General features: G+C 42.2%; 1 long non-coding RNA gene across 1 annotated transcript; it reads left to right on the top strand.

The window, feature by feature from the left end:
- The first annotated feature begins 11,729 nt into the window (after positions 1–11,729).
- LOC146079460 (uncharacterized) lies at positions 11,730–44,712 on the top strand. Its single transcript, XR_014474543.1, has 4 exons — positions 11,730–11,847; positions 16,505–16,586; positions 19,579–19,670; positions 44,538–44,712. It is a non-coding gene; the product is annotated as an uncharacterized LOC146079460 (long non-coding RNA).
- The last annotated feature ends 27,377 nt before the right edge of the window (positions 44,713–72,089 follow it).

Genomic DNA, 72,089 nt, shown 5'->3' on the forward strand with positions numbered 1-72,089 from the left:
GCGCAACACACAGGCAGGGCCATTTCTAGAGGCGGACAAGTCGTGCAGCCACCCGGGGCGCCGCACGGCTTGTCTGCCTCTGTTGAACAGCCGGGGCGCCCGGCAGCTCCCCTCACGCCGCTGCCCCCCCCTTCCTCTGCTTGGGGCAGCCAGTGCCGACCGGGTCTGCGGGGGGCGCCGGGTCAGGATGCTGCTGCGGCAAGTGGCGGGAGCTACCACCTGCCTGCTTCAGAGAACGGTCTCTGTAGCCGCGCACCCCTTATTCCCTCCCTCCTGAGTGCACCACGGCAGGAGCGGAACTACCAAGGCTCCCAAGCCATCCGCACAGCATGACAAGTTCCTTTTTTCATTCATTTGAATGGGCGCACCGCGCGAGCCTGTGGGGGAGACAGGGGGGGGGCAGGGCAGCAAGTGCTTGTCAAACACATGGACGCAATGGCAGCAGCGTTCTGCATCCATTCCATCTGGTAACTTTTCTCCTTGGGTAGCAATAGCAACAGGCAGCCAATCGCAAGGCTGCCTGTTGCTGCTCTCAGAAGTCCGGGAGTCAGACAGGAAGTGAATTCCTGCCTAATCTGAAACTGAGCACTGGCTGCACTAAGTGAGCATGGAGGACTGAGGAGGAGCAGAGGAGGCAGCTGCTGCCAGGGGTAAGCTACCTTCAGGGGAGGGGAGGGCTGAAACTGAATATCTCAAATCACAAGGGGGGTGGGTTAGTGAGTGTGTCACATACAACAACTTAAAATATGGGGGCTGGAGGCACAGTTACATTTTAAAATGTAAGGGGGGGGGGGTGGATTTTAGCAGAAATAAACTAGAACTATAACTCTAACCATACACCTCCCTCCCTGCAGCACAGCTCTAACTATACATCCCCCGGCCCTGAAGCCTAACAATCAATAGACCCCCAGTAGCCTAACTTGCACTGTGGGGACATATGTGTGGCACTGTGGGGACATATGTGTGGCACTGTGGGGGCATATGTGTGGCACTGTGGGGACATATGTGTGGCACTGTGGGGGCATATGTGTGGCACTGTGGGGCATATGTGTGGCTCTGTGGGGGCATATGTGGGGCACTGTAGGGGCATATTTAGCACTGGGGGGCTAAATAGTTCATTGCCAAAAGGGGACTGTTTGTTAAGATGGCTGAATAGTTCATCTCAAACACCAATCAAGATACCCCACTCACAGCACTATATTAATATAACAACTGTGGAGTATATTCAATTCCTGTCTGAACTGCCGTCTTGTCAGAAAGATGGTAGTTTCTGACTTGAGTAGGTCGGAAGGGTTTCCGAGCTATTCAATAAGATCTGTTTTTTTCCGACAGGTCGGAATTGTCCGACCTGTCGGAAACTAGGTGGATTGGCAGAATAGCTGCCAATTCACCTGCTTTTGTCGAAAACGCGGGCAAATACAAAAGGTTTGACCCCGTTTCCAACTATCTCAATCCAACTTAAAAAAAAGTTGTATTGAGGAAGGGAGGATGATGCCAGTTGAATTGTATATATAGCTGCACATGGCCAGATAGACTAGAACTATATTTGGTTAAAATATAACACTGTTTTCTTTTTAACTGTTTATTAACTCTTTAACTTTTATTAATGTTAGCAGGCATCTGGCATTTCTGATCAATTCCAAAAGGGCTGATGGCCTGATGAGCCAGTCTGACCATACAAAAAGCAAGGCTGGCCAAGCAAAGCAGTCTTCCAGCTGTCTACTTGGCTGCCTAGCAATCCGCTGTTTCATCTGTGGCCATGGTACAGAGCACTTCCGCCGGCAATTCCTTGTGGCACTTCCCCATAGCACTTCCTTGTGGCACTTTCCCATGTTCCCCCCTTGTCATGCTCGCTCGCATTGGGTCCCCAGGGCTTTTAGTCCATCCTACACTGTTAGAAAATCTATTTTACAATACAAACATTTTAAATTCAACTTTAGTTTAAAAGTCAAACTACGATGTAAAATTCAAACACAATTCATGGGAAGTGTTTTCCTTTAATTCAAAAAGTTGGGACTTTCATAAGAAGTATAATCAAATGTTAATAAAGCCATCTAACAAAATGTTTTCCTTAGCTGGCAAAACCGGTCACCATATTTAGCATACGGGTAGATCATTTTGATTAGGAAATCCAGAAAAAGCTCCCTATGTTCCCAATGGAGGAAAGAGCACTGTGTTTTCAAGATGATATCTTGACTTCCATCGTTTATTTTCCAAAAGTTCCTGTAGCAATTCAGCAAAACAGTGCACATATTAATAGAGAATAACACAGATATAAGATGTTTTATTATATTTCATTTATTGCAAAGTTCATGACAGCTGAAAATGCTGGCGTTTTTACATGGTTTACATAATATAATTTCCTTTGCCAAGGATATTATTACCAAAATTTTAAAAATAGCCAATGCACCTGAATACGTTGCCTATGCTTTTTCATGGAGTTGTCTTTTCTAAAATAAAATAATGCAAATGTTGTCCACCTATTATTACATATTGGGGGAAATTTACTAAGATGTGTATTCTACTTCACGTGTGATGTTGCTATGAGCAACCAATTAGAATCTACTTCTTAGTTATTTAGCACCCTATAGAATATAGTAGACAGGATCTGATTGGTTGCCTATAGCAAAATCACATGTTAAGTAGAATACACATCTTAGTAAATTTCCCCCATTGTCTTTTGCCAACATAGACGAAATGTGATCAGTAATAAATCCTAAGGCCTGTTTCACCTGGACAATAATTTAAAAAAATTTGTTCCACAATATTTAAAAAAATAGAATGAAAAATTAAAAACTCTGTCGCAATTAACATAATGTGATTAGATATCTAAAATCAGCAGTTGTTTTGCTTCCAGGGAAGGCTCCAGAGTAGTGGCTGCAGCACAATTCAAAATTCAAATAAGGGAGGCCAGCAACTGTCATTCCAAACTGAATTATACCCCCAATAAGACATACTACCCAGGAATTACCCTTCATTTTGACTGCTGGGTTATTTTTGAGTGAAGCAGTTCTACGTGGTAATTTGCTGAAACACCCGGGTTTTTGTTATGTCTGAAAGGGTCAACCTGGGTCGAAAATCCTGGGTCCTCAACCAGATAAAAAGAAGGGTCGGAGATCGGGGTTTTAACAACAGGGTTGACCCTTTCAGACCAATTTGATGCCCTAGGCAAGATTTTTTTTGAGCGCCCCCTAGCAGATGATACCACCACCAAACTTGCGAGCCTCACCGTTCTGAGGAATTCTCGCCGCACCTCTGACAGTGAGGATACCCCCAGAAATTTTAATAGGGTCAGAGGCCAACGGGGGTGCAGGATGTCGAGGATGGCTTTTCCTCGCTAAAAAAAAGCTATCCTCACTGTCCAAACCCCTCTCATGGGCCATGCGCCAGGGCATTGAATACCGCCCAATGTGGGTCAAATATATATTAAAAGCAATGTACTGTAGTTAAAATAGATGAGATGTGACTCTATCACTCTCACTTGCTTCACTTACTGTCTGTGCGTATAGGGGCCAGGCATGGTCAGGACTGGCTAGACCTGCTGGTACTGGGCTGGGCCCCAGCTTGGGCCTGTCTTGTCAGTGTTGGTCACTGTCTGTGCTCCGAGGGGGGCTCTTTCAATTTTCAATGGCTGCTGCAGACTGCAGTGTCACGCTCAGTGCCGGCCCTTTACCCGTGTCCGGAGTTATGGTCCCAACTTGCTCTGGGCCCTGACACTGCAGCCGCTGCTGTAACTTCTGACCGGTGTCCGCCCGGTGTCATCACATGGCACCCCCATGTCAGACGCAATGACTCGACTCACAAGTGGTAAACAACCAGCCAACCAGCTCCTAACTACAATGTTACAGGCTGTGTTTGAAAATCACAATTAGGAGCAGATTCGCTGGTCATTATTTTACTCTCTGCTTTATCACTGTTTGATAAAGCAGAGAGTAAAATAATACATCTGGCCTTTTCTCGATTTCTCCCCTTCTGTCTCTCTCTTGATCGTCCTCCCCCCATCCTTATTAGTACTGTTATTAGGCGAGCTCAGGGAGTACAGAAACCTCCCATGGAGCAGAAGGACAGACATGAGCAGTCCAAAGGCGAGCAACAAAGCTTATTAGGGGAATGGAGAATTTAAGCTACGGAGAGAGATTAAGCAATTTTGGACTATTTACATTAGAAAAGAGACGTTTAAGGGGGGACATGCTCAACATGTACAAGTATATCATGGGCCAATATAGGGAACTGTCACACACCCTCTTTTCTACTAGAAAGGAATCTAGGATACGATGGCATGAGTATAGATTAGAAGAAAAAAAATTTCATTCAGCTAGTAGAAAGAATTTCTTTACGGTCAGAACAGTCAAACTCTGGAACTCTCTTCCCAGAGAGGTGGTAACGGCTGGCTCATTAAATGCGTTCAAGGCAAAGCTGGACAAACATTTACTGGAAAAAAAAAACATCCATGGGTACAAATAAGAAATATAATTTGTCTTTAAAATATCAGAACCTACCAAATTTAGCAATTTACTTATTAGTGATTGGGGGGATGTTATTTTTGTTTGAGTAAATTCAGTATGTTAGATGTTAGATTGACATTCTGTGAATCTAGACAGGATTTGGTACAGGGGACACAGTACGCCCATGAACTGTCCACTGCACTGATGGCGGATACTGGACGCACACCTAACACCAGCATAGTTGTTATGGCCTCTGTAATCTGCTTTACAACAAGGTGACTGCTGTCATACTTCATCTTCCTAGCAAAGGACTGTTAGACGGTCAGTTGCTCAGTTAAAGTAGTGAAAGTGGTCTTCCAACTTCTGACTTCCTCTTTGGGATGACAATCGACTCCCAGCAACAGTGGCAGTTGTAGTACTTAAGGAGAGGGGATGTGATGAGGTGTGCTGCAAACTGTTTCAAGGAATGTCAATCCTCATATGATACAAATGAGATAAAAATAGTAATGAACCAGTGCAGGCTGTACCAGTTTATAAAAAGTTATACTAATAGTATATAAGACAGTTTCCTTCAATTAAACGATTGGCTAACAAAAGCTACTTCTTATTTATTTTGCATCCTCTAGAAGATAGTAGACAAGATCTGAGTGGTTGCCCATAGCAACATCACATGTGAAGTAGAATGCACATCTTAGTAAATTTCCCCCATTGTATACTCTCTTATCAATAATACGCATTAATAGACTGGAAAGGACGTCTCCAAATGTATATTAGCAGCTCATTTGTTACTAGGTGGCCGTAGTAGTCCCAAGTGTGGAGAGGGATATCCACAATCTCTCTCTGTGGGGATGGTCAGTGAATCTGGGTGGCTGAATATAAAGGTGCTGCCAAAGGAATCCTCTAAGTGATTAACAATGGAGGGTGGCCATAGGAGAAATGGTTTGGTCCTTAATAATCCTGAGAATGATGTTTTTGGAAAAGCAATCTTTAGGAGTAAATGGTGTCAGTAGATGGAGTTCAGCTCAATGCATTTCTTCTTCGTTGTGAAAAGATGCATCAGGGCGCAGAAGATGCTATGGGACCAAATAAATATTTGGTTGCCCCAGTTGCCACTAGATGGGGACCATTGGAGCAATCCCTTTGTTCCGTTTGTGCATTAATGCAGACTGAAATTTTTTTTGTGTCCTAACCGGGACTTTAAATGGGTTGACCACTTTGTTTGGCTAAATGCAGTATTATATTGGGCACGCAGTCCCAACAGGGGGGGGGGGGGGGGGGTGGATGGACATCTGAATAACTGAACACCTATTATTTTTGAGTACCCACAAAGCAACTGACTTAGCCCCAGAGAGAGCAACACCTTCCTGCTCATAAAACAAGTTACCTTCAGATGTACCATCCAATAATGATCATACTTTGGATAATAGCTGCACTAAATTCTTTTGAGAAGCTCAAAACAGATCTGGTCCCAATTCATTTATGTCACTACAATTGTGTAGGATACGTAGGCTACAGTATAAGGATTTCACTATGAAATGACTAAGTCCACAGATTACATGGAAGGATTTTTGTTTAGCTAAAATTGCATTTTCTGTATTATAATGGCAGACGTCATGATCATTTCTTTATTCCTCTGAAAAGTTCCTTATTATTTTAACATACTCTGGTTCTTTTTTGTTTATTATATTCATAACCGTTTGGCTCTGCTTTCTTGAAAATCTTGCTATCTAATTCCAGGAAATGGCTTTAGTTCAATAAAAACGTTTCGAAACTGCCAGATGACTCTGTAGCGAAATATTTCATAGTAACATAATTAGGTGAATGATGAATTCCTAAAGATCTTACATGGTGAAGCCTTGCTAACAAAAGCATTATTTCCCAAAAATATTGTATTCATTATTTATTTTACAAATGTGAAATTCCAACCCTACTCTTAGAACCTGAGTTAATGCTCACTTTGAGGAGTAGGAGGGTATGAGCATATTAAATATGAGCCACATTTTCTAAATGGTTCCATGGTATTTTCACCTCAACCCTCATTCAGCTGCAGAATTGTATACGTTTTCCCAGATGAATTTGGCCATAAGTGTGCTGTGTGGAATCCCTCCTACCCTTTTTCTTTTCTGGTCCTAGCCAATCTACTGACACAAATGCACAAACAGCAGATACAGGGCCGAATTTATTATGGATCGGTAATTAGAGAATTTGCAGTTGACTGCTAGGAGAAATCTGCCTCTTAGACAGAAAGAAAAATTGCAAGAGAATTGCGAATGGATTGCTAAGTGCTATTATTTCGCAAATCCATACACAATTCCCGAACCATCAAAGAGTTTTTAGTGTCTATGCAAATGTTAGTAGGTCTGAGGCTTCCACTAAACTGCCACTGCGACAGGGTGAAGGTGGTCATAGCCAGGGGCGCCGACAGGTACAGTAGTGGTCAGCCCCGGTAAAATGGAGGGGGCTTGGCCACCGGTGGGTGCAGGGCCTCTTTGAGGGGGCGGGCCATGCCCCCCTTGCAGCTGTCTCTCTTTATCTGACCACACAGCACTGAGAAGCTTGTGCTGAGCTGGGGAGAGAGGCTGTGCTGTCATCTCTCTCCTCACTACCCGGTTCCCTGCAATCGGGGAGGGGGGATTGGGACCCGGGCCCCTCCAGCAGACCTGGGCACCGGTAAAAAGTACATGCCCCCCCTCTTGATGCCACTGGTTAAAGCTGACACCACAGATGCCTGTGTTTATTTAGACACAAAAAAGGGGAAAAGAAAAAGTATCCTACAAGGGGCATTCAGGAACTATATGTACTACTTACTATCTTATATTACAGTATATTAGAGTATTTATTCAGACACTCTCAGAAAATATCAGGTTTCCACCCCCAAAGGCCAACTTCCTGTCAGACAAACTCTGGCCACATTGCATTTATAATCAATAGGCATTGGCAGTTGTTAATTCCCTTCATGCATGCGCAATGCATACGATATGCATGCACAGTCATTCGATAATCGCTCCATTTGCTAAGTTTCTGATTAGCGATCCACAGTGTGGAATGCCATGCTATAGAATGCTGCAGCAACAGCAGAAGTTAAACATTTTGTATTGCTGGAAATTTACAAAGTGCCAGCAAATTCTATATGTGAGAAATTGTTTTTGCAACTATAGTCATTTCTAGAACATGCTAACAGCTACCAATACAAAACTGAAAGGGGTAAATGTAATAAGGTATGAGATCTATTGAACATGTGATGTTGCCCATAGCAATCAATCAATCATATTATATGTGTTATTTATTTAGCACCTTCTAGAAGATAATAAATAGAATCTAATCGGTTGCTATGGGCAACATCCAATCTTCAGTAGAACTCTGATCTTAGAAAATTTCCCCCATAGAGTCCCTCTGCTATGGTACTGTAAACATCAGTTCCAAACTTTTGCTTTAATGGGAAAGCGTAAGACATAAAAACATTGTTTACCACCTTAAATGTGCTTAATATATGTGTCAATAAGAGAGTCATTTTAATTTATTTATTTTTGTGAATCCAAATGATTTAGCAACTTAAAAATACAACACAAAATGCAAGAACATGAAATTCTCAAAAATTAACAGATTTTGAGCCAAAATTAATCTGAATCATGGCACAATTTCTGACGCTTCCTGTGCCTCTACGAGTGAGAACAAATGGTCCAGATGGAGCCGGCCTCTTCCTTGGAGGCTGGCGATTCTATCGCCAGCCCCCGCCAGCGGCCGGCTCTCGTCAGGGGCGTGTGCTCAGGAGACGCTCGTGCGCGCCCCGTGGCTACGCCCGCCGCCTCCGCCGATTCCCCTCGCTGCCCCGCCATCCCTGCCCGTCTCCCTGAAGAGTATACGGGCAGGATGCCGCTGCGGTGCCATCCGGAAACTGGGACACGTGTGCGTGTGAGACGCACGCATGTCCCAGTCAGATAGAGCGCCTCTGCGCCGGCGATTGCCAGCGCAGGCAAGGTTTAAAGGTGCCCCATCTGTATACCTTCCAAAAACTTGGTTTGACCAAAAATTGTGAATTAAATACAAGTAGAGTGCCCAGGAAGCATTCCTGTAGCCAAACAGTGAATTGCTGTCAGAAATGTAATTGGTGTATGGCTGGAGCTTTCCACCAGAGTGCTGACAGCCATTCACTGTATACACAGTAAGCATGTGAATTAGAGATGAGCTCCGAACATAGCCATCCCGACGTCCCGCGAACCGCGCTCGAACGCGGGAATCCCGATGTCCCGAGAATTTGCCGCCATTTCACAGTCACGCTTCCAGCGGCGCACAGCTCTGCTGGAGGGGTGTTCAACTTGTCAAACTCATCATTAGTGTGCAGAGAGGTGTTGTGCAGAGGGGTGCAGTGCAGTCAGTGTAGATAGGTGCTGTGCAGTGCAGACAGAGGGGTGTTTTTCAGTGCAGACTGCAGAGGGGTTTGTGCTGTGCAGACTCAGAGGGGTGTTGTGCAGTGCAGAGGGGTGTTGTGAAGTGCAGACTAGAGGGGTTTGTGTAGTGCAGAGGGGTGTTGTGCAGTGCAGAGGGGTTTGTGCTGTGCAGAGGGGTTTGTGGCAGTGCAGACTCAGATCAGAGGGGTTAGTGCAGTGCAGAGGGGTTTCTTCTGTGCAGACTGCAGAGGGGTTTGTGTGCTGGGTTTTATATTATATAATATACTTATTTATATTATATTGTAGTAATTGTACTGGTCATATGTTAGGCAGGCTGTCAGTCAGTGTAGTGTGGTACAGTAGTACACAGGCAGGCTGTCAGTCAGCTTTTCATTGTTCATTTTTTTTTTCATTATGTTGTGTGGTCACTGTGGTCTGCTGCACTGCAATCCAATACACCATATACTACTGTCAGAAGCAGAACAAGTTCCATGTGTGATTGTTCTGCCTCCACGGTCCTTGCAGAGTTATCCAAGCCCCGTCCATTAAAAAAAAAAACACTAGAAAAATAAATTTTGCTGTTCTTTATTTTTGGTGTATACTGCACCCCAAAAGTATAAACCACAAGTTCCGTGTTGTGATTGTTCTGCGTCCACGCAGCATTAAAAAAGCTGTGCATTAAAAATAATTACAGTAAAAACATCCAAATCAATTTTACTGTCAGAAGGTGCGTGTGTGATTTTTCGGCCTACATGCAGCATTTTACAAGCTGCGCATTAAAAACAAATTAAATTAATTCAAGAAAAAAAAATCCAAATCAATTTTTCTCTTCTTTATTCATTCTTTGTGTGTACTGCACCCATAGTATACTGTCAGAAGGTGCATGATTGTTCGGCCTCCACGCTGCATTATACAAGCTCTGTCCTCAAAAACAAGAAAAACAAATATTTAAGTTAAAAATGGAGAACATTTTGGACCAAATACTCCCACACCAGCTGCTGCCATCATTCATGGTGACTAATATGCTACTACTAACACCGTCGCTGATGCTCAGCTTCAAATTGGGCAAGGAGAATTACCCCAGAAAGGTTTTGCCATGGCTCATGGAGGATTCCAGTGGTGATTAACTGATATTGTGTGATGATGAGGACTGCAAGGATGTACACACTGATGAGAGTGAAGATTAGGATGGCGAATGATGACAACAGTCAGTCTGTACCTTATTGTGGGGGCCCAAATGAACCAGCCATTTCAGTCACAAGTTTGGTAGTCCCTCTGGCTGAAATGACTGGTTTGTCAAGTGCGCAATGTCCTTTTTACAACCTCCCAGGGATAATTCCACTTTGCGCCTCTTCTTTTTTCTTGAGATTCTTCTTCTTATTATTTTATATGATGCGCTATTTTGAGCATTGCTCCTTTTATTGTGGGGGCCCAAATGAACCAGTAATTTCAGTTACGGGTTTGGCAGTCCATCTGGCTGAAATGTCTGATTTGTTACAGTAAGTGTGCAATGTCCTATTTACAACCTAAGGGTGGGTGGGCGGTCCCCAGGACAATTCCACCTTCGACCTCTTATTTTTTCTTGAGATTCTTCTTCTTATTCTTCTTCTTCTTCTTCTTCTTCTTCTTCTTATTATTATTATTATTATTATTATTATTATTATTATGTGCTATTTTGAGCATTGCTTCTTTGATTGTGGGCGCCAAATGAACCGGTCATTCAGTCACAGGTTTGGCAGTCCCTCTGACTGAAATGACTGGTTGGTGTTCAAGTGTGCATGTCCTTTTTGTACAAGCTAAGGGCGGGTGGGCCCAGGGATAATTCCATCTTGCATCTCCATTCATGCATCTCTAAAGTGGTCCAAATTGTCTGGAAAGGGATGAAAATTAATGTTATTGAGGTTAATATTACAATATGGACAAAAAATGCAAAAATTACATGATTTGGCTGTTTTTTGTCCATTTAAAAAAAAAATCCAAATCCAAAACTTTTTACCGCCGCTTGACAAATCCAAATCTTCAGCCCTGGCGCTCATCTCTAATGTGAATAGATGGTACAGCTGGACTGCAGGAGGGGTTTTGAGATATGTTTGGTTGTGTATTTTTCATTTATCCTCTTGAATGGGACTGAGCCAGGCTGCTAATAAGAATAGGCCCTGACATTTAAAGCACAAAGTTTACCTCATGTCATCAGAATCTGAATCTTTGCATAGACTCCTCCTCTTACTATTCCTGACTCCTCCAAGTTTTTAGCCTACACAAGAATGTTAGAACAATATACAAGTGTATGTCATTCTCTGTATTAAACTACACAAAACACAGCTTAATCTGCAGGGGATTCAGACACTTGTCAATGCTCGTGTTCTTGATTGGCTGTCAGCTGACAGCCCGGCACCAATGGCCAATCTGGCCCTGACAGGGGCTCCTTTGCATTGCTTTGCCCAAAGCTGGTATTGCTGTTAAAACAGCTCTGGTTATATTGTAATCTCAAGGGTTCAAGTTTGGGGCTTAATGATCAGAAAAGGGCAAAAAGCCTTACAGTGTTTACATCTTAGATCACATAAAAGTTTTGGTGATTTAGATTTTCAGTAATATTATTTATTTTTTGTATAGTTTATGAAGAATTATAACTGAAATATTATGTTGCACTATTAAGTGGTAAGATAAAGAAGATAAAGGTTTGAGCTTGTTTAAGTTTTGATACTATCATTGAAAGTTTAAATTGTTCTACAGATTCATGACTCCTACAGAGCTCAATGTATGTACTTAACAGTTATGCTCTATTTACGAATCTGTTAGTTGATTGATCTTTTTCCCACATGCTTATGTCATTTATCCTCCATCCCCTGTAATGTTTTGATACCGCTATTCACCTTTCTACTTTTGGTTATAGGTCTCCAAGGCAACCCACTCGAGCCGATGCGGGGCGTGGTGCTGATGACGTCACCCCTGGTCACTCTTGCTGGGACGCCGGAGACTGTGGTGGGGTTGTGTGTGGAGGGGAGCTTACTTAGGTAAGTGCTTTGTCATTTGTACTCTGTACTCTGATGAAGGAATAAACTTTCCGAAACTGTTAGCACACAAGTTGATTACGTTGTCAGCTTTCTTATGCTCCTAAAAAATTTCCATTATTGAGTGCCGCCCACACCGTATCTACATGTCTACATACTCCCATTGGAAGGCACCAAGGGTTGCTGGTTATTGTACCGTGGAGTGCCGGTTCTAGCTTTGGAAAAAAACTAAATAAAATAAAAATTATATATATATATATATATATATATATATATATATATATATATATATATATATATATATATATATAGACATGGGAAAGGTGGCACTCAGTAACATCAATAGCAACAGGTGTGGTGCAAGGTCCATACAGCAGGTTACAGCAGCACTTAGTCCTTAGAAGGAAAGAAAAACCAGCACTCACGCTTTGATGAAAGAAAGGAAGAATGTATTTCAAATGGTCATGGTGTTAAGCCAGCCTGTCAGCAGTCCCGACAGCTGTTTCAGCCGGCAGCATGCCAGCCTTCATCAGGGGTACTAACAGGGCTTCAAAGACCGTGGCTACCATCAAGATGACATCAGAGAGGCTTACCAGAAGGCGATACAGTTTAAAAGGGACGACCTGCTCCAAACGAAAGAACATGCAAATGGCGATCCGGATCGCATGAACTTCTGCAGCACATATACTGTGGCCTCAAAACATATCAAAAACAAAATTCTGGAGCACTGGCATCTGATAGCCAGTGACCCTATATTGGCACCGGTGCTTGAAACACCACCACGCTTTGCCTACAGGAGGGGTCCTAACCTGAAGGACATGTTGGTCGTAACAGATTTCGCATGCACCAAGACCCCAAACAAAAATTGGCTATCAAAGAGGAATGGCATCTACAAGTGCACGGGGTGCTCTAATTGCCCATTTCTGAAAACTGGAGATCGCTTCACCAACCCCAAAGATGGGAAAATCTATAAGATCAGACACAAAATTGACTGCAACAGCAAATATATAGTATACGCTCTGGTCTGCCCTTGCAATTTGGTCTATGTTGGAAAGACGTCAAGGATGATCAAGGAGAGAATCAGCCAACATAGATCATCAATTAAGAAAAGTCTTACACCAGACATAGGTGACCTGGACCTGAAATCTCTACCTGTTGCCAGACATTTTAAAGAACTACAGCACAAAGTGAGTGAACTGAAATGTTCACCTATTGATCACATACCACCACTACACAGAGGTGGTGATCGGGACAAGCTACTTCTTCAAAGGGAATTACAATGGATCTTCCGACTGAACTGCCTGGCACCCGAAGGACTAAATGAGGACTTCAAAATGGGATGCTTCATTTAGACTCTATGACATCTAGTTGATCTAGCAACCATGTACACTTTCCATACCTACTAGTGTTGACACCTTGCTGCCCTCAAAGTGCACAACATCACGCACGGTACCTGAGTGTACCACAACTCCTCAGCACCGCCGTGTGCATCTTTTCTATGATAGACATCATTTGAGTATGCACAGTGCTAAACACATCAATGTGCCCTACTCCACGCACGGTACCTGAGTGTACCCTTTCTGTTGTAATAATTCTATTTGTGTACTATTATATAGAATGTTGGGGAGGTGCATCCTCTATGTACTCTGGAGAATAACTGCACATTGCCTCTGCGCTGGTGTTATTGAGGGGAAGCTTCAGTGTACACTGGAGGATATTCACACTGTGCCTTCGCACTGGGGTGTTATATCCCACATACGGTATCTTAGTATACCTCATTTCTGCTAGATCGTGGCCGTTCAGCCATCATTCTGTATTAATTATCACCACCGCAACCCAGGTCGCTGCCTTATGTCTCAAGATCCAGCTCAGGTCTCGGGTACTTGTCTTGTGGGTGCCTTTATATTGACTGCGGGCTTCATCAATGCTGTTAGTGCTTGAGTTTTATCACAAAGCACAGAACAGAGAAGCTGTCAATAACGCACCACCGCAACACCCGCTATTTCCCTAACCCTTTGCTGACAACATGCACTTCCCCCTCCTATTCCGCTCACCCAACGTTACATTCCCAGCATTAATTGCCTCCATGTCACTGCAAGGCATCCCCATACGCTACGTCAGGGATTTCCTCTGACGCTCCCGCACACACCCCCAGCTCTCATAGCAGAAGTCGCGCGCACCACATCGGTGGTGCTGACTGACAGCTCCGCTGTTGAAGGGGCGGGTTTGGCGCCATTATTGCAATATCAACCTGTATTCAAACCCTGCGGGGATGCCCTGTTAGTACCCCTGATGAAGGCTGGCATGCTGCCGGCTGAAACAGCTGTCAGGACTGCTGACAGGCTGGCTTAACACCATGACCATTTGAAATACATTCTTCCTTTCTTTCATCAAAACGTGAGTGCTGTTTTTTCTTTCCTTCTAAGGACTAAGTGCTGCTATATATATATCTATATATATATATATATATATATATATATATATATATCTCTATATATATATATATATATATATATATATATATATAGATAGATAGATAGATAGATAGATAGATAGATAGATAGATAGATAGATAGATAGATTTGACGATCCGGCACTCGCTGCACTGAGGTCAAAGAGCCTGGGTGCCTTTGCTGAAATAGGATATCCAAACTGTTGGTATGTACAGTATGTAAGTTACATACCGCACGGCACTCCAGGAGATTGGTGATAACAAAAGTTTAATGCAACAGTTTCAGAGCGCTAAGCTCCTTCGTCAGGCAACAGGTTACACAGTGTAGCATAGGAAAGGTGCCTACCTTATAGGTGTATGAAGGGCCCTTAATTCAGCCAGGATCCGGTGTGGTGCTGGGACGGAGGGGTGGCCGGAAGCCATGCGGTGCACGGAGCCTCACTTCCGTTTCCCAGACTACTCCCTGCTCGGTATCGTCACAGCGTCATCCCGTTGCCAAGCAAACAGGGGGCGTGTGCTTCTACGTTGCCTGGGTTACCACAACCCGGGATCTTGCGGCTGAGGGCTGTAATACAAAAGTGTATAAGTGAGTGGTATAGTTAATTGTGACATAAACATACACATATATTAAAAACATCGGGCAGTATGATTAGAACAAATGGTAATAAAGTGCATTAGCGAAATCAATGCTCACTGAGCTGGAGAGACAGGTAGCGACATTCAAGTATAAGTAGCATGCATAACTATGGTGTTGACAGTTCTTCATGTCGACCTTATTGAGGGCAGTAGTCTCGCTGATATCGGCAATTAGTACAGACAGATGTAAGTGGCTGAACTAAATGATACAGCTCTACTAGCCAGCAGGCAGTGTGTCAGCACTGATCATATGTCGACCATTTGTTGAAAACATCAAAACATGCGGTTTTTCACAACTGGACATATAGTTATGGGGCTGTGGAAGTCTTGTGACTATTTCATACCAGTGTGTTCCACATTATTCGCTCGTTAAGGCCACGGGGCGATACCGTGTCCAGTCGGTATATCCATCTTGCTTCCAACCTAAGCAAGGCTTTCTGGCGATCACCGCCTTTTGGCATAGGGGGGACGTGGTCGATGATGACATATTTTAGAGATGACAAGGGGTGTGCTAGCCGTTTAAAATGGACCGCCACTGGTTGTTCCATGGGTTTATTGTCCAAAGCCGCTTTGATGGCGGACCTGTGCTGGGCCATTCGTTCCTTAAATTCCCTGATCGACATGCCGACGTAATATAGCCCACATGGGCACATAATTACATACACTATGAACTTAGTGCTACATGTGAGCACATGTCTGATGGGGTGCATGGTGTCACAGTGGGGGTCTTTGAAGGCGGTACATTGGAGCAGGAATTGGCATGTTGTGCACTTAATGCATCTATAGCAGCCTTTAGCTTTCTGGCTGCGTGTCCCTGTTCCAGAGTCGTCGAAGCCCGTGACATCTGTGTGAACCAGCATGTCACGGAGATTTTTCCCCCTCTTGTAGCATGTCATGGGTCGGAGTTTGGCAAACTCCCATGCTTTGCAGTGCTGTGCGGTATGTAACTTACATACATACCAACAGTTTGGATATATATATATATATATATATATATATATATATATATATATATAGGCGTAGTATTCAGCCCGGCACTCGTCCTTGCTGGAGCTCAGCTGCCGCGGTGCACTCTTGTAGCGATGATGTAGAACAATGTACCAAACAGAAAGAGGCACTCAGGAGGACTTGGTGAAAGTATAGCAAATCTTTAATGGAGCAAAGCCAACATTTCAGGGTCTGCAAACCCCTTTGTCAAGGTGCAAAATATATATTTTTTTATTATTATTATTTTTTTTAGTACTTTTGGAAAACCGCAACTGTATTACTGTATATACAAAATTACATTGCGCTGTCAGTTTCTAAACACTTGATTGTCACTGACATTGTATGTTATTCTTTAGTCTTACAGCACTGATCTATATAAAGTATTATAGCAATGTACCAGTGTCATTCTGTGTGTGCGTATCCACCTTAAGTCAATATGTGGCTTTTGTTCAACATTCCTTGAAGTTTGAAGTAACTAAGAAGTTTTGTGTTTTCTTTTCCTGCCGTGGAATGCTGACTAAGAACCACATGCAATTGTTTTAAGGGAAAAGAATCTGCATTCTCAAAAAGTATTTTTCTTCTCAGATTTAATGAATGGAAAAATGATTAACCACATCACTTGGAACCTTGCCAGCTATAAATGAGTTGCAGATATCTCAAAGACCAAGTAAGTGGCAAATAAGACAAAAACAGTGTCAAATTTAAGTACATTTTGTAGCGGAAAGTGGGGGCTGGCTGTTGCTGTTGCTCCAAATCTGTTGGATCTTGGGGCTGGCGCCCACAGATGTCACAATTTGTTTCAGCTAAAGAAAAAGATGGAACCACTGTGGGCAGTTAAACAAAATAAACATAATTATTACTGAAAATTGGATATGGATATCATAATGAACATAATCAAAATTAAATTTGATAATGATGAGCACAGTCAGCTTCAGTGGCCATGTTGGATGCAGTGCAGCAACGACTTTCATCTGCATGAGTCACACCACACATGTGTCCCCATTTTGTTTCTACAAAGTCGAAGAACAGACAGTGGGAGTGTCGCAGGTGTGTTGCTGACAGGGGCGTATTAACAGAAGAGGGGGCCAATGTGCAGGCTCCTCCATCTGGGCCCTTTCCTCTCTAGTTGGCAGCAATGTAAAGTCTGAGCACTAGGGGCAAAGATTTATGTTTATGTACAGAACTCCACAGAAATGGTGCAGCTGCCATTTTCCAGCAGATTTCCTTACTGAGCATGAGCAACTCCACTCCAGAAAGGTGAGTATGGAAAAATGGTTACAGGGTGTGAGGTTTGGCTCCTCCAGGACATTATACTTAAAGTATGCCAGATTTGTTCACAATGGAGGCCATATTTGGCAACTGCCATAGGGCAGGTAAAAGTTTTAATAATAAAGACTTCCAGCGTGTACAGTCGCTTCAAGTGTGCATCTTAGTCTTTGCCCATTCACATGCATGGATGTAAACATGGAAGGGAAAGACACAAACACGGGTGCAAATACATCCAAATAGAGTTAGGGCCCAGTATATAGCAGCTTTCCAAACTATAAAACTGAGTTACTGTTAGCAGTGGGACATCAAGAGAGAATAAGACCTGTGTGCAGTCTCTGTCCAGGCCCCCTTTCCTGTAGCTGGCTCAGTGATAGACTGTGGGCATTAGGGTCACATGCACAGATGATTGGCATCCACAGGAAAAATATTAAACACAACCCTACAAACTGGTAAACATAATTGATCAGTGTCTAGGGCTGCTGCTGGTGGTCAGCTAGCTCCTATGACACAACCCTCATAAAAGCCTGCAGTGAGTGCACAGTCAGAGCACCCTGACTGACTCTCACTCACTCACTCACTCACTCACTCACGTGGTGACCAATAAATATATGGGCTCATTGTAGAATAAAGCCACCCTGCATCTAACGGCTAGTAGCTCGGCGCTGTGGGAGATACGCCATGACACATAGGGGGTTATTTTGGTTCACTCTTTCTGATAAATTCCTTCTTAGATGGACAAAACGATGTGCAGCGCAGGTGGGGCAGATGTAACATGTGCAGAGAGAATTAGAATTGGGTGAGTTATTTTGTTTCTGTGCAGGGAAAATACAGACTGCTTTCTTTTTACACTGCAAAATAGATCTCACTTTGAAGTAAAACCCCACCCAAATCTAATTATATCTGCACATTTTACATCTGCCCCACCTGCAGTGCACATGGTTTTGTCCATCTAAGAAGGAATTTGTCAGAAAGAGTGAACCAAAATAACCCCCATAGTTTGGAAGACTGAGCTCCAGAGAGTAGTGGAGTAATTCTACTAACATACAGCGCAGCAGGCTCCCAGTAAATAGAGATTGCAGCTTTTAGTTCTGCCTTAAGGGCACCCACTCTCTGTGCAGCAAAACCAGCCATCCTTAAGGCTGTGTGCTGCACAGTACTATTGTGGACCCAGTCCTAAAGTAAGCCCAGTGCTGCCCAGTACTATGGTGTTTCCAGGTCTTTCCATTACTATGCGCTGCCCAAAGCTACTTAGTACTTTGTTGTACCTAGTGCTGAATCTTACCTTCTACCAGTATGCCCCTTTATTCCTCATGAGCTGCTCAGTGCTGGTGGACCAAGCAGGATCTAATGTCCTCTGCATAAGGCAGAAGCAGCAGTCAGTCTCAAGAGCACAGGGGCAACAGAATTCCTGGCACAGACTTCCCCGATAAGTCACACCATTTTTTATAATCTTTGGCATCTTGGGTTCCTGGCAAAGGAACTGACTTCCTATTGGTCAATGGTGGCCATCAAGTAGTAGCCTGCTATGGAGGCAGACTATTTTCCTTGTGGTCAGCTATAGAGTTAAAGTAAATGTTATATAAAGAGCATCCGGGAACTGAAGCAGGCAGCACTGAATCACTAAAACTGAACGGGCTGGTGAGCAGTTGGCGCCCCGTAATCCAAGCCCAGCCCATCTCTGCCTGAGGTTATAAGTAAGCTTCGCACTCTGAATCCACCAGTCCAGGACGAGATCGAGCTGTGAGGGGACTGAGTTGGGGTGCCATTGGTGGCGTTTCCAACGCTTTACAATAGCAACTCCGCCATCTCAATTATAATTGAATTGACCCCTATGATGTTAAATGTTTGTGCCATAATTCTGCAGTACATCTGTATATTTAGTAATATAGTCTATTAGACATCCTTTTTTAAAATGTTCTTCTTTCCAGGCTACCTGACAGTTGATGAAGTGTAATTAAATGCAATATATTTCAACCTTAAAATGACAGCAGTGCCACATGTATTTGAGCAAAGGTTTACAGCTTGGCTCAGGCTAAAGTGAAACCTCTTTAAACACCTTTCAGATGGCCACCATATGTTAAACATACTGAGAAAACAATATCTCATGAAATATTCAGGCAAGTAAAAAGACACCTTTCCGAAGGCAGCCATACATACTCAGATTTTATCTGTATGCGGAAACATTTCCATGGTAACCGAAAACAAACTGAGTTCCTTTGCACTAAATGAATGTAAGTTATATTGTTTGAGTCACTGTGTATGCTATACATGTGTACATCATAATAAACAGTGTACGCATAAAATGGTCTCACACTGAAATATAAGTCAAGAGTTCCATGACTAACATACTGTACACCTATATTTGTTCTCTCTGCTTCACCACACTGCAGAATAAACAAAAGCATTTAACTCTCCGAAAGACATACAAGAGCTGATTCATCTAAGGCAAGAAGACTATTGGCAGCAATATTCCCTGATGTTGGTAAGTCTCCCTGGTGAAGGCCCCATGCTATTGCATGATGAAAAAGAAAAAGGCTGCCATTGGCGCAATTAATTCTCATTTAAAATTCATAAAGAGAGTAATAGAACAGCCTTGGAAATCAAAGTTAAACCACACAACAATGATCACTTATCTACATCATATAAAATGATATATAAAAATCTATTTTTTCCAGAGTATATTCATAGAAAAAAATATATATAATTAATAAGTTTTCAGCATTAATAGTTATATACAAATAAAAAAACCTTATTCACAGGAGTTATGTTTAGCCAGCTAAATAACAATCTATCATTAGAACTAGAGATGTGTGCCGAACACCATATTTTGTTTTTTGATCTGTTTTAACTTCAGGTTTTGGTTTTAGTTTTGATTTTACCAAAACAGCCCTCAGGGGCTTTAGTTTGGTTTTAGATCTGCGGTTTTTTTTAAAAAAATATTGATTAAAACAGAAAAATCACATAATTTGTGTTTAAAACATGTTTTGAAAATTAGTCATGTATTAGCAATAAGTAATTTGAATAGAAATGAATTGAACATACAGTATACAAAGAGAAAAAAACACATATGTGAAATAGCAACAGCAGATGCGGATGCCCTCTATACAAGTGCACATGCCACCAGCACATGCCTCTTCTTAGTGCCCAATCCAAACCACCTCCTAGGGGCCACCGATGACTAGGAATCTGTGCTGATGTAAAGCCCCAATCAATCAACCGTTTTGTTGAGCATCCATAAAAAAATACATTCTGTAAATGAGGGATACATTGCAGGGTACAGTGCAGAATACATTGGGACACAAAGTTAAATATTTAGTGGATTACAGTGTGGGACATATAGTGTGGTCGGATACCATGTGAGTTGCATACAGTGTGAGTCAGATACATTGTGGGTTCGATAGAGTGTGTGGATCAGATATAGTGCTGGTGGGATACAGTGTGAGACAGACACAGTGCAGGTTAGAGTGCGGGTTGGACACAGTGCAGTTTAAATAAAGTTTGGGTCGGTTCAGTGTCACTTATAATATAGACGCAGCGTTTCAGAAAGAAACAAGAAAAAAGATTGTCCTTGTGGTGTACCTGTTACAGAAATAATTAAACAATAAAATGTAACCTTTATTTGTTAATCTTAAAACTTGCGAAATATAAAACACACATGAAACAAAGTAAGAGTGATGGACAAAAGATAGAATGAGTGTGTTAAAAGGACGATGGCTACTGTTCTAATTCAATAAGACACTGTACCAGTCCTACCACCAAGATTAGGTTTATCAACTTGGCAGTACAGAATGGTTGGTTGGATATTCATATTACCAACTGTCTGAAAGTAGAAGTAGAAAGTTGAAAGTATACCTTGCTGAAAGTTCGTAAGACCTTGGATGACCCACGCAGGAGGCAAAACAAAGGATCTGTTTTACAACCCTCTCTGGTTTAGCAAGGGCTACATACAACAAATTATCCCTTTCTTTCATAGTTATTTAAAAGACACAGGGGGGCATTACTGACAAGCTCCATCAATTAGTAATTTAATTATGAATATGTTAGTAGCATCTTTAGATTTATCTTTACTCTATACTATTAAACGACATTAAGGAGGGATCTCATCTGTTAGCAAGCTTATGTCATCAGAAGAATTTATTGGTCCACTTATGGAATAATTATAGAACTTCTAGAGTTGGTGTTGAGTAATAACCATTTTATGTGCAATGGTGAATTTTATACACAACTATCAGGTACAGCAATGGGGTCAAACCTGAAGCCCACTTATGCCAATATTTTCTTGCATGACTATAATTTGACCTATATTTTGTTATTTAGTAATAACATTCTATATTATAAGAGATTCAAAGATTACATTTTTCTAATCTGGTGGGACACTGAGGACAAATTTACATAATTGTTTTCTGAGAGTATATGAATTTAACATGTGAGCATTAAAAGCTATATTTTGCACTTTTTTGAACAAAACACTGGTGAGTGCTCCAGTTCTGGTTTTCTCTAAAGATTGGACCCACCAAGGATTATGTGAGTGAGACTGGACTATATTGTATATACTGTATATAAACCCTTTGTAAATATCAGAGACTTACAGTCTGGCAGGTCGTTAACCTTATTGCTGGGTATATAATGATATAGTGACTATTCTAACATTTGGTGCGAATGATAAAATATTATTTAAATTAAGCAAGTTAGCAAGTGTCCGAATGTTGATATTCATGATGTTGACACCACAATATTAACATACTACAAATGTCAACATTCAGAATGTCACCATATGCAGAAGGTTGACATGTCAAAGATTGACATTCACATTGTTGTTATTCACATAACTGTCAATATTGCCATAATGTTAACATTGCAAATGTTGACATTGCAAATGTTGACAAGCAGCATACAGTTTTTGGTTCCAAAGTAGAGTATGCCTGATCCTAACCCTATTTTGAACCCTAAATGCAAACCTAACAATAGAATTGTCCAGAAATTGTCTGAAGTATTGTTGGTATTTAGAAATGGAATGTCTAATGTAGGGTACACACCAGGGCGACCCGCTCACGATGCACATCGTGAGCGGGTCGTCAGTGTCTCGTCCGACCCGCTCACGGTGACGCGGGGGGGGGCTCGACCCGCTCACGATGTGCACTGTGAGTGAGTCCGATCCGATGGCGACCCGCACCCGGCTGTATGGTCGTCATTGAGATCCTACCTGCAGCAGGTAGGATCTGAATAACGACCGACCGACCCGCGGGACCGCGCATCGGATCGGTATCGGTCCACACCAGGACAGAAAAGGGCCCAATCACCACACAATCTACATCCAATTGGTCGGAATTGGATCTAGATTGAGGGGATCGGGCCCTAGTCGTCCTGGTGTGTACCCAGCATTAGTTATAGTCAGTAAGTTTTATTTATATAGTGCACATTCTCCAACAGGACTCAGGGCACTTTACAGACTTCAAAACAACACACATAATACATATAATTTAGGTAGTACAGCAATAGACAAGTCACACGGAAATAAAAGAAAGCCTTGAGAGCACAGTAGAGTAGGCACAATGCAGTGTTGGTACCGGCATTTGGATAATTTCCATGGGTTGTGTATTCCAGGTGAGGCAGCCATTAATGTCATGTTGACATTCTGCCATTGTAAACATCGACATTCTAAAAATGTACCCATAAAAGCACCTTTAGCAAAATAGTTCTCTCTGCCCATATACTCTGACCAGGAGCACTGACTGACAATAAAATTCCTCTTCACATCCATGATCAGATTTATCATGGATGTACTGTGCTGAATCCACCTAGGATTTCAGATGTAAGCAAACTACCAATGAAAATCCAGTACACATTCGCACTGGCATTAGTACGACTAGAGGAGGTATGTTAGTCAGCAGTTAATTCCATAAGAAATGGCCAAGGTCACTGGATCAAAGGCATTAATGTTCAGGTACAAATTTTACACGATACTGTAGTATTGCTTCAGACTCTTGTGTGGTCTTTTCTATCTTGTGGTTTCAGGATCAAATTGGTACAGTGTGCGAATTCATTAAATCTGGTCAGCTTCCACACTACGGTTATAAGTCAACATTATTTAATCGTTATGAGGTTAGTTTAATGTTGTTTGTCATGAGGCAATTACGCAGTGCAGAGATAGTGATTTAAACCAGATAAAACATTATTTTTACAGCAAATGAAAAAAAAAATAAGTACGTCATGTTAAACTTTTAGAGCTTCATTTATGTTTAACAAACACTTAATATTGAACACTTAATATCAGCCACTGAAAAAAAAAACATATTTACATGTAAGCACGTATTCACTTTTAATAGAAATAGCTCAGAGCAGGCTGCTTGTACTCTGTTAAATGCATTGGATGATTTTTAATTCCAGTAAATTAAATTACCTCTTATTTTTATATACAGTATATATAAAAAAAAAAATATATATATATATATGTGATGGAAAATCAGCGACACTTGGAGGCTTGATGCTGTGCAAATAACTTTTTTCCCAAATACATGGTGCACAATAAGTAACCGACATTTCGGGGGTGCTTAGCCCTCGTTTTCAAGGTGCATAACTAGTGAACAATGAACACAATAAGACTCCCACCTTAAATGCAGGAGAGGGTGAGCGTGCAGTCCCATCACCGTGCAGCGTCCCGCGCCGGGGGCTGGTGTCCGGCTGTTTCCGCATCCGCCTCCCTGGTGTGGTGACGCTCAGAAGGACGGAGGGGCGCTTGTGACAGTTGCTAAGCAACCTCCCGTGTGTGCGCCTGTGTCACGCCATCCTATAGAAGTGAGACATAAAATAATAAGACATAAAATAATAAGTAATAAAAATAATAAAAATAAAGCTGGTTCGTAAAATAAGAAGCCCAATGGTGTAGGGATCCATGCTGGATGACCATATTAATATCAAAGGGTGAATCTGGCTTAATTCCTAGGCCCATGTTGTGTGAGCATGAAGGTGGGAGGTATACATAAGATGTTTACCTCTTATGTATACCTCCCACCTTCATGACACCTTCTTAATTAGAAATGTTGCTACAGTAATTCATAAGACCTTCCTGTCTGTGTGAGGATGACCTATGCTGTTGCTCTGAGGATCTGGGAAGAGAGAGTACCAGGCAGTGCTGAGAGCTGTATTTTGAGCAGGTCTTGGACCCTGAGCTGTGGAAAGTTGCAACAGAGGATGCAAGAGGTCTGGTCTGTGTTGAGACCCATATTCAATAACCCAGACAAAGTGGACCTTATATACTAGTGGAGAACAACCGTTCCTTTTTCAAAGCCTGACTGTCTCTAGACTTGGAAGTTGGTCTAAAGGTCTTATGAATTAGCAACATTTCTAATTAAGAAGGTGTCTACTGTTCATATTGCCTCTGATGAAGTCACGTGTTTGCCGAAACGTGTTGGGCCGCATGTCTTCTTTTGTTGACCTTGACATCTAACAACTGTGAACAAAGTACTTCATTGTATTGACCCACTGGATTTTTTATTTACTTTCAATTGATCAACTGATCAATATGTTATTAAATTTATGTTTTTTAAACTGTTGTTTTATTGGAGAGCGCCCTCTGAACTCCTTTCTTCATTTCTAAACTTTTGGTCCTGTCCTCTGTAGGGGACCCTACAGAGGTGCTGCTCTATTTCACTAGAGTGCGCAATTTGGGGTATCCATTCACTACATATATATATAAGATGACCAACCGACAAAAGTCTCATAACCCAATGTTTGTGCCTCCTTCTCCTTGCCAGCAGTAGCGCTGCATACTGCAGCACTATAGAGCCTGAGCACTAGAGGGCTTAGACTCTATGATTATGCGCAAATCTCCAGAAAATGGCATGTGGCCATTTTTTCTGGCAATTTGTGCAGTGCTGCTGCTATAATTGGGGATTTAAGAGGGGTGAGTATTAAAATAAATGGGTGCGGTGTGTGCGATGTAAGCCCACTGGGACTCCACAGCTTTAAGAAGGTGATGCACAGTAGACAACAGTCAGGGTTTAAATACATTCTATAATTGGAGAACAATGCACACATCAGTCTAATTAAAAAACATTTTTAACACATTCAAAACACACAATAAACTATTCTATGTGAATAGTAGACAGACCTAGGGGGAGGGCCCTAGACTGCACTCCCTGGACATAATGTGAGGTGCTACTGCACCTGCTTAGACTTGTAGTGGAGCAAGTACAAGAGTGCAAGGTCTCTCTCTAAATACAAATTCTAAACCTATTAATAATATTGCATTTCAGAGTTTCTTAGCATAATGATGGTCATTATGATGGGCTTGTCCAACGTGTCCAGGTGACCTATATCGGACAATCGCTAACACTACTTTAGGACAAGCAGGGGCTGGCTGGCAACTTTTAGCCTGGGGGGCAAGTTCAGAGCAATGGCCCATAAGTAACAGTGCATCATTAAATGGAGTTTTTTTGTTTAATAAATATGTATTAATAAAAAAAGATTAGGCCTGGAGTTGATGATACCATAGATACTTCATTGAGCTCCGCTGTCACTAGCTCAGCGGAACACAACAGCCACACACAAGCAAGTTTCACTGACTATGATACGGCCACCTATGCACGGCAGCATGCCCGTATAAGTTTGCTTTGTAGCTAATTTTGGACCTGCAGAGCTTCCGTAGCCCTGCAGGACACAGAGGGAGGATGATAATCACGTGACCATCCGCGGCTGGCTGCCACTTCATGCAACATCGGCTCCTAGAGATCCACCCCCCCAAAAAATAACATTTTGCCATTAGGGGCGGAGAATAATTCAGTAAGAGGGCAGAGCTAAGTTCACAACCCGTGATCAGTTAAAAAAAAAAAACATAAAACATTTGCCCCTTCAGATGTGAGGTGGGGGGTGGTTGAGGGTTGGGAAAAAACCCTGCTCCTCCTATATAATCATAATAACAACAACAGTAGGACACACAGGCTGCTCATATTCTATTATAAAAATTATATTAATAATAATATCAGGGCACCACAGGCTGCTCCCCCTTCATAAAAAGAACAGGACACTACAGGCTACTCCCACTGCATAAAAAAATATAGGACACAACAGGCTGCTCCATCTGCATAAAAAGAATGGGACACCACAGGCTGTTCCCCCTGTATAAAAAGAATAGGACACCACAGGCTGTTCCCCCTGTATAGAAAGAATAGGCCACCACAGGCTGCTCCCCCTATTTAAAAAGAATAGGACACCACAGGCTGCTCCCCCTGTTTAAAAAGAATAGGACACCTATCCGGGAGTCTCGAATCTTTGCTGGAGATGCGGCAAACACCCGGGCACATTGCTACACATTTGGTGGGATTGCCCACTTATCCAGACATATTGGAAAAACGTAGTAGAAACCGCAAACAGAATCCTACAGGAAGACTTGCCCTTCAGTCCAAGCTTCTGGCTACTTAACCTTATTCATAGGCCCCAGTCTATATATAAAAAGACCCTGCTATGTCACCTGTTCAGTGCATCTAAAGCAGTGATTCCAGTTCATTGGAAGACTGACATCACCCAGAGCCGGCCCTAGCTAATTTGATGCCCTAGGCAAAATTTTTGGCTGGTGCCTCCCAGCACTGCTGCTAGTTCTATCTCTGATCCAGCTCCCCTCTCCCGGTAAAGCATATATAACTCAGCAGAAGCCAGCAACACCCATCATCCACTGATGTATCCATAATGGGTGCAAGGTGTGCAGCGCACATGGTCCCCTGGGTCCTGGGGGCTCACACGCTGTACACCCTGCACCCATATCATTCTATTTACATTAGACAGCATGTAGTGACCCATAATCACATTACACAGCGCATAGTGGACCATATTCACATTACACAGCACATAGTGACCCATAGTCATATTACACAGCGCGTAGTGACCCATATTCACATTACACAGCACGTAGTCACCCATAGTCACATTACACAGCCCGTAGTGACCCATAGTTACATTACACAGGACATAGTGTCCCACAGTCACATTACACAGGACATAGTGTCCCACAGTCACATTACACAGGACGTAGTGACCCATAGTCACATTACAAAGGACGTAGTGACCCATAGTCACATTACACAGCCCGTAGTGACCCATAGTCACATTACACAGCCCGTAGTGACCCATAGTCATATTACACAGCCTGTAGTGACCCATAGTCACATTACACAGGACATAGTGTCCCACAGTCACATTACACAGCACGTAGTGACCCTTAGTCACATTACACAGCCCGGAGTGACCCATAGTCACATTACACAGCACGTAGTCACCCACAGTCACATTACACAGGACATAGTGTCCCACAGTCACATTACACAGCACGTAGTGACCCATAGTCATATTACACAGCCTGTAGTGACCCATAGTCACATTACACAATGCATAATGATCTATATTCCCATGGATCGCTAGTGCACTATGAGCAGTGACCCCCAGGCAATGAGCAAGAAACCCCAGGCAATGAGCATATGTAAAGGAAACCGTCAGCCATTGATGACGGAGAAATGCATCAAGCCGTTTAACTCTGCTACCAACATTGCTTCACATCGCCCCCAACTTCAGCTCCATCTCCTATTGCTCTAACTGGTTCCTGTGACCAACGCTACTTTGGCCGCACGCTGGGAGTGACCTGCGGCGAACTCCACAGTACTAATAATTAACGAAACACTTATATGCAACTAAATCCTATATGCAACTAAATCCCATTTAAGTGTGACATGAACTGTCACACTTAAATGGGAACTGAGCTATACAAATCTTTGGAGATATGTGAACTGATCTCAATTAATCAAAAGTGATTAACAAAAAGCAGGGGACTGTATTAACAAATCCATCATAAAAAGTTATACCATTGAATTAATTGAAACATCATCTGTAGAAATGCTGGATATCAATTGTTTTTAATTGTTTTATTTATGTATGGTTATATGTATATTATTTACAGGAGAGAGAGAGAGAGAGAGAGAGAGAGAGAGAGAGAGAGAGAGAGAGAGAGAGAGAGAGAGAGAGAGAGAGAGAGAGAGAGAGAGAGAGAGAGAGAGAGAGAGAGAGAGAGAGAGAGAGAGAGAGAGAGAGAGAGAGAGAGAGAGAGAGAGAGAGAGAGAGAGAGAGAGAGAGAATGGATCTTTACCCTGTTAGTGATGAAAGCACATATTTGTGCACAACGGAGGAGTCTTTTTACTGATGCTGTCATGCTGCTAACCTGATGGTTTTATAAACACAGAGGAGGCAGGGGGAGGCAGAGAACTGCAGGGCTGACTCCCTTCTGAAACGACAGCCTTATCACAGACTCCAGACATGCCAGCGCGGATCCACAGTGTACATACACATGCAGGATGTCAGCGCTGCTTCCCCGGCTCCTTTCTCTCTGTCAGTCAAAGCAGGGGGGCACAATGGCCTCATGGGATTTGTAGTTTATCCTTAACTGCTTGAAATGTGACCCAGAAAACGATAAACTACATATCCCATGATGCCAATGTTCCTGCTGCTCTGGTTGGCCGGCTGCCTCTGTTCAGCCTCTGATACGTAACAAACAAGCTGCAAAAGGGACACTGTGGTGGTGCTCTAAGCGACCACACCACACGGAGAAACCCGGGATCCAGGGAGGAGGAGGGAGGTGAGCCGGCCCCCCCTAACATACCCAGGCTTAGTAAACTGTACCCGCTCCCTCTCTCGGCAGCACAGGGCATAGGAGACTGCTGCCCCTAGGCATAGGCTGATGCCCTAGGCAATTGCCTAGCCTGCCTATGCCTAGGGCCGGCTCTGACATCACCCCTTTAATGTCAGAGTGGTGTAGGCGACAAGACCATTATATGATAATGGACGACCTTATCTCCTCATTGGACTCTAAGGATCAGGCCTTTACCATCACATGGCTACCTTGGCTAACCTACAAAGAATCAGATCACTACAAATCATTACAATAACCAGATTTATTTTTATGAACAGCATTCTCTAGATAATCTGGACAATGGCATGGGTGTCACAGCACTCTCTTCTTCTTTCTTCTCTTCTCTCTCCTTCCTTTCGGACTATCCCTGTCTCCTTTTCTGTCTTGCCTGACAAAAAATAATTAAAATAATTTGTATTTGTGCTAGGTACCAAATCACCAAATTTGTCTTTCTATAATTAGCAGTTGTATCTAAGAAATTTGACCTATGTTAAACTATGTGAAGTTTTGATAAAATGCCTATAGTACATATAATGGCCCTTATTCTGGTTCGGGCGGTACGGCCCGCGTGCGGCCGTACCGCCGATGTTTTTCTTCTGCACATGCGCAGAGGTCAATCTGCGCATGTGCAGCCCCCTTCGCCGCAGACGTATTTCGTCCGCCGCAAAGGGGGCGTATAGGGGCGTGAGAGGCTTCATGCCGAATGCAGGGGGCAGCTCCCACCATGGTGGAGGCGTACGCCTCCACCATTTTTATGCGGATCGCCAGCCGTCCGTGTACGGACGGCCGTGGCGATCCGTAGGGTGGGCGGGGATTGGTTTGTGCGGCCGGAGCCCCGTGTGCGGCTCTGGCCGCACCAACCAGAATAAGGTCCAATGTCTGTGATAAGATTTGTTCCCTTGACAAACTCAATAAAAATCTATTTGCAAAAAAAAAAAAAGAATAGGACACCACAGGCTGCTCCCCCTGTAGAAAAAGAACAGGACACCACAGGCTGCTCCTCCGGCATAATAATACCAGGACACCAATGTCACCGGAGAGGTAGCGTCTTATAAGCCTCTGCCTTTCAAGTTTTGTCATTCTCCAGGTCCGTGCTGCACTGCTGCGGCTCCTGACTCTCTGCCCTGCTTTCCTGCGCCACAGACTCATCCTTCATCCTCTGTCCTCCGCCCGCTGGCTCTTCCCCCACGCCACGTCAGACACATGAGTAGGCGACTGCATCATGGCGTCTCCCATGCGGCGTCAGTCACTGCCAGGAGGCCCTCCCCTATTTACCCTGGACATGTCCTCATGCAGGAGGACAGCGGCCATGTTCTTGTAGCCGCGGCCAAATACTGAAAGCCGCAACCGGCGCAACCTACAGGAGGAGGAGGTGAACAATACACTGGACCACTGGGCGGCCCGCAGCAGTACTTGATAGAGCGGCTCAGTGGGCACATAGCACCCTGCCCCCCCAACCCAGCCCGCCCCTGAGGACAAGAACAGGACATGGGACCCCCAAGCTAGCACAGCAGAAACACCCCACGCCATCACATTGGTGTAAAATTAAAGTAATAGTAAAGGGATATAGGTAAATTTATATGTGATACGTTTTACATGAGTAAGAGGTAAGAGGAAATGACAAAATGTGAAGGGTGCTAAATATATACAAAATAAACTAAAGAGGTGAGGGAAGGTGTATGATATGATGCTATGAAGCAGCCCAGCTAAAGTTAACTCATTATGGGCGAGATGTACTAAGTCTTAAAAAATGATAAAATGGAGAGTGATAAACCACCAACCAATCAGCACCTTCCTGTTATTTTTTAAACCCAGCCTGTGACATGGTAGGTAGGAGATGATTGGTGGGTGTTTTATCACTCTCCATTTTATCACTTTTCAAGCTTAGTACATCTGGCCCTATAACAGAAATATAAAAAACGAGTGTCATAAATGTGGAAACAGTGAAACTAATTAGTGTAGCCATTGAGCCTGATCAATGAACTTGCAAAATCAGTGACTGGACCAGCCCCTCCTTGCACATTGTAAATGCTGCAGGATATCCACTTTGGTGCCATCTATCCAAGGGTTTTCCATCTTTGTCCATCTGAAATTCAACTTGTGAAGAATGCCACCTCTCTACAAGCCGGATTACACAAAGAGTTACCCAAACCATACACGTGGACCAGCTATATCCTCCTTCCACATGAGGGACACTATCAGAACGGACACTCATATTCCTGCCAACTTTGGATTTAGGGTGAATATATCTAAAGGCCCTCATACACTATGCGATTTTCGGCCGATTTCACCCGATTTCGGCCCTTTGGGCCGATTAATCGTGTGAAATCGGCCGAAAATCGCATGTGTTTGACATCTGATCTGATCTGATGCGCGGTCCCGTGCGCATCAGATCGAATCAGGGCGTCGGACCTGCTGAACATAAGATATATCCGAATCTGACACATCATGGGTGTTTAAAAGCACCCATGATGGGTCAGATCCGATATATCTATTGTGTAGCTCTGGACTCTCCTTCTCCTGACCCCCGCCCCCCCGCAGTAGCAGCAGCCGAAGCCGGACATCACCGGAAGAAGAACTGAAGCAGGCTCGCCACGAGATGGGAGAGAGGAACCACCGCAGTTGCAATGTCCTGCGCCGAAAGTGAGTTGTTCTCTACACTGAAATCAGGCTTGAGCTCAGGCGGAGTACGGTGCCTGATTGCTTATGCGGCTCACCGTGGACTCCTATGTTATAAAAATATAAACATAGGAGTCCACGGTCAGCCGCATAAGCAATGAGGCGCCGTAATCCGCCTGAGCTCAAGCCTGATTTCAGTGTACCGATGCACAGGAGTCCATGGAGACTAGAGCCGCATAAGCAATCTGGAGCTGTGCCTCAACGGAGCTCAAGCCTGATTTCAGTGTAGAGAACAACTCACTTTCGCGCAGGACATTGCAGCTGCGGTGCTCTCTCCCATCTGTAGCAGCAGTGTCCACCACTTATCGTAGTTTTTAATTTGTCTGAATATTGTGTGGCTAACCTGAAGGTTCATGTTCAGGTCTGCTACTTAAGTGTTATTTTCCATTATACTACTTTAACAAATTTCCCATGGCCAGTAGGCATCTGAAAATAGTGTGTTAATGTAGCACAATTGAGGCTGACAGTGAAAAATATATCAAGACAGGATGAGGTCCTTGTACAGTATGACGATTGTTTAGATTGGTGGGTACTGTTCTCTATGCATACAGGATGTGTAATGGCTAAATACAATTGTTTTTTGATCACCCCCAGTGGTCATGCCAGTATTTAGCGTTTGTTTCCAAACCGTGGTTACTAAACCGCGAACCACGGTTCCCCGTAGCACTGCAGCTCACTAGCAGCAGCACCACAAGCGGTTGGTCTGATCCCAATTATTTACAAGAGAATTTCTGTAGGTTAGGCCATGCACTGACTGTTGCTTTGCAGGCCATTTGTACAGGCTGCACTGCACACCCTATATACAATGTTATGGCTGTCCCCCCTTGGACTTAGCAGCTACAGTAGTTAAGGGTTCAGAGAAAGAACAGCGCAGCGGGATTAGAGGTGTAGGGGGCGTGTCACACTATTTAATGTATTATAATGTGTAACTGGCACTAAAACTGAGGGCATAATGTGAAGAGGGAACTACAAAAGTAAGCATAATGTGTAATTCACACTACAACAATGGGCATAATATGTAATGGGCACTACAACTGTGCATAGTAAGGGCAGGGTCATTACAGATAACTCTCATAGCACATCCAATTTGCGTCAGATAAATCACATGTGATTTATCTGACACAAATTGGATGTAAAAAATGGCACCTCAAGTTTCAAATTGTACGTAGGCCTCCTGGGAAGCTGTCGGGAAAGTTCAAGGGAAATCACATGCAATTTTACAGGTCAGATAAATCTCATAGTGTATGGGGGCCTTAAGGCCTATGCACACCTATCTACTGTTTTTACAAGCTTATTTTGTATGTATTTTTATCTCTATTGTATTATTTTATTCTAATTAAATATATACTATTTAAATACCATTGCACACCTTTATTTGACGCAGTATACCATTTCTATTCTGTTCAAGTAAGGATATATACTGATTATAAAAATATATCTTATACCTCCACAGCCCAATGTCTGAACTCTCTTCTTGCCTGATGGCCTCAATTATTTTCCAAAATTGATGTATAGATGACCTACTGTATTCAATTTCACTGGTCGCATTGTGGTCAGGAAAACTTTTGAGCTTGAAGTTACTGATGGTTGTCTCTCTTGATATTAAGATGGCATTTTGCATATCAACTTTTTGAATCTTTATTTTATATAGTAATCTGTTATATTTATGTCCTTTAATAATTGATACTAGTTGGAATTAGGGAAAGTTACAGCAGTCCATTCCGATGGGATGATAAATTACTTAGGTGCAGATAAACTACAGATGTGTAATCTTACACTTAGAATTTTTACAGCATATAACAAGATGCATTTGTAGGACTTAGATGCTTCGAGCATAGTAAACAGTGCTACATTAAGGAAATTTAAAAACAAAGTCATATATAAAATACATATTAAATAAATTGTATTAAATTAAATGCATAAAACCATATGTATATCACATATAAGTTGGTTTTAGGCCCAAATGGGTTAAAACAATGTACAGTATAGTGAAGATTGAAGCACCCCTCTTCTATTTTAAGAAGTCATGTTCCCATAACGAGACTTTCTGGTTAAGGCACAGTTAGTAGAATGTGATAGAAACCAATAAATATATTTATCCACTCCCAATTTTTAGGGATCCTGTTGCAGTAGAAGAAATTTTGTTGCGATGAAAGGAACAGTTGTTCTTTGCAGTGGAAATCCCAGATGAGAATTTCCAAAAGTTGTGTGCCAAGGTCCTGGTTCAGTAGGGGTGCAGGTAATTTGGGTGGGCAAGCTTCCAGCTTTTCAAAGGAAGCAGTGTGTTTGTTTCCTAAATGTTGCATCTTTTTGCATCACAGCCATATGCAAGTGTACCAGGGACACTACATTAGAATTTTTGGTACTTGTTTCCTAGCACGGCCACAATCGTATGGATCGTGTACCTTTAAGTTAAGGTACACGATCCATACGATGGACCCGATTTCCTTTGAAATCAGGTCCATTTGGCCGGCTAGGACAAAATATCGGGGGCATCGCGTCGGTCGGGACCATTAACAATGGTCCCGACGCGACCGACGCGATGCCCGCGATTTCCCCATAGACTTCAATGTTAAAAAATATTTTAACATTGAAATCGTGTCGGGAAAGGTAAAATATCGGGGGCATCGCGTCGGTCGGAACCATTAACATAGGTCCCGATGCGATGCCCCCGATTTTTACATAGGCTTCAATGTTAAAAGATTTTTTAACATTGAAATCCTGAAAAAATGTGAAAAATGTGAAATGGGCCAATATGACCCATTTCACATTTTAGATGTCCCCGTCGTCACCCCACGATAGACGCCAACCCGAAGCGTGGCGAGCGCAGCGAGCCCGCGAGGGGCGGCGGTGCGCGTCCTCCGACCTTTTCATTCCCCTACTATCCACGTCGGCGTGGAGTTGAGAATAGAATAGTGTGGCGAGCGCAGCGAGCCACCGAGCCCGAAGCGTGGCGAGCGGACGCGGATACCTTCACAGTTATACGCGTCCCCTCGCGGGCTTCACAGGTGTCCGTGGCGACGCGGACACCTGTGAAGTCCGCGAAGGGACGCGTTTACCTGTGAAGGTATCCGCGTCCCCTCGCGGGGCTCGCTGCGCTCGCCACGCTTCGGGCTCGGTGGCTGGCTGCGCTCGCCACACTATTCTATTCTCAACTCCACGCCGACGTGGATAGTAGGGGAATGAAAAGGTCGGAGGACGCGCACCGCTGCCCCTCGCGGGCTCGCTGCGCTCGCCACGCTTCGGGTTGGCGTCTATCGTGGGGTGGGGTGTACGCCGTGACATTTGGGGGGGTTGGGAATATTTTACATTGAATCCAATGTAAAATCGGGTCCCAGGGACCCGATTTACATTTCATTAAAAAAAAAAAATCTGGTCCAAAATCGGTCGGTCGCGTCGATCGCATTGCATGCGACCAAATCGCATGCGATGCGATCGACCCGATTTTTCCGACACGACCACCCCGATGTAAATCGGTGTGGCCGTGCTAGGAAACAAGTACCGAATTTTTTGCTATAAAATGTGTACACAGTCACAGATCAAGCATAACAATAACTGGCAGGAGAAGTATGGCATGGCCACTTATATTAGATTTCAATGTTTGCTTTTCTTTTCCAAATTTGCTGCTTACTATAGTCAGACAAAGAGGTACAAGTAATACTAGCCCCAGTAGTGTACCCTTACAATTTACTTTGTTGTATTAGTGATGTGACTAAGTTGCAATTTCTGTGTTCAATCAGGACTGTGCTTTCTGACATCATTTATAGTACAGTATCACTATCCAAGGTATGATAAGTATCCTCCAATTTTTCGAAAATTTTTAGTGGAAGGAAAAAATCATTTTAGGTACAAGTGATGAAAAGTCTCTGAAAACTTGCGCATGATGTAGGCTGTGAACATACTCTGTACTTTCTTATAACTATCACACAAATACTAAATGAAAAAAAATATTTAATTATGTCAGTTATTGAATATATATTGAAACATAATTATTCTGGTATGGAGGAAAGTTCTATAGAAACGCCTTTCATGCCTAGTTATGGGAACTTGTTTGTAGGACAATGGGAAGAGTCCACTATCTGAAATAACCGTAAATATAAAAATAATTTGAAATGTTGGTGAAGATATATAGACAGTGTTTTTTTTTCATATGGGATGGTTCAGATGAAGATCTACAAGAATTCCAACAGTATAACAACAGCAATGATTTCAATCTTCAATTTACAACAAATACCAGCAGAAGCACGGCAACCTTTTTTAGATCTAGAAATGTATGTAAAAACACCTTACAATGAAGAACCCATATCAAATCATCAACTTAATTGGATCTCAAATATACCAGCAGGACAATTCCGAAGAATAAAAAGGAACCGCGGAAGACTCAGCATTCAAAATCCAGAGTGATGACTTAATGAAAAGATTTATACAGAAATAATTTATATACAATGAAAAAAATCTTAATTAAGAAATTAAGAAAGTAGTACAAGTGGAAAGAAAAGAATTGATAAATTACAAAAACAAAACACCAAAGATTGAAGATTCTCCTTTCTTCATTACACAGTACAACAGCAGTTATAAAGCCATTGAAAACAATGAACAATTGTTCATGTGTGAAAATTAGAACCTGAAATCCTTTATCCCCAAAAGACGTATTATATATAGAAAAGTGAGGAACATCAAGGAACTAGTAAAAAGTTTTCTTTACAACCAATAAAACACCTCGAACACCACACCAATGCCAGACACGTGCAGCATGTAAGAATTTGAGAAATTTGTCAACAAAACAATTCCTGACTTTCAGGTCAAATCTGACAAAAAAAATGTATCAGATTAAACAAAACGTATATTGCAATTCAGAGATAAATCCAATCTATCTCTTAACGTGCCCCTGCGGGTTACAATACGTTGGGCAGACAAAAAGGGAAGCCAAATCCTGCTTCTATGAGCATATTTTTAATATAAAAACAGGATGGTAAATCATAGCGCTTCAAAACATTTTTTGGATGTTCATAATAAAAATCCCACTGTGCTGAAGTTCCCTGTAATACAACATTTTTTAAGAAAATGCAGGGGTGGAGATATAGTTCAGAAATGTACAAAATGAGACAAGATGGATTTTTTATTTACAAACACTCCAACCTCAAGGATTAAGTATTGATATGGAGACTTCCGGTTCCGGCATGGAGAGGTGAGCAGCTTCTCTCCGTTGCTCCGTCACCCACCTGAGATCAACTGGATACCACCCTGAATCCGACGCGCAGACACCGCTCGAGATCACCTCGCCGCCCTCACGCTGCTATGGACTCAGCCCAGAGCCCGCTCCAAGGAGGAAAAAGCAGTCCTGCGCCATTACATCAGCGCCAGGACAAGCGGAGGGGGGAGCACAGTATGGCGCCTGACCCGGACAACGCCCAGGGCACTCCGGCAGCGAAAAAAGCCATAACAGCAGACGGAGGTAAACTGCCAGACATACAGAAAATTCAAGGTATGTCCTCAACATCACAAAAAGACCTCACAGCCATAATACAAGCGGCAGTGCAGCCCTTATTACAAAACGCTGTCGGGGAAATTACCACACAGTTGGGGAGGATTAACATACGCCTAGATAATGCTGAAACACAAATAGAAAGTAATATGGGCGAGCTGTTAACACTGAGAAAAACGGTCCAGAGACTAGAAAAGGAACAGAGATCGTTAAGGGAGGGGCTGGAAAACGCAGACAACAGAGCCAGACGCAATAATTTAAGGATTTCAGGAATACCAGAGACTGTAAAAGGAGCACAGCTAGACCACTTCGTGAAAAACACTATCCCTATGCTACTAAATGTTAGCACACAATGTGCGGACATGGTAGTGGAACGCGTACACAGGGTGGGCCAGCTAGACCCGCAGAAAAAAGACCGCCCAAGAGTGGTGATTTTTAGGGTCTTAAATTTCTTGCACCGACAAGTCATCTGGTCTGCCTCTAGAAAAATTAACCCAGTGAAATGGGAGGAACACTCTCTCAGGCTCTTCCAGGACTTCTCAATTGCTCTTTCTAAGGAAAGACGTTCCTACTCCAATGTCTGTTCTGAACTGGCAAAGGCGAATCGAAGGTTCTATATGATGTACCCCTCATGCTTACGTATTTTCTCAGGAAATAGTTTCAAGGATTTCAGGTCTGCAAGAGAAGCGGAGGACTTTCTGAAACAAGATTTGAATGGCCTCAACTCTGACGACATTACAGACTATACACCATCTTCGGTTGGATGAAGAAGTATGTGACTCCATTTGAGACTCTTCATGATGATCTCAGAGGTATTTAAATCTGGGATTGCTGAGTAAGTTGTCTTATGGACAAACACCTAGCTCATGAGACAATTTCAGTTTAAAGACCCCTCATAGGAAGGACTTTATCACAAATTATTCTCTACATACGAATTATATGTTTGGTTTACTCTCTAAGAACAGGAGCTGCAAAGTTTAATTGCAGTTTCTGTTACAATATAAAGGATCAGGTTTGGATCTAGTATAATTAATACAGTTTTAAAATTATATTTGATTAAGGTGGATGGATGGAGCCTGCCGGAATTGATTGTTAGAATTTCAGGCAAACATAATATAAACGTGGGGCCCCTTGGTTCCCCCAGGTTGATTAAAAGCCGGAAGTCTATCAACCAATTCATGTATACTGCTCAGTTAAAGTTACTGTGTGTCCTTATTCGTCTGATGTATCCCTTTTGTGTCTACCCTTTCACTTTCCACTCCCTTAGTAATAACTCTCTGATTAGATCTCTAACTACTAGAAACAGAACCTATGATGGCACTTAAGATTGCCTCCCTTAATATAAGGGGAATCCATACCCCTGCTAAAAGAAGGAAACTTTTATCGTATATGAACAGACAAAAAATAGATATAATTTGTCTCCAAGAGACACATTTGCTGCCCCCTGAGGTCAAAAAGCTCCAGATGATGGGTTGGAAGGTATTGGGGTCTTCCTCATTGAATTCCAAGTCATGCGGGGTAGTCACTTTGGCTAGAAAATCCTTGGATATGCAGGTTAACTCTGTGTTCTCTGACCCTGGTGGTAGGATATCGATAGTAGGGATTGTGATGGCAGGAATAGATATTACATTATGCAACATATACGCTCCCACAGGATATAAGAAATCCTTTTTTACTGGATTGCTAGCACAATTATATAAAACAGACCCGACCAAATTAATTATATGCGGGGATCTAAATCTTATTTCTTCAATTAGTCTAGATAGATCATCACAGCATGTCACGACACCCCACCTCCCACGAATAGGAATTCCCTATCTGTGTAAGGCACTTAACTTGGTGGATGCCTGGAGGATTCACAATCCAATTGAAAAAAAACTATACTTGCTTATCTCTTACCCACAACTCGTGGTCGAGAATCGATTATATATTGGTAGCCGAACCATTACTTTCTAGAGTGACCCATCCAGAGATAGAGTCTCCTGTACTATCAGACCATGGCATGGTGTCATTAATAGTGGAACTCCAGGCATCCACTAAGACGAGTCCGATATGGAGGTTTCCATCTCATTTGGCGCAATCCAAAGAACTTCAAATTTATATTAAGGAGATCTGGGCACAATTTCAGAAAGACAATGAGGATTATCAATTGAATGATCCCATGACCTTTTGGCAGGCAGCGAAAGCTGTTATAAGGGGAGAAATTATTTCTTATGTGTCTAGACAAAAAAAGAAACTAAACAAAAAATATGTAGAAATACAGACGGAACTCTCAGAAGCATTTCAAATCTATAAGAAAACCCCCAATCCTCAGACTAAATCTAAATTCTTAATGGCTCAGACCCAGAGTAGTGAATACTTGGAAACTATGGGGGATAAGTATTTTTTTAATGTCAGCTCCAAATTTTACAAGTTTGGAAATAAAACTGGAAATATGCTAACCAACCTACTTCAGGGATCTAGACATAAAACGATAGTACAACCTCTACTACTGGAGGATGGAACATTAACTACTACCGACTCTCAAATAGCAGATCTCCTGAAAATTTTTTATGAAGATTTATACTCTGCTCCTAGGGATAATCCAGAAGGGCCAGTCCGTAATGGGAATGATCAGACGCCAGTAGAATCTCAGCTCTCTCCAACAACGAGCGATTACTGGAATTCACTCCCATTCCCTCAGGTACCTGAAGCTTCAAAGAACGACTTGATTGGAGCTATAACAGAAGAGGAGGTGGTGTGGGCAATTGGCAAACTGAAACTCACAAAGGCACCAGGCCCTGACGGGTACTCCAATGAATTTTTCAAAATGATGGTAACTCAAATAGCGAAGCCACTTACAGCAGGCTTTAATACCATTTTAGAGAGTGGCAACTTACCTGCATACTTCTCTGACGCAATTATTAGGGTCTTACCAAAAAAGGGCCGCAACTTAAACTTGCCAGGCTCCTATAGGCCTATTTCTCTCCTGAACACAGAGTATAAACTGTTCACAAAAATAATAGCTGAGCGGTTAAAAGGAATTTTACCTGCTATTATACACAGAGACCAGACCGGATTTATTACCGGCCGGCACTCGGTCACCAACGTGAGAAAATTATTGGCAGCTATTCAAAGTTCGGGCGCCTTGTCGGCGTCCAGTGGAGTTGATAATTTGATCCTCACGCTGGACGCCGAGAAGGCGTTCGATATGGTACTGTGGCCCCATCTATTTAAATGTTTGGAGAATTTTGGATTCCCACCTAGATTTGTCGACATAGTACGTACAATTTATTCATCACCCAAATCAGTGATAGCATGCAACGGTCTTTTGTCAGATCCTTTTCAGTTGCAAAGGGGCACCCGTCAGGGCTGCCCACTGTCCCCGCTTTTATTTGCGGTGGCAGTCGAACCGTTTGCCATTGCTGTCCGGACATCACCTCTTATACAGGAAATTAAGATACATAATGAAGAAGTAAAAATCGCATTATTTGCGGATGACACCCTTATTTTTATGTCTAACCCCACTCATACTCTGCCAGCTGTTCTACATCTCATTAAGTCGTTCAGTGAGCAATCAGGATATAGGGTTAACATTAATAAGTCTGAAATTCTACCATTGGGCTGTGTTACTCCTCAATTGCTGCAGTCACTTGGCTCCCCTTTCCCTGTCTGCCAATCACACTTTAAATACCTAGGAGTGCAAATTGGCAACGATATTACTAAATTATATGTTCACAATTATGGCCCTATAATCGCTCAGGTGGTAACGAAGCTTGAGAGTTGGAAGGAGCTGCCGATTTCATTATTGGGGAGATTGGCGGTTATAAGATCAATAATCTTGCCGAAGATTCTGTACTGTGCACAGATGCTGCCTATAACTTTGAAGAAATCAGATATCGCTAGATTAGACTCATTATTCTCTAAGTTTGTATGGATGGGCAGACGCCCCAGAATTGCCAGAGCAAAACTTAAGTCACCCCCATCAGAGGGAGGATTGGGTTACCCAGACCTACAGAGTTATGCCCTGGCAATTCATTTTAGATATGTGGGGGACTGGCTCTTATATAAGTCCACCTATACGGATATTGCCTTAGAAAGAGGCGCTTTTTACCCATACTCACCTGGAGCACTGCTGCAGTTGAAATCGAGAGATCTGCCACCAGAGGTCAGAGAGCACATTTTATTTAAGGAAACTTATTTAGCCTGGCTTCAAATCAACAAAATCATGAAAGAGAATCCAAGTGCAACCTGTTATATCCCACTATGGGGAAACCCTGCCTTCCCTCCCACCATCATGGACCAAAGATATACCGTCTGGAGAAATAAGGGCTTAGATATAGCCAACAAAATATTTGATCCTGGGGGCAGTCCATTTTCTTTTGAAGAACTATCTCAAAGGTATGACCTTCCCAAAAATCATTTATTTATGTACTATCAGGCAAGACACTTCTCGGTCCGCAGTAAGACTACTAATACAGATCTCCCTTCGGTTCTATACTGTTCACAAATTAAAAGTGTGGAGTTGTTTTTAATATATATAACTACCAAAACATATAAATTAAATTTACTATATAAACTTTTAGTTGCTAAAGTGTTTGTGGGCACTGACCAGTGGAGACTGCTGGCCGAGAGGTGGAATGCAGATATACCGCATATCCGGACTGCTTCGCAACTGGTACATTCGCATGCAAGAGTACTGAAATCAGTTTATTTGCAGGAAGAGCTTATATAACGCCTTACAGGCGCAGACATATGATACCCGAAGAACAAGGATCTTGCATCAAGTGTGGTACAATTAAGGCGGACTATGCACATTGTATGTGGGACTGTTATAAATTGCGGAGGTTTTGGTGCAAAGTTACCTGTTTTATCAACACAATGCTGTCAGTTTGTTGGATGGTGGACCCTTCGGCTTGTATGGGAATATCATTCGATCACTGGCCCTTGGACTCTATTAGGTCAGAAGACTTTCATATTTTAATAACCACAATTACAGTAGCAAGGAAATGCATTCTGATCAATTGGACCAAGAAAATAGCACCAACTCTGGACATTGTTAAAAGGAAACTCCTACAGATTTTGTATTTTGAAAAAAAGTATGCACGTTTGGAGCAGCAGTCCGGAATGCGGAGGTTTTATGTAAAATGGCTACCATTTATAAATACACTGGATGAAAACACGAAATCACATATTTTGTTTGATGCAGAAAATCTTTAAAGTCAGTTGAATTAAATTAGATTTAATTTTTGTTTAGCAATTCATATATAATCAGGTTATGACGAAAAGCTGTCCTAGCAATAGAGGCATGGGGATCAACACCCCCTTATTATAAGATCCATGCTGTCGGAGGTTCATCTTGCTTCTTGGTCAGATTCCATTAGCTTGACTAATGGCTTCAGCTTGCATAGATGATCTAATTAAAAGAGATATGTATAAGTTAGTATTTTCAGAGGAATGGAAAACTACTCACCCCCTTCTCCTGCCCCCCCCCCCCCTAGACCCTCCACCTGCTTATCCCCCTCTTTCCCGCCCTCCCTTCTTGTCTACGTGTATATGTATTTTCTGTCTAGCTAAGGTAGTAGGTGTAGACATGTTAAGGCTAAGGTCTCTTGATACAACAACTATACGTTTTCTAATGTCAATTTCTGATGGACCTGAACCTTCTTTGTTATTATTGATGTCGTTATATCTGGAAAACAGTCGGAAATATATTATATATGGATAATATCGCATAATGTATCTAATTGTACCGATTGTGATGATCAAAAATTGAAACGTGTCACACCGATTTCTAATTTGTAACTATTGTAACGCATTTTCTGGAAAATAATCCAATAAAAAGAGTTTAAAAAAAAAAAAAAAAAAGTATTGATATGGAATGCATACACATATTTTTTCAGTAACACTGATATAATGATTTTTAATTATGTTTTTATTTAAGTACCATCAACCTTTTACCTCACATGAGGTTTCCGCCATTTCTTTGACCATTTCCTGTTCTTTTTAAATTAAAGTAATTAATAAAGTTTTTTTAAGGCAAAAAGTTTTTAGAACAAAATCCCACAACAGGAAACAGGAAGACAGCTTTGAAAAAGTGTTTTACACATATAACGCATTGGAGTCTAGTGTGGACCCCTGCTACAGTGTGGATTCTCCATACAAACTTCTCATCACGGGCTGTGAGCCTGGAACTGGCCTTGGACACAGCCGCGTCAGAAGACAGGAGACCAGCAGTTGGAGGCTGCAGTTTCGCATCTAAAAAAGCACCAATGGGACCCAGACAAGTGAATGCCCTCTCCAAGAGGTAGGGACAGTTAGTATTATCCTCACTCCAGAAAATACACTTTTTAGTTGCAAGCTGGAATTATGCGCTAGTTACTGTACGTTTTTTGTTTTCTTTTTTATATATTTTATTATTGCTCTATTCTTTCATACAATCCTTTCATCCTAGCGCTTTTTATTCTTATAAATCACTATCCAAGATGAAGGTTTTGATTTGATATTTTGTAATGTATTATGTCCTTTTTACTTCAGTCCCTCAATTATCTTACTAATTTATATGTCCAGATTCTGTGTCCAAAAAATATTTCAATCATATCTGCTTTTCAACCGTATTCATATGGATGAAAAATATAACATATAATTGCGCTATTATATGTTATATAATAATAGTTATATCTAATGCTATAATATATAATAGCGTCATTTCATTTAACATCTTTAAATATTATTTTATGTAAAGCGTGAACCTTGAGTTTATTATAAGCACCAGGGCTAAGGAAAGTACTTGGCATGTTCATGATATGCTTCAATAAAAAATAGCCTACATTTCAGCAGGGCATTGATCTCAGGAGTTTACCACTTACCACTGTAGCCCAGGCTCCTTGCCAATAATTCCCTACAGTATAATTCAGTGACCCTAGCGAAAACAGCTCTTTTATTGCAACAAGTTATCATAAAATAACCTTTTACTGAATGATTCAAACTACTGTTGAAGAAGAGTGTAATATTTTTCTTGACTTTACAAGAAGTTTCCCAGATCTACAAGGACTCAGTCTTCGAGATACTAGTGACCTAAACTAAGGGAAAGGTCAGTTCAGCAACAGGTTAAACAAAGATGACAAGAAATAAGTACCATTCAGTGAAAGAGAATGTGTAAACAAAAAGTGTTCAAGAGAATTGTTCAAGAACAGAACTTTGTCATGGAATTGTATTGTATTTTATTTGTTCCAGCTTTGGTTTGGATGGATTTTGGGACAAAATCTTGTACGTAGAGCTGTAGTTTGACAGTAGAAATAGCCCCTATTAGACTATAAAAAAGCACAACAGCAGTAATATATAATACGATTTTACTAGAGTTACAACTACAATGTGTATACATGATGAAATGGAGGTGATGCATCTTGCCTAAGGACACCTTAATCTGTGCACCATAACAGAATGACCAGGGAGCAGCAGCTACCACTAGAACATCTTTATCTCTTGCTGTGTCTTGGGTTAAATCTTACATGCTGTTTTCATTGCTATTCTAGAAACTACCTGGTGACTCAGGAGCACCGCGAGGTGGAAAACAGAGCTGCTGGGTTACCAATTGAGACCTGGACTCTGGATGATATTTATACACCGGAATTGGACTGTGTCTGCACATTGTCTGGGATATTAAGTTCCTTCTTTAATTATTTATACTTGCTGTGCACGGTTTTATTGTCTTTTTACTGTGTGTATATATATATATATATATATATATATATATATATATATATATATATGATAACCCATCCACTGCGCTATGGTAGGTTTTTGTGGGCTGCGACTCTATAAGTCCCCCCTGTTAGTGGGGGAAGAAGAACAGCATAGACAACAAGAATATAGAGTGCGACTTCTTATGTGTTACCACCACCACCTTTGATTTAGATGGTAATAAATCCCTTGTTTAAGTATCCCAAGATGAATTTACAATTTATTAAAACATCAATAAAACAGATTACTGCATTGTTTCGTTTGATAATTCATATGGAGTCAATGATTTCAGACATCACAATAACCCGACGTGTTTCGTCACTTGGACTTCATCAGGGGTGAAATAGACTCAAATAAAAAGAAGCTTCAAATTAAAAAGCAACAACTAAGCTGGTTCCTCAGTAGCCTTGAACCAAAAAGACTTTAAATTCAACTCCAGTGTGAAATGGGGCAAACAGGGCGATATGTGGAGAGGTTTGTCCGTCAATCCTCTCACAGCAATGTGAACTCTCCTGTATAAATGCCACTTCACTGACTGCAGGTACTGTTTAGCAACCCCAGGTCCGCGTCACACACAGGAAGCGGTGAGCTGACCACTTCCGCCGGCTAGATACACGCTGTCAGCACGTCTTGGAGCGTTCCTGGGTCAGGTAAGTATAAATTGTTTGTATGTGGTTCACCCCTGTGCTGTAGGTTGGGGCTGAAGATGGGGGTCACTCCCCGAAATGTTCCCCTTTACACCTTCAATACAATTTATTTTTGCTTCAATCAGTCTTCTTAGTGCCGTGCTTTCCTATCAGGGAAATTGGATCCATATATATATATATATATATATATATATATATATATATATATATATATATCCCTTGGTCCGGCACTCCCAATAAAACATACAGCGGCTCCGGTGCCCCCATAAAGCATGTGAAATGAAAAGATGGAGGTGCGGCACTCGGTAAAAATGAATGCGAAACTTGTATAGCAAAGTTTTAAGTTTTATAAACTGTTTTCAAGCAACCATAAATGCAAGACAAGACACATGCACTGAATGAGTTTTAACCCCCGATTGCCTCCCCTAAGAGACAGCGGGACAGTATCAATCATACAGTATCGCAAACTGTTAAGAGGATGTTTTGCAAGGACAAAGTGCCTTGCTACACCCTGTTGTGGTACCAATAGTGAATTGCGATCTAATTTTAAGGCCCTGTTTTTAGCTTTATCTAGCTGATCCTTAGGATACCCTCTGATCATACAGTAAGATTGCAAAATTCTGTGACCAAATATTAAAATAAACCATTTCTGGTATATAATTGATAGCACATGTTTAAAATAAAGCCTCAAATGAAAATAATATTAGGCTGTCTGTTCCTATAATGCCTCAGATGAGGGACCAAAACACAGTCAATAAAGGATGTAATTAGCATCCACCTTGGTTGAAGGCCAATGTGTCCATATATCTCCCATAGGTTTGAAGCTTGGATATATAAAGCTGGAGTGTTGTCCCAAAGTGAGGGAGTGGTGTACCACAATTGTGGCCAATTTGGGTGGCGAAGATGTCCCTATTCCAGGTGCAGTAGGGGATTAATGGAGAATGATGTCATCTAAGACATTGCTAGGTTCTTCTGCCACTCCACTAGACTCCCAGACTTCAGCTGGCCATACATATAAAGATTTATTGTCAGATCTGGCTGGAACAAAAACCTGGTAACTTAAGGGAGCAAATGACAGTGGACTATTAGCTTTGAAATGCTGGAAAACTATATATGGCCAACTTCTTTCCTATTCTCCACAGAGCAGGGACATTGGATTGTGGAATGGTTCTCACATCTACAAAGAAACATAAAACTGAGCTGGTCCTTATGCCAACTACCAGTGATTGCTTACATACTGTAAGTATAATATTACATACTCAGGGCCAGTGTAAAGCTTCTCAGCACCCTAGGCCAAACTTCAACCTACTCCCCCCACCCTATACTGCCACCAATACCCACTTTCCATCCCCTTGAGGCATACTTGCCTAACCTTCTGGAATGTTAGGGAGGCTCCCAAAAATCGGGAGGTCCTCCCAGTCCCCGGGAAGGTGGGCAAGTCCACTGCTTTCCCTGGAGGCCCCCTTTGCTACCCACAACAGAGTACAAGGAAGAGGGGGCAGCAAAGTTGGGAAATATGCCCCAAGGGAAAGTATGGAAGTGAAGTGTTAGACGTTCCACAGCCGCCACCTGCATTAAGTACAACAAGGATCATCATAAAAATCCTTTATTATTTGATAGACAGAGTTGGCGCCCCCCCCCCGATCCCGGCACCCTAGGCAGCTGCCTAAAGCTGCCCAATGGTAGAGCCGGCCCTGTACATACCATATAGTGTACTTTGCATGACAGACCATAGTTAGTGCTAAATTATGTGCTGATCATGGGCTGGTCACATTCTCTCCTAAATGAACCATTTGGAAACCCCCATTAGAAAACATTTGTTTGCCCTTGGATGTGTTTCAGGAGATCCAGCCTACATTCTGAAAAACTAATTTTACTACTGATTTTTTTGAAACACCCAACCAACCTAGACTTACAAATAATCACCATTGACTGTGTTCTCCAATGAATAAGAGCATTGCATAAACTACAGAATTTCTTATTTGCAGTATCCAGTATTACAGACTGTGAGACCAATATAGTGACTACAATATGCTTATTATGAAATGACCATTAACCAGAGACTTGTTTAGTTTACAGATACATATTATTTCACTAAACAGCTTATTTGTTAGCAGCTGCATTTGACTAACTGTTATCATTAGGTTAAGTATGTTTTATTTTTTATAGACAAATAAAGTGTGGTGCTAAATCAGGCAATCTATTTCAATCGCTAAACTCTTTAGGCGTCATGGACTCCCGTTACGGCACTGAGAATGAAGCATTCATTTGTGGCTAATTCACACAAATATGGCTGTTTTTGACCTAAAATGACCACTATCTCAGTGTACTGAAAGCAAATACAGAATGCAGCAATGGCAGCGGCTCACAGAGCTGAGACCTTTCTCTATGCATCCAGTGTTGAATGTTTTATTGCTGAATGTTCCAAGTTTCTGGAACCCTTCCTAAATTATATATCTTCTCTTCCAAATTGAAAATTAAGTAGACTTTGTGGAAGCGTCCACTGGATGGAAGAGAGTCTCTTTGTGTTCTATTAAAACTCTTTGCATACACTCTACACTTGATATTTAATTTTCTGAAGGGCAAACCAAACTTGATTTTTTTTCCATTTCTCACCTTCCTTACTTTTGTGTTTATATTTTACAAATGAAATGACCTGTGCTTAGTACAGAAGTGACTGTAATAGCCACATTCATTTTCTACCTCATTGATTTATTTATTTATTTATTTATTGCCATCGAAGCCAAGACTGTAAATTTATGAGCAATACTTGTTGATGTGTGTTTGCTATTTTGTGCTGTACACGCTTATTAAACAGTCGACACCAGACAGTTTTTTTAGACATGCCAGTCGGATAGACTTAACCAGGAGCTTATATTTATTTTGTTACACATTCAGTACAGGGATGAAGGTGGGACATATACTGAGAATCATTTTTGTGTGAGTGGAAAAATCACCCATTATTATTGCCCCTAATTGCCAGAACAAAGGGGCTAATTCAGCTTGGCCTTGCAAAGCTCTTCACCTGAGGCCTTTTCCTGCTACACCTGTAGGTGTTTAACTCTGTCTGCACAAGTGGACGATCCAGTGCTGCCTCTGTCCTTTTTGGCTCCTCCCCCTGCATCTATTTCAAGTCATCAGGATTCACAGTATTATTGTGCTACCAAAGTTAAAGTATTCAGAGACTGTCACTGTTCTACTTAAAGTCACAGTATCATCATTCTTTCAAAGTCAAAGTTAAAGTTGTTGTTATTATTCTCGGTCCTGAAGTTAAGGCTGATTATTATTTCTGCATTGTATACTGTATTTCTAAGTTGGCTTCTATCTTTATGAACAAGAATTATACAAAACCTGCAAGCTTTAACACTGTCGTCTTTATCCATTCCACCTGCCCCACCACCGATGCCATCAAACACTACATTTGTGACAAAAAGTATGTTCCTAGTGTGTAACTTCATAAACTCAACATATATGCAGCGAGGGATGTAAAATTGTTGGGAGTGGGGAGGGGTGCTAGGCATATATGTGATGTATATAAGGGGTGGACATATATATATATGTATATAAGTAGCGTGTGAGCTAATAGGCATACATATATCTGTATAAATTATATAGAGGGTGTGTGTGTGTGTGTGTGTGTGTGTGTGTGTATGTTAGGCATAAAATATGAGTGGTGGGTGGTAGACATAATGGGTGTCTATCCATTGTTTGATACTAACAAACCAGGAGTGACGCTTCCACTGCTACATTAGATTATATAGAGAATATCCTGATCTTGCTATTGTCATGTTCCAGGGAAATATAGTATGATGGATTGTTAGAGGAGGGAGGTGTCCTTTTTTAGGGCTCCATCTGCCTCTGGCATGTGGAATAATCAGAAAGGGGTGGTTGATTAAGGGAAAAATTATGCAACACGCAGCAGCACACGGGGGGGGGGGTTATTTTGGTTCACTCTTTCTGACAAATTCCTTCTTAGATGGACAAAACCATGTGCATTGCAGGGGGGCAGATGTAGCATGTGCATAGAGAATTAGTTTTGGGTGAGTTATTTTGTTTCTGTGCAGGGAAAATACTGACTGCTTTATTTTTACACTGCATTATAGATATCACTTTGAAGTAAAACCCCAACCAAATCTAATTCTCTCTGCACAAGTGATATCTGCCCCACCTGCAGTGCACATGGTTTTGTCCATCTAAGAACAAATTTGTCAGAAAGAGTGAACCAAAATAACCCCCCACAATGTCACAGATCTTCTCAATAGACTATAGCATAGTCCCTCTAGATGGACAATGGAACCTGATTATAATAGCTCAAATGTATGTTCTATAACAGATTGAGGGGACTTACAGTATACATCAGCCATCTCTCCAGCATTTGTCCATCCCTCCAGCATTTGTCCATCCATCCAGCATTTGTCCATCCCTCCAGCAGTTTGCACTGCTGGATGATTAACTAAGGATAAAAGAATCATGGTATGAGCCAGGATAACCAACCAAAATGCTCATGATTCTTTGGTTTGCGATGCAAACCACCTGCACAGTGGTGGAGTAACTGTGGTCAGGATTTAAGAATATATGTGTTTTACCCTAGTGATCTCAGCTCAATGTGTGTGTAGTCTATACCACCCATAACATTTGGCAGGCCTGTAATCCTATAACAAGTTAACCTGACATCATGCTATTGTGACTGTTGGCTAAAGAAATATATATATTGTAGGGGCTGGACAAGGTAGTGGGAGATGGCTTGGGACATCCCAACCACTCTCCATGTGAATTATGGAAAGTTCCCAGTAGTAAAGAAGTGCAGAACAGCCAACAGTTTGTGCAGGCCTGAGAAGAAGAACTTAGGCCTATTTAGGTTCTCTTCTACTTCAGTCTACCGCCATGATAGCCAAAGCAAATACAGGATGTCACAAAAACATGTCACTAGCTGCAGGGCCAAACTCAGTAATTTTGTACTGCATATAAGCCAGTTCACGCACGCTCAGTGAGAGGAGGAGAGAGGCTGAGCCAGTTGAGCAGATATTTACAGCCCAGCAACAGGTGCCAGTGATTCATGGGAAATATAGAAGAAGAAGAGGACTTCACGAATACCTGGCCAGTCAAAAGCTAAGATACAGCAGTGTTTATTCTGGTGTCTAAACAATACACAATTCAGAGAATGAATTCTATGTAGAAGCAGAGACAGCAACAACTTTACCTGTCCGATGGCGGGTTGCCACAATATGGCACAATTGACACATTTAACCCTGGCGGCTAAATTCCCAGCACTGTCACATGAAATGGACACTGCCCTCATAAAATGGATTTAGCTTTAGATTGAAGGTTCTCAAACTGGAGCCTCAGGACCAGTTCATGTTTTTCAGGTCACCTGTGGATTTTTAAAAGAAGACAGTCGGTGGTACACAATGCAGCTGCCAGTGATGTGGAAAATGGGTGGGGTCCTGAGGACTATGTTTAAAAACCACTCTATGGTTTAGAGCATAGATTGACATTTTAAAGGGGAAATCAAATAATGTAACCGTTCTAGCACTGGCCGTTTCTAGGACTAAAAGAGAGTGACAGCTATAAAGCTCCTAATCTATATAAACGGTTCTATAATGGTCCGACATGTTTGCCCAAAGCTATTCAATTCGACTCCCATCTTCTCCTGATTTCCTTGTTATTGCCTGTTAATTGAATGTGTTAACAAAATTATAAGGTCACTAAAATGGGGACATGTGTAAATGTATTTTTATTAGTTCACTAAGAGTTTGCCCCCAGGGGTTATTCAGATCTGTTCGCTGGGCTGCTAATTTTTAGATCCCTTCGAAAAGCTTGTGAAAATATAATAATGCAAATCTAACTTTGAAATCGCTGCTTTGTTTTCATGTCGGTAGTACTGTATACACATTATTGACTTTTTTTTGTTTATTTTACCTTATGATGGTATGTATGTAGTATATACCGTTCTTTTGCAGACAGCAAGATTCAACATAGTTGTCACGGGTGGACGGCTCCCCGACAGCTCTGACGTCGGAATCCCGACTGCTCCCTCGTGGGGGTCCACAACCCCCATAGAGGGAGAATAAAATAGGCTTGCAAGGGGCTTTATTGCGCTCCCCCCGCTGTGCAGTCGGGATTCCGATGTCTGAGTAATGACTGTCAGAATACCGACTGTTGGTCAAATATACCACACCCGTTGTCACAATCCTGAAAAACTAGGCAGAAAGTTGTTTTACTGGAACATTATCCAAAATGTAAATGTGTACACATGTAAGTGCCAGACAGACAATAGACATGTTTATGCAAACCTAAACGTGCTATACAAACTGTTTTTCTAGTTCATAACTGACCCTGATTGGTGGTGTCTGCCAACATCTCAATAAAGTGTAATGTGGCAGCTGTCTACATGCACATAGGGGTGGATTGGGATTGAAAACCAGTCTGGGAAATATGGGAAGCTGCCCTCATTGGAGTGGTGTCTGTCCAAACAAACACACACAAACAGAAGTTCACATGGAAGTCATACACACACACACTGTCATGAACAGTAGTAATATAGTAACCTTTTTGTGTTTTCATTATTTTGCTTTAATGGTGTGGCGATATCTTCTTGTGTGCTGGTGAGATGGGCCGGGATTTCAGCAGGATTCTTCTCAGCAAGCGCTAGGAACTGCTAGCGTGTCTGTTACACAGACTGTCTCTCCATGACTAGTGGATCCTGTCTGGACATTTTCAAATTGCCAGTACAATGTCGTTACCTCTGTCTGAGCACCTTAGTGTTGAGCTCACGGACCCCAGTGTCTATTGTTATGGGACTCGGCAGGGCTATGGGGAGTATGACAGCTGGCAAGAGACAATAGGTCAGGCGTGAGCCCGTAGCTGGGACCGCTGTTTAGGACGGCCACAGCAAAACCTACACTGACTCTGTTGAGTCCCCCGGGCAGATGGAATACCCCTGCAAGTGCTAGGCTTCGCCTGTAGCCGCCGCGTTCGACAGAGCCAGTTAAGCCGGCTCTGACCCCGATGCAGCCAGGTGTTACGTAAAGACAAGGGGTGAGCGATCGCCAGGGAGTATCTCAAAAGGATGACTGGCTAAAGGGCCTAGCTGGAAGGGACCCCTGACTAACCGACACCAGGTCAAGGACGGGAATCGCGACCCAGTCGCAGACACAAGAGATACCAAGGGGAATCTCAGAATGGGGGCACACCTAGACAAGTGATTCCCCAAAGCCGGGTGCAGATAAAGAGGGGTACACCCCTACCTGACGGGAGCTAGGGCGACAGACAATCACTGAATAGAAAGAACAACTGAGAGAACAATTGAGAGAACAACACCATAGAATAAAGACGGGCCCCACGGCGGGGGAAGGCCACGGCGGGCAACAGAATAACAAAAGGTAGAAAACACCGGGCTCCAACGGAGCACTTACGTGACCCACAAGCAGATGGGAAGTGTGGATCAGACGCAGGCACTAGCCCAGGCCAGGAAATCCACAGAAGCTGGCTGGGCAGCAGGGAACCAGGAGAGCAGAGCGGACTGAAAGGATAGAGCTGGAACAGCAGCTCCAGGGACCGGGTAAACGTATGCTATGGGAAGCAATCTGTATAACCGGCATCTGTGCCCAGCAGACGCCGGCTATTTATGAGAAGATTGCGCCGCCTGACGTCACTCAGGCGCGCGCGTGTTCCCCGTCAGCTGGGTGGAAGTTCCCGGACGTTGCTAGGCAACGCCCTGACGCCTGTCCTTAGAGCGAGGCTTGGGACGCTGCCTAGCAACGCCCCCCGTCTCCAGCCTCCGTGCCGCAGCTGCCGTCCGTCCGGGTGCAGCAGATCCCGGATGGCGGTGTGTAACATCTATTCCAGTGGTTCCCAAACTGTGTGCCGTGGCTCCCTGGGGTGCCTCGGGACACTTGCAGGGGTGCCACGGGTTGGTGGACCAGGACCAATTCAAATTATTTATGGTCAATTATTTATGGACAAAACCAGTGCTGGTGGCTGCCAATCATAAAATATGTGTATAATCAGAAGCAAATCCTGCCCTTTACCACATAACTGAACCTAAGAAACACATATAAACACAAGCTACTTAATTTTATATATTTTTTGGGGGGCCTAGAGGTGCCGCGGAAAAATTCTGATACTCTAGGGCATGGGTCTTCAAACTGTGGCCCTCCAGATGTTGTGAAACTACAAATCCCAGCATGCCTTGCCACAGTTTTGCTAGAACGGAGTGTTAAAACTGTGGCAAGGCATGCTGGGATTTGTAGTTTCACAACATCTGGAGGGCCACAGTTTGAAGACCCATGCTCTAGGGTGCCGCAATCCGAAAAAGATTGGGAACCTCTGATCTATTCCATTCCTATATATCTTCAAATCTTCAATCTAGTTAATCCTCTGGTTCCAGTCTGGTTATACATACTTCAATATCTACTTCACGTCTTCAATCTGGTCAATCCTCTGGTTCCAGTCTGGTTATACTTTGGTATTTACTTCAAATTTTCATTCTGGTTAATCCCCTACTGTCAGTCCGGTTGCACTTCAATATCTGCTTCAGGTCTCTGATCTGTTTATTCTTCTGGGTTCCAGTCAGGTTTTACAACAGTCTTCATTTCAAGGCTTGAATCCAGTGATTCTTCTGGTTTACAGTCCATTTGCACTTCAGAGTTTACTTCAAGTCTTCAATCTTGTTGCTCTTCTGGGTTCCAGTTTGGTTATACTATACTATTGTTTTCATTTCAGGACCCAGTTTTTCCTCTGGTTTCCAGTCTAGTTACTCTTCAGTCTTCTATCCAGCCTTCCATCTGGTTATTTGTTTACTCATTATACAGTATTAATTTCTGTATTCTAATACATACATACAGACTCTCCTGCAGCTTGGCCTGTACACCACTAGAACACTTACAGTAAGTGGATTTTAGCTTCTTCTGTTCTAAGATGTATCTTCTTTTATGAGTCCAAGTTGGATTAAACCTCTGCATTTCCTCTTTTCTTAAGTTGCCACTAATCTTATCCCAGGCATTGGTCCAAGCCAACCCACACCTTCTGGCTTGACAGTGTGGACTATCCAAATGGATCCAGCCAGGGATTGACCTCAGGCCATTGGCCCTGTGCAGAATTTAACAGCCTGCTTAGAACACCATGGAGCCACACAGGGAAGGTTGATTCAGGTCTTACAAGAATGTTCTTATCAGTTGGATAATATTCATGTAACTCTACAGACCACAGGACGTTCCAGCTCCAAATCCCCAGTTCCTCCAGTTTCCATACTAAGAGCTGCAATGACCCTTTATCTTTCTACACCAACTAAATTGTCTATTGGTGAACTTCTAGTTTTATCTCTCATCTTTCACAAGTCTTACCAGCACAGATTTTTACACCGTCTGGTCCCAATATATCTCCTCCCTATTTGAAGAATTTGCAGATGTACAGTATTTAGTTAAATTGTCGCCGATGTTATTCCTCCTCATTGTGAAAGGGATTGTCCCACTGACTTAATACCAGGGAAATTTCCTCCTAGAGGACATATTCTCTTTCTCTTCCAGAATCTAAGGATATGGCCGAGTATTTCAAGGAAAATCTAGAAAAAGCTTTATTTGACCCTTCACTTCTCCTGCCAGCAGAGGATTTTTCTTCATAAAGAAAAAAGATGAAGGCCTACAACCTTGGAAAGACTTTCAAGGTTTTAACAACATCACCATCAAAAATAGTTATCCATTACCTCTGATAATTAAACTGTTTCATCAAGTCATTGATGCCACCATTTTTTTCGAAATTAGATCTACAATGAGCCTACAATCTTATACATATAGGTTATAAGTGGCAGAGTGCTTATTATACTCTCTTTATGAGTACCTCATAATGCCCTTTGGCCTAAGTAATGCCCTAGCAATGTTTCTGAATAAACATGTGATAATCTTTCTGGATGATATTCTAATCTTTTTTTAGAGGAAACTCATTGCAGGTCAAAAAAGTGTTAAGATACCTCTGTGTTAAAAGTCGCTTGCAGTGTGGCTGTGTAACTACACTCCAGCAGCCAGATTTCTGCAGGTATCCCTGTGTTCTGCCTCAGCTGCTGTATAATTAGCTGTTTGCCTCTGTGTGTCTTGCTGTCCAGGTATATTGTGTCTCCTTATCAGAAGGCTTGGTTTATCTGGCTGTCCTGATTGGGAGTGGCTACTTTTATTACCCAGCCTGCCCTTTACCTGACACTGGTTATAGGTTCCTGTAGTTACTAGGTGCCAGTCCATATCCTGCATTGGTGTCCTGTGCCTGTGCAGTTCGTGCTGTTCAGTAAACAGCTTCAGTCTCTGGGTTTCCCCAAGTCCACGGCAGACAGTTTAAGCTAAGTACTTGGAAGCTTCTTTGGTCATGCACATGCCTGAGTGTCATCAATTTACAATGCCACAACAGAGCAGCAGTGACAGAGTACCACTGACAACTCCCTCCCCGCTGCAGGACAGTGCCCAAAAGCAGGAATGTCCAGCCAAACTTAGGACAGTTGGGAGGTATGGATCTCCACCACTGTTAAATCAACAGAGAGGAAGAAAGTACAGAAATATAGACAAGCCTGCATTGTATCTTCACAATGCAATGTCATAAGGCAGTGATGGGTAACCTTGACACTCCAGCTGTTGTTGAACTACACATCAGTACTGCATCAGTTTTATCATGGCCAAATAGTAAAACTGTAGCAGGGCATGCTGGGATGTGTAGTTCAACAACAGCTGGAGTGTCAAGGTTAACCATCACTGTCATAAAGCATGGTTGGCAATAATATCTTGTATATAGTTTTCTGCAGCATGTAAACCAAATGAAACAAATTGATACATTATAAAGAATTACCGCACACTCTTTTCCAAAATGCATCTACAGTAGTTTGTCCTTGGAATTTTCTCTGTGAAGGAACTTACTGAGCAGGATCCAGGACTGTGGGTACTGTCCATTAGCCACAGTAGCTTTGGTTTTTTATTTTCCAATATCCATCTGAGATTAGGGCTAAATTGTACTGTAAAATACATGAATTGTGGTCTTTATGGTATAGTTACCACTGGGTCTTCCGGGAATGGACATTGCATTAGACCGCAGTCACATGCCACATAAGATTAATCTCTGGAGTGCACTTTATGTTTTTTTTTTTTAGAATAAAGCTAAACGAGGAAATTATACCCCCAAATCTGCACACCCGCAATGTGTTGTTATGTGTGCCTTCTGCCAAGAAGTTCAAAGTACAGAAATTATACGAAAAACACTGTAAAATCATTCTCTTACATCTGACGAATAAATATGAAATAGGGCAGAATACATTCAAATTGTCACTTTAAAGAAAGCTACTACAATTTATATCAATCCCTTACATTGACTTACAATTCTAGTTTTTACAGAGCAAATTAGATTTGGTTTAGGTATATTAAAACGGAAATCTAAATTGCAGTGTAAAAATAAAGCAGACAGTAATTACCTTGCACAGAAACAAAGTCACTCACCCAAATCTAAACTCACTCACCCTAATCTAAACTCTCAATACACGTGTTACATCAGCCCCACTTGCAGTGAATTTGGTTTTGCCCATTTGAGACCAAAGCAGCTTTGCGATCAGGTCTAAATCATAATTGTCTACTTTTATTGTAGGGGTGGGCTTGTTGACATCTGCCTTGTCAGCCTCACCCATGCAATACAAATGCCCTGATTTAAATTATGCAAAATTACTGCAAATTCTAGTATTTTTGTCAGTGAGAAAGGAGGGTAAAGGGGGAAAATTGCCCTCCTTCCCAGGGGGCTTGGGAGGTGGACCCGATTTTTTGGGAGCCTCATGGCCATTCCAGGTGGGTAGGCAACTATGGTCTGAATTAGATCCTATGCTGTGGAAGTAAAGTCTATGAAAGAGTGAAGGTTGCATTTTCTTTTGGGGTGTTATATGGTGTTATATGGTGGTATTCTGTATTCGGTGTAGCAGTATTTGGGAGGGCAGTATTCTGGTTTGTAGGGATAATTAAGCACGTGGAAAGAGCAGTAATCTTGGGTTGGGGGGATCATGGTGGGGAGAAGGGGTTGTGTATATGTATTTATGTGCGTGTGTGTGCATCTCTTTATGTGTGCAAGTGTGTTGTATGGATGTATGTATATATGTATGTGTATAAAAATATATATACAATATATATATATATATATATATATATATACATACAGTATATATATATGTCTGTATCTGCACAATAACAATGTCCTGTATTTGGTTATACATTCATAGGCATATGGAGGAGGGGGGGCATCAAAGGGGAAGGCATGGGCGGTTGAAGAAAGGCCCCCGGAGATATAAGTGTCCCGGGCCCCAAGATTTCTGTTGCCGGCCCTGCTGAGTACTGGAAACATGTAGGTCAAGGGGTGGTGATCTATTCCACAAGACTGGGAGATGGGTACCGATAGTTTAGGTTGAATTAGGCCCCCTCTTTATCATAGCATTAAATACAATTGTATATAATTATATTGTAGGGGTGTGCTCCCACGGACAAATGGAGTAGAGAATTAATTATAGAGAGAAGGAAAGTTTGTCGTATGGTGGTGCACCATTATTAACAGGAGACATAAAAAATACCTTTTAATAATTACACATTGAAAATCTGTGAAAATATGACAAACAACATACAACATATACACAAGTAAATACAAATGTGAGGTTTAAAAGGCGTGTGCAGGTTCTGCAATCAGCTACCTTATATTGTGTTATATGACACGACTCAAATATCCCTCTTAGTACTAATGTCAATTCATGGGGCAGAGAGGTGTCTCAATTTGATATTTATTGAGAATTAAGTGTGGACTGTATTTAGAAGTCGTGCAGATTACACAATACTCATTTATTGTACCACAGTCAGTAGGAGTTTGGGCATACTGACATCTAGTCGTTCAGCCATATAATAGTTCTTTGATGTGTAGATACACTATTGAGAACTAAAGTTAATGCTATATGTCACTTTCAGGCAATCTGATACAATTAGTTATACAAAGTGAGTTACTGCAGGACCCTATTAGAATACATGCAGCGTACGTTATGATGATTACAGATTGACCAGTTGCCTAATTACTGTAAAGGTGGCCATACACACGCAGATTTATCTTCAGATCTGGCTGGTTGGAACAAAAACATGGTTATGGATGAGAGCAAATGACAGTTGACCATTTGCTTGGAAATGCTGGAAAACTGCCTAACTGTCACTCATCCATAACCATGTTTTTGTTCCAACCAGCCAGATCTGAAGATAAATCTTACTAGTGTATGGGCTTCTTAACTCTAATACTCGGCATACATGTAGGCATAATATTGGGATACAATGTAGCTGGCTCCGTGCCGCCGCTGCCGCTATCCACAGGATCTCCCTGTTCAGGGAGAAATACTGCGATGCTGGCTAGCGTGCACAGCCGTTACACCCAGTGCAGCTGGTGTTGCGGTTAACTAGGGTTGTGAACGGTACAGCTAATAATTACATTAGAGTCCTGAAATGGACTAGAAATACAGTCACACACACACAAATGGTAGTGCTGAGAGACGCCGCATGGCTGAGTCAGCCGGCGGGGCATCAAAGGGGAAGGCATGGGCGGTTGAAGAAAGGCCCCCGGAGATATAAGTGTGCCGGGCCCCAAGATTTCTGTTACCGGCCCTGCTGAGTACTGGAAACATACACTTCTGTTTGTGTGCTGTAAGAATTGTCTAATATTGTTATGATCACTGCTCCTTGTACACACAAAATGCTTACAAAGCAACTCTTCACGACATAGGAAGCTTAGACACCTGTTTGCAATTTTCCACAATTTTTCTTGGCTGGGACAGAGCTCCACGTCTTGTGATAGCTCCTAAGTTGTGATTTTTTTTTTCATCTTTACCTAGTAGAAATGTGTTCTTTTTTTTTTAAACCAAGCATTAGCATTAAAAAAAAAATCTCTGCTTTCTAAAAACAAACTCCGACTACAATGTTATTCTATGAAGCCCAGATGCTTTAGTTCATTTGATCAATGGGTCAAACTGTGCATGTATACGACAGCAAATGTAGGTCAACACTGACAATTAATTTCTTAATGTGTTGTGTCAGGGGTCACACATCTATATTCCCTACCACATGTACACGCGCACACAGACATTCTAGGGTTAATTTGTTGGGAGCCAATTAAGATGCCAGTACATTTTTGGATTTTGGAAGGAAACCAAAGTACCTGGAGGAAACCCACACAAGCCCAGGGTGAATATACAAACTCAACACAGTTAGGACCATGGTGGGAATCTAACCAGTGACTTCACTGCTAACCAATACACCGTCTGTGCTGGCCACTGTACGCCAGCGCATTTATAGTAAGAAGGGGAAAGTTATTGGCTTAACCTATATGTGTTGATGTAAATGTCAGAGGTGGGTGATGGAGCAATTAAATAGCTTAAAAAGTATTGGTTAAATAACCAAGTAGAACTCCTGATGTTGCAGGTATACAATGCAGGAATATTAGTGTAAAATGTCCAGTCAGGAATGGGCTAGCACAGGTGATGTAGGAGTCGTGAAAAAAAGTAATGTACTGTATGTGGTGCCTAGATCCATACTCAATACTAAGCTGTATGTAACAAACAAGATTTTTTTAGATAAATCATAAGCCGGCAGGTACTGTATGAGTCTGTTGAAAAATAGCTGTAGTCCTGGTGTGGTGCAATTCCAGTAGTTATAAACTCTTTCAAATTGTTCATCTGGGACCAAGATTATCACCAACTGCTCCAAGATTACATTTAGTTATAATATATCATGAGAATCCCCCTCGATACAACATTGTTGGTGAGAAAAACCACCCTTATTCAAATAAAAAAATTCAGGAGAGATGGTTGTCTAACAAGGGTATGAGAGTAAAAGTGAGGAGAAGAGGGCAGCTTAGTTAAAAGGTGCACCCAGCCACACATTGCGTTACCTGCGGTGCTCCGTTAAGCGCTGGCCATCATCAGCTGCCCCGCCTGGCATCCCGCTATTTTCGCTGCGGTATTCAGTCCCTGCGGCCTGGCTTCTTGTTGTGCATCCCTGCGGGTCCACCACGCCGGCCTTGGCACCATTCTTCTCCATGGTCAACGCAATGACACTTCCTAGTCATCTGACACTGCAAGACCCAGTCAGGACTAACTACCCTGAAGGGGAACACCTCAGCCAATCAGCTCAGAGCAAGAGTTATAAAGCCCAGCTCTGGAAACAGTGGAAAGTCCCATGGAGCAAATAGAGTCCCTGCTGCCTCACCACAAACAAGGACCACAGAGAATCCTTAGGCAAATGGACATGTACTGTAGAACAAACTATGGCGGATGGCGCTGGACTCAGTTTTCATGCTTTAAAACTCCAATTCTCATGGATGGTTGTGAAGTTGAATAAAAAAAAAACAGGTATGAGAAAAGTTTCAGTCTCTGAAAGAACAGAGGATGTGGATCCAGAAATAAAAGGAGTGTGTACCCCACTCACACAAGGGAGACAAGTGCATAAAGGTATCTTTAGGGGTCACCACGGTGGTAGGATAGATGTAGTTACTGGATCGTGTACCGGACTCACACAGCAGCTTGCTGTGGTACTCATCAAGGTATATTTTGTTTGATCTCCTCAACCTTCTTTACTTTACCCAGGTGGTTGGAATATAAAAATAAAAATGTATATGTGTAAGGGCACATAAAACTTTGTGAATAAAAAAATCGGGGTTTTGCTAGATAATGGTATAGATGGAATGTACCCTACTCACACAGACAAGAGTAGTATTAAGTCTATAAAGGTTTCTTTAGGATTCCTAAGGGTCAGCTCATGAAGAAATGGCAGAAGTGCAGTACTAAATATAAAATTCTCCCTTTAAGGTGCGCACCATACTGATTTAACCCTATCAGGCCGGCATCCAATGCCCTGGGATGCCGGTGACAGCCCCGGGCTTCAGCCCTGGACGGGTGAAGCCTGGGGGGACCCCTTTATTGGGGGGTTCCCGCTCCTCCAGGTACCCAGTCCAAGGCTGACCAGCCATGGTGCTCATGTTTCGGCCGGGGGACCTTATGTAAAAAGTGTCCCCCGGCTGTGGCATGACACCTCAAACTGTTGGAGCCCGGTGCTGGTTTCAAAATAGGGGGGAGCCCCTGATTTTTTGTCGCCCGTATTTTTGGAACCAGGACCAGTCCAAGAGTCCAGGGCCAGTTTCAGAAATACGGGGGACTTCTACACTATTTGACCCCCGTATTTTTGGAAACAGGTCTGGCTCAATGAGCCCGGGGTTTTTTAAATGGTGTGGGGTCCCCCACCCAACACCATTTAAAAAAAAAATTATTGCACTTAATCGCACTTTTTTGCCCGGAATACGCACCTCATTAAATATGCAAATTCACGGGAAAAAAAGCAGATTTTAAAAAGTGCGATAATGGGCGAATTTGAAAATGACTAAAAATCGCATTCTATTAAATGTCACCCCTTATCTGATGTTCCCCAAAAGGTGATCTTTGGGACTTTACGAGAAATAAAGAAACCATTATACACACATCACTGGTTTTAATTTTGTGAGTGGGATAAGCCCCTCCTACAGTATATCTAGTCAAAATCCAAATTAAATATTAATTTAAGGATGAGTACCCTGATATATATCAATTTATCTTTACATGTCGCAAATACCCGGGTGAGAGAATCATCACTGATCCAATAAAGGGAGGCCTGATATTATAAAGATACCTTTATATGTGGACCACAGCAAACTGAGTATGGTACGCCTATCACAATAATAATAGAATAACTTGTTAAATACCATCTGCTCCTCCACTTGGGTGACCCCTAAAGAAACCTTTTTGCATCTGGCTTCTCCTATTTTTTTTGAGTGAGTAGGTTACTCTTTTTTGGGGTACTCTTTTTTTGAGTGAGTAGGGTACTCTTATCTCCATCCTTGGATTAACATCATTTACCTTCTGATACAGACATTCTATTTACACCTGTATTAGTTCTCTTTATTTTTATATAACCATATTCAACACACAACTATTCACGAGAATTGGATTTGAAAGTCTGAAAACGAAGTTCGGCGCCATCCACCACCATCCATTGTCTATGTTCACTTGTTTGAGGATTTTCTGTGGTCCTTGTTCGTGGCAAAGAAGCAGAGACTTTCTTCCTTTTTGGACATTCTTCCTTTTGTTTGTTTAGATAAAGGGAAAATGCATTTTAATGTTGCTAATTGTAAGAGTATGCATCTTAGAGACATAATTAGTGTGCTAGTTACAAGCTACAGATTTAGAAGAATCGGAAATGGACTATGACCTAGAAATACAGTACAAATTAATTATGACCTTTGGTGCAGTACTCAGTATCTATGAGCAGCAAATAAGGCCAATAGAATACTAGCCTGTATAAAAAAGGCATGGAATCAAAGGACAACACTGTAATTGTGCCAGTCACTAAGACACTTAGTTAGGACTCAAAAAAAGGGGTGAAGGGGTTCTGGAAAGGTTGGCGCTGAATAAAAAGTGTATCTGTACTTATCTTTTGCGTGGAGGTTCTTCTAATTGGTGGTGTTTTCACTTGAGGGTTCGTCTCCAGAGCAATAGAGATATGAAAAGATAAGATTTGAGAAATAGAACGGTATGATGGTCTATTTTTTCACTGAGGGATTAATCAAAGAAGATGTCCAGTGTCAGTAAGGGGGCATACCTTACTTACACTGGAAAAATGTAAATTACACATATAATGGTATCTTTTTTAGATGGTGAGGGCGTACCCGTACTCACGGCGTATTAGGTGTTGACAATCCTCAAAAGGTTTCTTTTGGATATCCTTGTGTGCAGTTCTTTTGTCATAAAAAGAATTTATTTGCATAAAAACACACAAAAGTTTTTTTAAAATTATATTAAAAAAAAGTGTGTCTTTCACTCCTGTAGTGCAATGAGGGAGGTAAGGAGACGGGGTCCTGATCCACGGGGTAGTACCGGTATACTCCCAGATGTAAAATAGTGGGATCTTACCTTCTCTCCAACCATCACCTCAAACACTTTTCAGATAGAAAGGCACCTTCCTCCTGCCAACGCGTTTCGAGCAATGGCTCTTTATCAAGGCAAATTGATCCATTTCACATTGTTTCCTATGGGAAATCGGGGTCATCGCGGGTAAATTGAGGCATTTAACATTGTTCTCTATGGGGAAACCGCGATGGCCCCGATTTTACCCCCGATGACCGCAATCATGATCGTTGTGGCCGTGCTAGGAAACAAGTACCTAAAGAACTATCAAGCACCCTCTTTTCCTTAAGGTCGGTGACCAAGCAGGGCTGGTGTAAGGCTTCTCAGCACCCTAGGCAAAACTTCAACCTTCTGCACCCCCCCTACCTGCCTAACATTGCGGAATGGTAGGGATGCTCCCAAAAATTGGGTGGTCCTTTGCTTTCCCTGGAGCCCCCTGCAATCTCCCCTTTGCTATCCACAACAAAGTACAAGGAAGAGGGGGCAGCAAAGTATGGAAGTATGCCTCAAAGGAAAGTATGAGGGTGATGTCTTAGAAGTTCCACAGCAGCCAAAAAAAATCAAGGCTGTCTATGAGTATCCTTGTACTTAATGTACAAGGATACTCATAGACATCCTTGATTTTTTTTGATAGGTAGACTTAATGGCGCCCCCAAGATTCCAGCACCCTAGGCAGCTGCCTAATGGTAGAGCCGGCCCTGTGACCAAGACATGAGGGCATCCGCTTAGACTAGAGGAGAGGAGGTTTCATGTCCTCAGAAGGAAGGGGTTAGTTATGGTGAGGGCAGTAAAGGAGTGGAACTCACAGTCTGAGGAGATGCAGACAGTGCAGTGCAGATGGCAGATACATTAAATACTTTTGAGAAAATATTGGACAAGTACAGTACATGATGCATAATAACATTCAGGGCTATAAGAAACAAGTAATGTTCTACTGAAGATCCGCAGGTTAACTGAGTCCAAATACAACACAATAGTTAAGCCAAAAATGTAAGAAAAATGTATAATCCTGGGAGAAATTATCACTTCTAGAACTTATTCCAATGACAACAAGAAATTATAGAATAATGACCGCGATCCTGATACTGCAGACCTAGATCAACCCCAAGACTCCTAGGATCCTGAGGTAATGTGTAGAAAAAGAATGGGTGATCTTAAGCACTGTATCCTCCCTGTCTCTTTCACAGTATATTCAGTCTCCTCATCCTGATGTTCAAAATAGGACACTGTCAACTGACCTGTATTCAGTGCCCTATGTGCACATCAAGGTTTCTTTACTCCTCCTTCTAGTCCATAAGGCTACTGCAGGGCATAAGTCACACACTCCCACACTCTGGAACTAATAAAAAGATGGAACTCACCAAGGGTCAAAGCCCTATGTTCATCAAAAGGTATCTTTGGACCGGGTTCAACACACACCAGGAATCACCAATAAATATCCATTCATTTGGTGAAAAAGTAGATACTTTATTGCATAATTCAACACTCCAAAAAAACAGATAAAATTCAATAAAAGGTCCATAAAAAATAGGGATACACCTGGCCCTTGCAAGTTTTTATGGGTTGCTCTCCTATCCGGATGGAGAGGTTCCCCAGGGCTGAAGATGACTCGCAGCAAAACAAGCAAAAGATTTCAGGTGATCAACCTCCTCCCACCAACGCATTTCAGGCTACTGATAGCCCTTTTTCAAGGTGTGGAGGTTACTGGTAGATGGCTGGTTTTTATACCTGCCCACCACCAGATCACACATAAAACATGGACAGGAAACTACTCCTTTACTCCTAAAACACATCCGGTTAAAATACAAAATACAAAACATCCAGCACGCAATGACATGTACAATGAAATATAATACATTACATACGAATATACCGCAAGTTACAATAATGTTTTTTTAAAGTATTGTGCATTCATTACACAACATTTAATTATGATGCATAGCATAATCCACCTTCCGGATTTTGCAAAGATCATCCAGCAAGTTCCAGGTGATGTTGATTACGTTCTCCTTATGGATAGCATCCCGGAAGTGCGCGGCTAGACTTCCGGTTCTGATTTACCCGCTGGCCGCATCTCTCACCCACCGGGCGGAAGTGCGTCATGTGCGAATCAATGGAATGCATTCTCTTCCTGGTGTTTGACACACAAGTTGTGCGCGCTTCAATAGCTGCCGTGTTAGTGTGGTTTTTCTACCAACTTGGTTCCGGTCCATTATTTGTAACTTGCATATAGCGCGATTCTCCATAGACATTGCGTGTGCCATAAAACAAGAATAAGAACATAATTAAAAATATATCAAGCCAACTTAGCAACAAGACATCATACTTATGTTTACTGTGTACATGTTATAAAAAGCACTTGAGCTCAAAGCTCACATTCAAACCCAATGGCTCGATGGTTCTCAAGGTATAGATGGTTCGCATCTCTAATTGCAATAATCTCTTTTTCTCTATTGTTCACTCGCCAGTTATCAGGAACTACTTTGATCCCACAAAACTGACCATATGCTTTGTATTACAGGGCAATGATACATTATGGGATTCCACCCCCTTCCAATGAGTCTATCTAATGCCCCTTTCAGACCGCACTAAAAAAACGGTATTTTGCCGATTTTTAACCATTTTAAAACGGTAATCTGTGCAGTCGGAAAGATGCAGAGTGATGTAGAGTGATTTTACCGTTTTTCCAAAAAAAGTTTTTGGAAAACGGTAAAAATGCAGGGTCCTACCCGTTTCAGACCCAACCCGGACAGTCAGCTGGTAATTGAGGCAACATATGTCCATGCCTCGCTGTGGACAGGGGAGCCGGGATCAGATGCTGCAGCAGGGGAGATGAGACCCCGGTCCGGGGGTGATGATACGGGCTGGCACTCCTCCAGTCTCCCCAGTGCCACACAGCGCAGGGTCCCTTCAGGGAATGTGAAATGAGCGGCGGGGTCCGTGCGGCGGATGGGAACTAGCGTCACTTCTGCACCTTGAAAACGGGGCCAGTCCCCGAAACGTCGGATTTTACTGCACGCATGTTGTTATATGAATGAGTTGATTTTTTACTATCAGTCTGCGAGTGCCGCCATTTCCTTCTGACATCTAATCACAATTACTCAGGAAGGCATAGCAGAAGCAGCAAACATCAGGGGCTTGAGTGCCGGTCCTCTCGCTGGATATATATATATATATAGTTTATTTTGGTGATTTCCATTGTATAAAACCATGTGAACCAGTTAGTTAAAGATTAGCCTGAATTACTAAGTATGACAAAGAGATTGCAAGATTTCTCAGAAGAATTCGGGAGAGCACTGCCAAAAAGAGACCTACTTTTCCATTTAAAGACATTTATGTGCACTTTTCCCACAAAAGTGGAGATTTTTATCAAAACCCGGTGAGACATAAATTGGAGAGAAATAAAGCATCAACCAATCAGCTCCCAACTGTCATTTTTCTTAGGCAGAAGCTGATTCAGGGCCGGATTATGGTACATGTGATTGTGTTCAATTCCATAACCCTTTTAGTGCCAACGTTGCTGTGACCTGAACGTTCCTAATTAGAAAATGAAAAGGCAGTAAATTAGTAAATATTATTTTAATTATGCTCATGTTAAAACTTGAATAAGTTAATTGGTCAATTTACCCATTGAAGTAGAATCTGATTACTATGGCCAACATCCCATCTTCAACAGAACTCCCATATTAGTCAAAGTACCCCATAATTTCAAAGTCCTTTTCATAGATGCTTTCTGATCATTTTTGACTGGCAGGAGACAGCCTAAAATAAATATAGATGTTTCTAGTTTACAGTATATCCAGTGGTCGAAGTGGAAATTTTGAAGTGGGGGTATGGAAAAGTAAAGAGTGAATATAGTGCGCACCTTCGGACACCCCCCTGTCCATCAACGTCCCCTTTTTTTTTTATCTTCAGATTAAAGTGGCGGTATGGCATACCCCCGTATACCGCCCCACTTCGACCACTGAGTATATCTGTATCATTTACCCTTGCCTAGGGGACAACAAAAAATTGTTTCATCTTACCCCACACTCCTTTATAATTCTAAAGCAAGAATAACAACTCTTTTTGGGTAAAGATTTTGAATCCTCGGATGTCAGCAGATGATGTACCGGTGGGGACAGGTGTGAATATTAAGAGAGAAGAGAGAAAAGAATAGCTTAACTGTAAACTTTGCATCCCCCGATCAAAGAATTTACATGACAGATGCTACTAGCATCTGTCTACTCCTAGATGATGGCCATTTTTGGAGGGACATTTCCATCAAATTTCCATGCGGATGACCAGAACACATGAAATCCGCATAACACAGATGCTGGCACCCCGAAGCTTCCACTATTGCTACTCCACAGAAAACAAAGGTTAGGTTTACTTTGCTGTCAGTGTCGTAAGTTCGTCCCAGCTGCCCGTAGGCAATACATGTATATTGGTTGCCCCCACACACACACACACACACGCACAACCTTATACAATCTATATATGTGTCCATTCTGAAATGTATATTTTTCTATCCCTATATACTGTATATCTAAATATAGAGATAGAGTGAGGTAGAGAGGACACATACATTTTCAAAAATATTGATGGCTTTCAATTAACTGATTTAAACTTGCAGGTTAGGAAAGGTGCCCCCTTGGGAGCCGGAGCCTGGCTGCAGATGACTCCATTGCCTCCCAGAGTTCTGCCTCTGTTTGCTATACAGTCTATGCAGCGAAAGGGAACTTGCTATCTCTGTTAAAGCTCAAATGCACCAAATTACATTCATAAGCACAGCTAATCGACAATACCTTACTTTATATTAAACCTTTGACTGCTGCTTTTATAATCATGGTATTTCCGTGTCTTAAAAAAACTGTTTTACTGCTACATACTGTAAGAATGGTTAACCAAGTCCAAAACAAAAACAGAACACACACCATGCAATTTGCGGATAAAATCTCTGTTATAAATCATGTAAATTCTCGCATTCATCAAACGAACAAACTCCCCTACAAAAACCATTTATATCATCCCAATGGCACATCTTACTTGGAATACTGTGTCATGTTCATAGGATGCCTCTAAAAATATATAGTGATTGTGGCCCAAGCCAGGAGGCACAGTTTGACTGTGGCTCGGAGGTCAGCGACTAAAATAGAGAAACACAACGATCCTTCTGTATATGTAATACTGTGAAATGATTTCTATTGCCGAAAAGAAATAAAACATTAATAAATAGACCTCAGGGTGTATTATTTCTCAGCATAGGGTCTGAATATGATGTTCTTAATGTGTGAAAATGCTGTTTGTGTATATGGGGTATCTGAGAGGAAAAAGTCAAAGTGAATGGAAACATTGTACAGTCATTAGCTGTGTAGGAGACTACGCTGGCAGAGAAGCTGCGCACTTGTTATTACTGGCTCTGGCTGTACATTGGCAAGTTCATCTACCTCCCTACGCTGGTGTAACACTAGATGCGTGCATCACTACACAGCAAATGATGACAAAAAATATTCTGCCAACTCCTACAACCTTGTCTTTACAAGTAATCTTATCTTCCAAGAGCACTTTTTATGAACACTGTGATATTTTGAATTTCAGTAATTTTTTTACTTTGATTTTACACATTGAACCACACTGCCGCTAAACATGAACCAATCTGTTCCGCATGAAAAAACAAATCTGAATGTTATGATAGAAAGCTTCATGAAGAACCTTATATACATATCCCAAACGATCTATAAAGGGAGATGGAAATATATCTCTTCAATTTTTCTTATCTTACTAGAGCTGAAAGAAGCGTTCTTTTCAATTGATCATTCATTCTCCAGAATGGACTTCCTGTGCAGTTTTGTTACTATTACTCGGCTCCTGTAGTATTTGTATTCTTGTAGTTTTTGCCCATTAATTATAGAGAAAAGTGGTTTGGTTTTCCTGAAAGCTGAACACACCCGAACTTTGGGGTTCTGAGTCTAACGGAGTTCCAGCTCAGGTCACTTTGGGTTTCCGAGGTGACTGTATTCCATTGATAGCTCTTTTTTCCAAGAGCTTGAACTTCAGGGTTGAAGGACCAGATTCTCTAAGCTTCAAAAGTGATAAAATGGAGGCGGATAAACAGCCAGCCTATCAGCTTCTGTCTGACATTTTTCAAACACAGTCTGTGACATGGCAGGTAGGAGCTGATTGGCTGGCTGTTTATCACTCTCCATTTTATCACTTTTGAAGCTTAGAGAACCGGGCCCGTGATCTTGTATCTTTACTGAGCATAGGTGACCATCAGTCAGATGAACTTATCAGAGCTTTATAAAATGCTCCAGAAAGCAGTCCATGTTGAGAACAAAAGATCTGTGGTTCTCAGTATTAAGGTGGCCATACACTAGGGCAATTTATCTGATGCTTTAAATTGCATCAGATTTCCCTTGAACTCCCCGGCAGCTTCCCGGGAGTCCTTCATGTCAGATTCTGTACTTGAGTGCTTATTTCGCATTAGATATTTTGCATGCAATTTATCAACCCATGACAAATCGCATGCAATTTACCTTACTGCATACACTTGTACCATACAATTTATCTGATGGGCTGTACTACAGGGTGCTAGGGGGGCTGGCCTAAATAGTGTGATTTAAAGCTATGTAGAAGAAGCTAGTAGCTACCCTACCTATGGGACTGAATCAGACCCGTATGGTCAGCGTGATAATTCACAGTCCAACCGATTATCGGTTGGCCACGAATGTGCATGGTACGCTGCATGAACCGTCCATATGCACAAAGCCAGAGATGGTTAGTCATCGCTGGCTATGTTTGCCATATATAGGCAGCTGGTCTGTGTTTTCTTGGATTGCCCAGAAAATGCAGGTGTTGCACAGCCGTTGTGAGAGAGGGCCGCTGAGGTCAGAGCCATCACAGCACTGGGTAAGTCTAGACTTACCAGTATTTCTATAACCAGCCCCAGACTCTTTGCCCAGTGCTGGTTCCCAAAATACGGGGGATAAAAGAAGTAAGGGTCCTCCCTATTTCAAAAACCAGCACGGGCTCAAACAGCCAGCGATGTCATGTCAAAGCATGATCACCCTGACTGGTCAGCCCAGGCTGGGTCCCTGGGGAAGTGGGAACCCCCCTCCAGGGGAAAATCAGCCCGGGCAGAAGCTGATGTTATTATAATAAAAATAATAAAACATGTGAACAGTGGAAACAGCAGCCTCGGATTTTCTCCTGTCCAAGGCTGCTGCTGCGCCACTGGGTAGGAGGAGGGGGAGGGAGCAGGGAGGAAGGAGAGGAAGTGGCCTCGGAGCTGCTCCTGCTGCTGTCACCGGATGGGAGGAGTGAGAGGAGGCAAGCCCTGTGATGTGTCGCAGTGGTGGGCAACCCTGATGACCCGGCGACCTGGTCCTAAATCTTATGTGTAGCCCGGAGCAGGGTGGGGGGATGCAGAGAGACGACAGGTGGGGGATGCAGACAGGATGGCAGGGTACCGGGCAGTGGATAATCTTAAAAAACAAAACAAATGAATGGGCAGCCAGTGATTGGCTGAAAGCCCAAATGGGAGGCCGCTGATCGGCTGAGAGAACCTGGGTAATAGTGAAACTCGGATAACGGTTCATACCGTACTCACACGGTCACATAGAGGGTAGATATCAAAATATCGGGAAGGGCGCTATGATATGAGTGTGCTTTGCTTGGAGCAGCAGTATGGAAAAAAGGGATAATCACTCCCAATGGTTAGACAAGAAAGCAGGAAGATGGGTAACTGCGCTGGGTGTATGACAAAGGGTACAATCTTAAAAAGGGTTAATTTAATAATACATTTATAATGTCATTTGGACAAAGACAATACACATAAAAAACAAATATAAAGGTAATGATTAAAATGTCAATGGTAGAACAAAAACAATACACATAAAAAACAAATATAAAGGTAATGATTAAAATGTCAATGGTAGAATAAATAGGTACAATGACCTGAATACTTGGATAGTCACCCTTTTGTCCACCAGTACTGGGGAAATCCGTCCAAGTTAGTGGATGTATGCTTGAAATGCCAGTTATGTGCGGAATGAAGTTCCTGTCACTTCTTTGGAAATAAAACCGGGTCCTTAGGAGGTGGCGTTCCTCCAGAAAAACTATGAGCCACAGCGAGTGAAGGAAAAATAGTACCTCTAATGCAATATTGTGCAGAGGGTGGTGTCCGCTTAGTTGAAGTGGGTGGCAGATATCTCAAGGCAGTGGGTGCTAAATCCAAGTAGGTTAAAATTGGGGAGCAAGAACCTACGCGTTTCACCGCTAAATGCGGCTTTTTCAAGGAACTTGAAAATCCTTGAAAAAGCCGCATTTAGCGGTCAAACGCGTAGGAACTTGCACCCCAATTTTAACCTACTTGGATTTAGCACCCACTGCCTTGAGATATCTGCCACCCACTTCAACTAAGCAGACACCACCCTCGGCACAATATTGCATTAGAGGTACTATTTTTCCTTCACTCGCCGTGGCTCAGAGTTTTTCTGGAGGAACGCCACCTCCTATTTCCAAATAAGTGACAGGAACTTCATTCTGCACATAACTGGCATTTCAAGCATACATCTACTAACTTGGACGGATTTCCCCAGTACTGGTGGACAAAAGGGTGACTATCCAAGTATTCAGGTCATTGTACCTATTTATTCTACCATTGACATTTTAATCATTACCTTTATATTTGTTTTTTATGTGTATTGTTTTTATTCTACCATTGACATTTTAATCATTACCTTTATATT

The sequence above is a fragment of the Crinia signifera genome, chromosome 5 (assembly GCF_055691185.1).
Source record: "Crinia signifera chromosome 5, ASM5569118v1, whole genome shotgun sequence".
NCBI classification, from domain to species: Eukaryota; Metazoa; Chordata; class Amphibia; order Anura; family Myobatrachidae; genus Crinia; species Crinia signifera.